Here is a 72,089-nt window from a genome sequence, read left to right on the forward strand (position 1 = left end):
TTTATAATCAACACAACGTACTGTAAAATGCCTGTATGTAACCCTTTTTCGTACTTCTGATCACCGTATTAGCACTATACAATGTGTTTACTTAATCGAATAATAAAAGTAATTGCCTTGATGGAAATAAAGAGTTGAAAACAAACACACGTGATAAACGCCTACTTACGAAAGTTTTCTGCGATATTCGTCTCTTGGAAGTAGCCGTACTCTGTTGCAAACAAGTAATTGGAAATTTGGAAATTTGTGGTAAGTTCTATGGGACCAAACTGCTGACGTCATCGGTCCCTAGGCTTAAACACTACTTAATCTAACTTAAGCTAACTTACGCTAAGGACAACACACACACCCATTCTCAAGGGAGGACTCGAACCTCCGACGGGGAAAGCCGCGCGAATCGTTCAAGTCGCCGAGACCGCACGGCTACCCCGAGTTGCTGCAAACAAGTTTTCCTAAGTTTCTCTCCTATGTAACCTTCAGTATACAGGGTGACTTTTTCCACCGTGTACAAACTCTAGGAATTGATAGATGAGAGGATACGAAACAAAAAGGACTAATGAACTTATGTCCGCAAATGCATGGTTTCCATGCTAGAAACCATTTATTCAAGCATATTTTGTTACAGAGACTGCGGTCTAATACACGCTGTACCAAGCAGCCATAGTTACAGCATGCATGGTTTCCTCCTAGGAGGTGGTACTGTTCCTCATACGTTGCCCTAGTGCTACCCTCCCCCCCCCCCCATCCCCCCTCCCAATTTCACTGCAAATGGAAATGTGTGGTAAGGCCTTATGGGACCAAACCGCTGAGGTCAACGGTGCCTAAGCTTACACACTACTTAATCTAACTTAAACTAACTTACGCTAAGGACAACACACACACCCATGCCCGAGGGAGAACTCGAACCTCCGATGAGGGGAGCCGCGCGATCCACGGCAGGGGGCCTAGACCGAGTGGCTACCCAGCGCAGCTCCTGTCATTGCAATTGGTAATGTTGTGTTCGATTCACTTCTCTTGCTGACTCACCTAACTGTGGATGTGATACAGTGTTGTACACAAAGGTTGCGTATTCAAATCGAGAGCCTGTCGGCGTGGTTTTTGCTTACGGAAGGGCAAATGACAAGGGACGGCGGGCAGAAAGGTTGCATCATGAGACCTATCCCCGCCGACAACAACCACAGCATTCAATGTATGCAACAGTGTTTCGCCGTTTGTCTGAGACAGGGTCTTTTCAGGAAGCAGAAGATCATGAAGGATGTGCTCAAAACGTTCCGACACCAGACTTGGAGGAAAATGTGATTAACACTGTGGAAGGCGACCTCCGAGTCAGCACCAGGCAGTTGGCTCGCCGGTACTGCGTAAGCCAGACGTCCGTGTGGAGCATTCTCCATAATTGTTGCTACCCTTATCACTCACATTGCAAGGCTTCTAGAGACAGACTTTCCACATCGGGAGCAGTTTTGTCACTTGTTTCTTCACAAGACAACCACGATTCCAGGATTTGTGTCATTCACTCTGTTCACAGATGAGGCCACTTTTATGCGGAGTGGTATATTCAACTTTCATAACAATTATCTGTGGGATAGTATGCAGAACCCCAATGGTATGGTGACAGCGAATCATCAGCATTAATGCAGCCAGAATGTGTGGACCGGGATAATTAGCGACCATATTTTGGGACCACTCTTCCTTCCACTTCGCCTAACAGGCCGGAACAATCGGCGTTCATTGCGACTGACTTTGTCTCCCCTGCTGTAAGAAGTGCCATTGATGATTCGAAGAGTTATGTGACTGCTACATGATAGTGCTCCAATCCACTTCGCCGTTAACGTCCGGACGCATCTCAATCGTGTCTTTCCTGGTCGATGGATCAGACGAGGGGGTCCAGTTGCGTGGTCTGCTCGTTCACCGGATCTCAACCCGTGCGGTTACTGGTTATGCAGCCATCTAAAAAGTATCGTGTATACAGAGCCCATTCCAGATGTGGAGACACTGGAGCAGCGTATTCATACTGCCTTTGACACTGTTCGGATGCAGCCTGGCTGTTGTGAATGAGGGAGAGAAAACATGCTTTGGCACGTATACATGTGCGTTGAGGCACATGGAAGTTATGTTCAACACATACTGTAACTGTGGCTGCATGGTACAGCGCGTATTAGACAGCAGTCTTTGTAACAATGTGTGATTGAATAAATGCATTTCCGCACGTAAGTCCATTAGACCTTTTTTTGTTCTGTATCCTTACATTGATCAATCAAAAATGGTTAAAATGGCTCTGAGCACTATGGGACTTAACTTCTGAGGTAATCAGTCCCCTAGAACTTAGAACTACTTAAACCTAAATAACCTAAGGACATCACACACATCCATGTCCGAGGTGGGATTCGAACCTGCGACCGTAGCGGTCGGGCGTCTCCAGACTGTAACACCTAGAACCGCTCTGCCACCCTGGCCGGCATCGATCAATCCTAAGAGTTTGTACAGGGTGAAAAAATTCCCCGTATAGCTCTCTCACTCACACATCTGCTTGGAATAGTGCAGTGGTGGGGGAAGCCGGAGTGTTGAGCAGACTCGACTGCACTCATGGAGCGCGAGAGCTTTCCAGGAGCGCAAATGTTGGCCAGGATAGTGTACCTAGGAACACATAATGTATTTTGGTCGGTACTTCAGTCTAGTGATTGATTTTAGAGTCGCATGAAGGAATACACACTAGAGACAGCCATAAGCAGTTTCCACCGTTCGCTACAGTTCTTTTTGTTGTCCTTAGACAGAGGTTGTGTTTTGTGCAATATCTGTAAAAATTTCGCGTTCAGCACATTCACTGCTGCATACTGTATTAATACTATTCGCAATATATTATTAGTTCTTCAGTTAAAGATTTTTATGGTGAGTAAAATGCTGTACATTTTTACAATTACTTGTATAACATGTGGACAGTTAAACCATACTTCGTCGTCGGTAGTGCACCATTTTGTACCTTGAAACACAAGATCTTTTACCATAGAACATGTGATGCTTGCAAATGAACTGAGCTTCTTTAAAGCCTTAACAGTTTTACGTGTCTTGAAAATGGGATTTGGCGTTAGCTTCCAATGGCTTCTCTTTCAAAGTGTATTTAACATGGGACTGGCTTTTGAAAATACAGTCGTTTCAAAATCAATGTACGGGTTTTAAAACTTTGTAGCGTGTATTACATTGAACTTGCAGTTGTAAACAATACATCAAATGTAATAGTTTTGTTTGTATACCCGTTCTCATACTGAAGAGTATGGAACGGTCAAGGGTGACTAAAGAATGCGCTGAAAGAGTTAAAGTCTTTCACGGGTAGCCCCAAGAAATCTGTTCGTATATTACCAATTCTAGTGTGTATGTTTGGAAACTTTTATGGAGACGCTTGCAGCTACGTCCTCATCTTTTGCAGTTGTTACAATCTCTATGGCATACAGACTACTACTTACGTACAAACTGCGGAAACGAAATCTTGCTGCATGACAATGTAGTTTTGCTGGATCGCGTCGTCTTCAGTGATGAATCGACATTTCATCTGAGTGGAAATGTGAACACAGATAATGTGTGCATGTGCGGGGGTTAGCTAATCTCCACGTGATGGTACAGCTGCTACCAGACTCCACAAAATGAATGTTTTTTGTACCATATCCCGGCGGAAAATTTATGGGCCCTTTTTCTTCGGTGAAACGACTGTAACTGGTGTTTCTTATCTTGATGCGCTACAGCTATTGCTCTTTCCTCAGTTGGAAGAAGCTGAACAACAGAACTTTATTTGGCAGGAAGATGGTGCGCCACCTCAGTGGCATAACTCAGTACGCGATTGGTTACACGACGTTGTACTAGACCGCTGGATTGGCCCTAAGGGACCAAATGACAGAGCTTGTAATGTATGTCCTCCACTTTCAAACACGATCTGACGCCAAGCGTTTTTTACCTCTGGGGTATCATGAAGTGTATGTGCCTCCGCTAGAAGATGATCTACCTCACTTTTGAAACAGCATTGTTGCGATAATTACTCCAGCCACACTGATCGATATTTGGTAAGAACTCGCCTATCGACTCAATGTATGACGAATGGTGGTCACGTTGAACAATTGTAGGATATCCTGTTTGTTCTTTATATGATATATTATTTACAGTTTTAAGTTGAATATAATAAATGCTGAAAATCCTTAGAAACCGCATATTCTACCTGATTTGATTTCACTTACTGATTACTGGTGTGGAGTAAATAATATAACAAATAGACGATTAAATACAGAAGTGACAAGATTTTCTCGATTGCAACGCTTTTAAATTTGAACAGAATATTTGTTCCCAAGTACATGACCGTGCTGTACCTTGGAACATGTTCTCACATTTGGAAAAACCCTAGTTTCCCGGAGAATTGTTTGTAAATTTAGAAATGGTTCAAATGGCTCTAAACACTATGGGACTTAACATCTGAGGTCATCAGTCCCCTAGAATTAGAAGTACTTAAACCTAACTAACCTAAGGACATCACACACATCCATGCCCGAGGCAGGATTCGAACCTGCGACCCTAGCAGCAGCGCGGTTCCGGATTGAAGTGCCTAGAACCGCTCGGTCACAGCGGCCGGCTAAATTTAGAAAATTACAGCAGCACATAACAAGGGGACTGCCGTCATTTAAAAACCAGACATGCGCGAGAAGGACTCTCGCTCTGAGGGTTCCGAAGAAACGTAATTAAGTAAATAGGAAATAGATATGTCACCTATTGATTTCGGTGAGAGTTTGCGAGTATCAAAATATGTGACATCAATATCTATACCTGTTGATTGCACTGGCTTAGAAACTTCAATTTGTTTCACCGCGAAGGGACTGTAGACCTTCGTGTTTAACATAAATTTCAACTTCACACATCTACCCGTTCCTAAGAAAAAAGATGTCCTAACAGACGGATGGAGAGACTGACGGACAACAAATGGCAAAAGAATGCATTTTTATGTGATATAAATAAAAATTAACCATTTTTGGATTTTTTCATTCACTTGTACTGTCAAACCTTGTTTCTTGCCAAATTTCATGATCCAGTGTCAACCAAATGTTCCCTAGACGCTCTGAGGAGTAAGTTTGCGAGAAGCGAAATATGTGACATATAATGCTTTTCCCTATTGACTGTAGTATCTTAAGAGCTTAAATATTTTTCACCACCAAGCGATCGAAGATTTCAGTGTTTGACATAAATGTCAACTTGGTACCTCTACCCGGTATCGAGAAAAAGGGATCCAAACAGACGAAAGACAAAGTGATCCTATAAGGGTTCCATTATTACTGACTGAGGCAATCAACCCTAAAAATGGAAGAGGAAAATAAATTAAACTTCTATTCCAGGGTTGGCTAGAAGCGAAAGTGTACCAAAGTACAGCAATTTTGCCTACTGGTAATAAAAACTCGTGGAAAAGGTGCATCTTAGTTACGCAACCAGGTGCAGTGTCGATGTCCTATACATTGCGTTTGCGGTGGACAACGCTACAACCACCGGCAGGCACGTCATTTGGTTACTCGAGCACCGACTGCACGGAAGCAAAGCAGATGATTCTGCGCATTCCGGAATGGGGGAATTGTTTCTTTCGTGGGAAGCGGCCAGCGAGGGGTGGGTGGCGTGCGCGCTGCCGGTTTTCCTGGAAGCCCGGCGCGCGGCCGCCTCTGGGACTTCCGGCAACACGCGGCCACCTCTGCCGCTGCCGCTGCCGCTGCCGTGTCGTGCGCCGCGGCCAGTAGCGGAGAGCTGCGCGCGCGCGCGCGCGCGCGCCACAAGGACCGCCCCTTGGCCAATGGCAAAAGAGCACGCCGCGCTATCTTTATATAAAGTATGTTGAGCGGCCTAGCGGCGGTCACAAGTGTCGGGCTGGGCTTTTAGTGTGTCGGTAGTCGGCGGAGTGGGCAGCTGTCAGCATGAGCTGGTGCCTGTGAGCGATGCTGAGCTCACACTCGTCTGTGCTGCTGCTGCTGTTGGTGCTGACGGCTGCGGCAGCGGCCGGTGCTGCCGGCGCGGCGGCTGCGACGCCCGCCGTCGACAGGCTGCGCAGGCGGATCCTGGCGGGGCTCGGCCTGGACGCCGTGCCCGACGTCACCAAGGTAACCACACGCTTTCCTTTTGTTGCCTCTTCCGCCGCCGCCAGAGGGCAACCGGAACGCTAGCGTACGTACGCCCGTCGTTCCCGCGGTCTCTCGTCACCTGCTTAAATCAGCCGACTCATTCAAAAAGTGTGTAGTTAGTGGCGAGTGACTGGTCTCGACGTTTTACCTCTCTTCGGGCCACAGGTCCGGCTTAGACGAACTCGCCAGCATTCGAGTACCGTCAGCGTTCATTGAGTACAGTAACTACTCTCACCGCTCTCGATGCCTCTGCACGGAAGTAAATGCACCTAAAAGTTATTAGAAGCAGTGAAATATTTCTTTTAATTTTCCTTTGCTTGTTATTGTTACTACACCGGTAGTTTTTGACCTACTGACGTTATTGTCGACTGACTGTATACCTCTTCTGCTCCAGTGACGTTGGACTGTGAAAAACGAAACCCATCTGCGAAAAGTGAAACGTAGTGCTTAGATATGAAAGTTTCATTATATAGCGTCAGGGGCACTTACTTGATCCTGTACCACTGCCCACTTAATGTGAGATGTCTTGTGTACATTACACGCCGTTAGATAGTTCTTCGGTGGTGCAGTGATGACGATGATAGATTCGCATTCGAGTGGAGTTATGATTAAATTTAGATTTTACAGTTATGCTAAATTCGTTTAGGCAAACGTCGGTATGATTCAGTTAACAAGGTAATGACCGACGTCCTTCCCAAATTTTGTCCTACCTGATTTTATGCTTAATTTATAATAACCTCGACAATACAGCCCGCATCTCGTGGTCGTGCGGTAGCGTTCTCGCTTCCCACGCCCTGGTTCCCGGGTTCGATTCCCGGCGGGGTCAGGGATTTTCTCTCCCTCGTGATGGCTGGGTGTTGTGTGATGTCCTTAGGTTAGTTAGGTTTAAGTAGTTCTAAGTTCTAGAGGACTGATGACCATAAATGTTAAGTCCCATAGTGCTCAGAGCCATTTGAACCATTTGAATCGACAATACAGCGACATGGAACTCTTAACGTTCGTTCCTTCCTGTTGATTCCCGTTTGGGACGTATAAAGTTGAACAGTATTCACCGTGTAAGATTTTTATTTTACCAAAGTGACACATATTAGATGCTTACAAACACGAAAGGTGCCGGAAGGTTAACTATTATTCATATATGATTTCCGTGAAAGTCACTGCACGCAGTTGTCAGCTTTGAAGTGTTCCATCACTTTTTCCTGAAACGTAAATGATTAATTCGGCGTGGCAACCAGAATTTGCGCTGACGTTCCATTTCCATCTGACACAATCGTTGGTTTCGATTTAATAAAGCTACATCACCACTTCGAGACACACGGTCAATTCATCGAACTTAAGTATGTTTGCCAGTAATATGTCATCTATACGTTGAGCTTTCATTAGAACTGTTAAGTTCTAGGCGGATGATGATGAGGTCACCCCAGAAACTTGTAAATTAAAAAGTTTTAACAAAAGGGGTCTTGATATTAGCGGCAATAAGGTCATGTTCAGGGACCCTACAGTGGTCACAGGCGTTCCGTGCGATTTCATACCGCAAGTTAAACTAAATCGTACCACATTTCCACTATCAGCAACACTGAGAACTGTAGAATAGTACCTGGGAGTCCCTAGTCTTAATGTGGTACATCATGTTGTGAAAAGGAATTCGTATTCTTGCTATTTGTATCGGAATTTGGATTCATTTTCAGAAGAATTATAAAGGCTTACACCTGTACTATCCATAATGGCGTTAATAACAACGATATAACGTTAGATACGGGTACCGAGGTAGATGGCGTAGTGGATAAGACACAGGACTCATACTGTGAATGAGCCAGTATCGAATACTGTTCTGCCACCTTTATTAAAATCTCCATAAATTAATTCAGGTGAATTTTCGGATGATTACAACTGCAAATGATCAACACCCTAGCCCGACTCAGCTAATGCTTCTTGTGTAATGACCCAACGTTGGTGGACCGTTGAAGTCTATAATACCCTGTTAGGCACTTGTTGCGCTGGAATTGTGCTTGTCTAGAAATCTACGTTTATGACTACTAATCGACAGAAAAGAAATGGCGTAGCACGCATTAGCAAACGATGACTTTTTGTTGCGTATTACTGTGTGCCCGTTTCTCGATCGTGAACTGTGTCCTACAGCTGTGACAAATTTTATAAAAATAGATCAGATCATCGGCAGTGTACGAGCTGTTTACTGCAGACGTGTTTCTGCGTCTTGCCGGAAATTATCGAATTCTTGGTATGACACAAACTCAACGAGACTGGTGCTGCAGATACGTGCAGATGCAAGTTCAATTGATTGTGGTAAGACTCGTTACGGTCCACACACGTCTGCATACGTTTCGTACAATGCTCAAAACATTTTCATATATCATTATCCGTGAGCCTGCACACCAAATCCACCGCTCTTTCTTCCCAGTCGACAAAAGAATACATATGCAGAAGACTGATTGTGTAACACTAATGATCAATTTCAGTAAAACTGTTCACATAGTAAGAACGCAGTTCTAGGTCTAAAACCAGTCACTCACTAATACACTACCACATATAGTGTCTAAAGAAACTATAAAGTTTTAGAGTATTTAGAGGAGACAAAAAGAAATACTTTCTTACGTCACAGAAATGTCACACGGGCACGTATTCCCCTCTAGGTGTGTCTGAACATTTTGACTCTAATGATCTTAAGAGAGGGTGTTCAAACTACCATACAATGCATATTGTTTTAGATGAGATGCTGACATCGTATGTCTTTATTTTTGTCAGGGGAGGTGGAGAGTTTGGTGTACGAGACACTGATCCAGATGACCTGGTTGCCTGTTTGGCTGAAGCTTCAACCACAATACGGGAAACAACTGGTTATTTTGAGCGTGTTAGACAGTCACTAGCTCACATATGCCATTTGTGGACTTACGTACTTTTTTACCAATTGCCTTAAAGCAATATTCATCACTCGGCAGTTTTCACCGTCTGTGAACATCAAAATTCATGGCCACCTAATGGGGCAACGCTGCTACATTTTCTGAACGTAGTATTCTTACAGCCTGTGTAGCATTTTAGTAATGTGAGTAATCTGGCTTTTTCTATGTCTTTTTTGATGCCACTAATAAGCAACTGCTGTTAATAATGGCTTTCGGGATGGCGTGAAAGAAAAAACAATTGTCTGAAATCAATAGTGCTGATCGTTTTGAAGCTGGTATGCTCTGTAAACTTTCGATTTAGGAAGTACAAAGGACCCCGTTGTGGGAAGATACAGTATACGGTTGAATCCGAAACTCTACATGATTTGTTATTGTTCGTATACACGAAGTATTTTGTGAGGGACCAAGTCACCTTGTATAGCGGAAACATCGTAGTATTAATTAGTGAACGAAAGGTAGCTTATGGACTACTCACGTGACTTGGAATCTACCGCTTATCTTTGGGTTGCTAATGAGAGACTGAGCCAACTGAGCTGCTGAGCCACAAGTGGTGATGTAAAACACTAAAAGGGTATGCTAAGCTGTCTCAATGTATGGACTGAAATGTACGTACTGTAGCAGATTCTCATTCTTTCATTTCTGACTTTTAATCTTCGTAATGAGTGTGTGATTTGTTGCGGTTAGCGCAACACTATCAACCTAGGCTTGTAAGGAAGGTGTTTCCTCAAGTGGTGGCTGCTGGCATAGTAACCCTACAGTTGAAAAACTAGGTTCTTCCGCACCAGTGGTGCGGAAACTCGGTGCCGTGGGTTGCTGCCAGATGGCTTCTGAAGCTCGGGATTGAAAACGTAAATGAAAGGGAATGTGTTCTACTTTCAAATCTAACACACAAATAGTTTCATTCGATTTTCATATTTGCTATTTGCAGTCCGCAGAATACACGTGGGCACTAAACGTCTCATTAAAGCTCAACCAGAGATCTGACTACCAATTATTTATAACACCGCAGCATTATGTGATGTGCGAGGGACGATTTAGCCTTTTGATTTAAAGTACACTGCCCGAAAATGTTAAACTGATGAATGATAATACACCCAAATGAATAGACAAAAATTTGTTCCTTAGCGATTCCTTCCAGTTTTTAATCTGACGGTGGAGTACAGAAAGGAAAACAATAGGTACCGTTAGTAAATACTAAGCTACTATGTATTATCGCTACAAATTTCATTTGTTGACTTGTTTCCTGTAATATGAATATTGATCATCGAAAACATTTTGACAAGATCTCGTCTTAGTCTACTTTTTTAAAATTTATTTTTTCTGTTTGCACAAAATAGCCCGACGTGGTACAGATCGTTAAAGATGTCTGGTAAGAGAGGAATGGTCCAGAAGTGTACGTTTTGTCTATCTACCGTACATACAATGTGTGGGTTGACGGACGACACGAATGATGGATAAACTGCCATTTTATAGCACATTCGAAAGTACTGATAGATTTGAAGAAAATAATATTGCGCTTACTATGGGAAAAGTGATATTCCGCACTGGAAGCGAAATGAGACTGGAGATATTTTGATTCCGAATTCAATTAATTACCGATTAGACATTTTGAAACGAGTTAAACGGATGTGAGTTGGTGTCCACGATGACTGTAAACTAGTGTGAGAAATTTATAGAGACATCGCTTTCGGCAATATATCCGTTGCCTATAGTCTGAATCCATTTACTGAGGATTTCATCACAGCTCGTCGGAGAACGGTTTCATGTAGCGGTCTACACGAAACAGCTCGCTGCACCGTATGAGTCAGCACTTGTCACAAAAGCTATTGAGCCGAAACGGTTAAAGACAACGTAAAACATTAACAGCACGCAGTCGCTCATTCTCCGCTCGTGTTTTATCAGTCCATAGCTGTACAATATTTCCCGCTAATCGTGTTTGTGTCATAATTTCCTTCCTGTTCTGAATAAAAGACTTTCTATCTACTGATATTAAGTTGCAGAAATGTAAACATAATCTCTGCATATTGCCGGAGGTAGTGTAGAAATAACGTATGCGGAGTCACACATTTTTTGTGATGTCCTGGTATTTTTCCCTCGTATTTCCCATGCTGAGGCGATCTCCTGGCGCCTTCTCCGAGGTTTTTTACTCGTTAACTGTTCTCTGACTTAACATTTCTCCAGTCTTCTATCTTTTTTCCACAGTTTACCTATCTGCATAACCCGATTGGTGTTATTCTTCGTGCAGTTTTTCTTATTCTGTGTTTAGATTAGTTCAACCAGTGCTGTAATTTAACTTAGAGATTAATCAAAAATACGTTTTCCACAAATGATATGGTAAGTCTGCAAGTGCTGTTTATAATTGTAGAGACTGCAAAGCTTCACTCGCTTCATGACTTTACATTCTAAAAATTATCTGTCGTCCGTATCAGAGACAGCTGGACAATAGTACGTGACTTTTATTCACCGCTCTTAGGCTAGTAACATATTAGACAAAATTCCTCAAGCAGGAAGGCAAATATAATCCTGCAGAACGCGCTATCTATGTTACCCTTTAACGCTGGAGCTTGCGCGTTGCTTGCGACGCAACAAGTGTTAACGCGTGGTCCTCGGGAGTCTGGAAATTGCGCTGCTTAAGGAGCATTACAAAAATAAAGGGAAACTTCTCATCTATACGGAATTTAGAGCTTCACGCATCAAATAAGAAAAAAATTCTCCCAGTTTCATGCCTCACAGAAAGCGCTATCTGATTTATCCAACAATATAAATCCCATTTCCAACTGTAAAAAATAGTTTGTTGTCATATTAGATGATTTATTATCAAATGTAGATCATGCAATGATAAAAATGGTTTTAAATGTTTGACTGTGAAAGAGAGAGAGAGAGAGAGAGAGAGAGAGAGAGAGAGAAAAGGAACGACCACTAGATTTGAATGTTCCGTCGACATCGAAATCATCAGAGACAAAGTACAAGTAAGTTCATCATGTATTGACATGGTCCTCTTGACGAAACCATCCAAGAGTGATTTAGCGAAACCACAGAAAAATGTTAAGTGGAATGGTCGTTTGGAATTTGGAGTATGCTGCTCCCGAACATGGGTCAAGAGTCTGCTACCTTATTCCCTCATTTTTTTTTTTTTAAATAACTCAACAGAAATGTTATCTGCCTCCTGTAAGCTACCTCCGATTTAATCTGCTGTTGTATTCCGTACCATATATATATATATATATATATATATATATATATATATATATATGTAGTATTCCATCAGCGCACTTTAACGACATACAGAATATAGATTGAAACTGAAATAGGCTGGAAAGCTTCAGTGAAGCCTTTTGCTCTGGTTCAGTAAGCTTTCCAGACATTGTTAGGCCTTTACAGCGTAACTGCTATTCTACACAGAATAATTATGAGGTTCAAATAGTTATTCCACTGACCAAAAGAACCGGATTACGACTTCTTTTCCACTTCTGATTCAACATTTTAAAAAGCATACGGAAAAACCCAGGTGCGGCGTGTTCCGTGTGGAATGCTAATGACACATCTGGTACTTTAGGTTTCGGTTTTTGTTCTGCTTTTCGTATCATTTTCTTATGTGCGGTCCATTCATTTCCGGTTATCATTATCTGCCCAGTTGGCCCAGACGCACGGCGGCAATTGCTGGCCAGGAATTTTATCTTCACGTATCCGTGCTCACTGCCCGCAGACGTCTTCACGGCCTTTCACTTCTGTTAACGACCTGGAACAGATATTTTAATCGTGCCAAGCCGACGGCGAGTCATAAATAATGAGGCGTTACTCTTGCGAAGAGAAATGTTAATGGAATACCGAGACGTTTTATTGCCACTTCTGAACGTAGTTCATGTGCAATGTTTTTCGCGCTCCTCCTTCTATAATTCTATAACGGTGATAATGTATGTAGAAATGTGTGTGCATGCCAGCGATGTCTCACTCTGATTTCTTGCACCACGTCTTCGGCGAGCTGAGAGCATCAGGAGAGAAGTGCTAAATGAAAACAACTCTCGGTCTACTCGGAGCTTAAAGCAGTATTTGTTTGTTTATTCACATCTTCATAAGTAAACAACGACGTCGGCTGTAACTGGTGTGGTCCAACACGTATTTTTGTGTCAGCTGAACGCTTCTTTCCGCTGTCGGCTATATCCAGCATGCTACGCACGTATTTACGGACAATTAACTGAAAACACTTAGTTGTTAGTATGACCAATGAGTTCTCGCTAAAATTTGGTAACTGACTAACTATTTCTCCACGATGAAGCCTGTCATATTATTTCTCTGTCAACAGACGATGAAGCAGCACGACTTTATACCATTTGCGCTAATAACTTCCAAATCAATTTTTACTTTTATCGAATGAGCATCATATAAATGTTCAATAAATAGCTCTTATAACGAAATAACGAGAATTTAAAGTAGTGTGACGGCATTATACTGGTGTGTAAATCGTGGATCTGATGGCCGGAAGAGCGGAAAGTCTGGAGAGTGAACAGAGTCCAGACAACAGGCTGTTTCGTGCCCATTTCATGTTACGAAGATCCGCGATTGTTTCTACGTAGCAAACTTATTGCCAGCGATAACATGCTCGGGGTGTACCATATTAATGCGTACTGTAATCACTAAAACTAAAGGCAATGAACACATCGATTGGTTACAGCCTTTGTATATTAAGCTTCTTTAGTGCCTAAGATTGTTACACCATCTTACGTCAAAACATACAATTTCACACGAGAGTGTGAGACAAGCTATTTTCTGATGTGCTGAGAATCTGGGAAAAAATGTTCTATTTCCCTCTTACTCTGACACAATTAAAGAACACGGTGCTGAATATTTGTAGTGAGAGAAAAATAATGTAAATAATGTTATTGGTTTTGATTTCTAAAAGGTCGGAAAATATGCAGTTAGTCTACTAGACACGTGACAATGCATGGAACCGTTTATAGTTAGTGTGGAACACCACTAAACTTCAACTGTGAATTACACTTTTTTCGCCTTTTATTATCTTTACAGGTGAGGTGAAAACGGACGCTACACGCATGTTAAGAGATATGTGGTGCCGATTCTCTCTTCTCCCAATCTATATATCTATCTGTCTACCTATATACTTACCCGTCTCCCTCTCGTATTTCATTTCAGGTCACAACCTTTTTGTTTTTCGCGGCGTCCGAACATACGGCATCACAATATAAAAGGTAATATGTTGCTGTCAAGCTCAGTGCACTGTTCCACTGGATTTATCGCACACTCTTTAAGGTTGACGAATTTTGATAATAATATTCACTTACATTTTATTAGCAGGAGATCGTTTAGTTTAAACAGAAGTGTGTAAGGGACGAGTAGTGCGAAGTGGTAATAACAACACTGAACTTCACGTATACAAACTTGTTTCATAACTTGCTTTAACTAAATGCACAGATGCAGAACAGGATTAAGCAGTCGGAAAATGGCATAAATTCCACCTTCCGCCATAACAAAGCTTCAGAGAGAAGTAAATGTATCCCACGATTAGAGACAACGGCGTTTCACTATCCAGCTGAGAAGAAAAGAAATTTCACGAATGATTTTTCGCTAGCAACCACGTCCTTATAAGTGTTAAATTAACTTTCGTTTCATAATATTCTGAAAAATACGAAGAGATTCATCTTGACAACATGCATGACACTGAATAGTGACAGTGATATTTCCAAAACACAGCTCCTGCTTCTGCTTCAGACATACAGACATAACTGTTCGTCTGTTCGTAGAGGGATTGAGAGGGATTGACAGCAGAGGGAGCGCGGGGGGGGGGGGGGGGGGGGGGGAGGGGGGGGGGTGGAGAACACACCTGTTCTCTCGGCAGAGCACAGGTGCTGTGGAGTGGCAGAACTAGCCTCTATTACTGCTGACACGTTTCATTGAGAAACCCCGTGCTGATCAAACTGAAGACATCTTGTTTCACAGTACATGGATTTCTGTCAAAATTAGTGAAGACCACTCGCTCTATGCATCCTATTACAGGTAGAAATACTACCTGCGAAGTCATGCAGCAGCTGCATTCTCAGTTGTTATTTGTCGTAATGGTTTTCTGGTATTTTCTTTTTTGTCTCTGATAGTATTAATTCTGTAAAGCTTCGCTTCAATGCAGTACATATAGTACCAAGTACAGGGAAACACGTTGACACTTACTAACATACTGTTATCCAAAAATACAAAAAGTCCACTTCTGTTTTTCTGAAATTCTCAGCAAGAAAATAGCATCTGAGCATATCCGATGCTATTTTTTTTGGTAAACACATGTGCTCAGGCTGGAAACTAAAATACAACTGTAGCTTTAGTCGTAGAGGTCATCCTGTAAGTTGTTGGCTTGAAATGTTTCTAATGGGTATAGATCTAAACCCCTCTTCCATAGCCACAGTTACTAAAGCACGCTTGTATAACCTCACTCAACTCAAAGCTAGCCGGTTCGAATCCCGGTGTTTGACAAATTTTCATCGCCAATATTTGGCCAGCAAGAGGAGGAGAGATGGTGGCACAAAGTCTCCTATCACCAGACGTTAACCCAAATCATCGGGCGAAATTCCAGACCTCATTGCAGTGTCTCATGTAGTATGGGAATGTGACACAGTTGTTGAACAGTCGTCTGGGCTCTCTTTAATGCAGTTCGACAGAAATCGGGTACGAGCCGACACCGGAATAATTCGCGTTGCTCATTCCTTTCAACTACAGCAACAGAAACACAGCAAATCACTCATAACCGGCATCCACAGGGTACAGATACACAACTCACAGTTCATAACTGTACACATCAACCCCCACTCCCCCCCTCCCCCCCTCCCCCCCCCCCCCCCCCCACACACACACAGAATCACTACATAGTCCCTGAGTATGGGATTGACTATTACGCTGTAGCTGATGTGATGAATAGCACCTAGCTCTAAATGTAGAAAAATGTAAGTTAATTCGGATGAATACGAGAAACAAACATGTAATATTAGAATACAGCATTAGTAGTGTTCTGCTTAACACAGTCACGTCGTTTAAATATCTGGGCGTAACGTTGTAAAGAGATATGAAATGGAACGAGCATGTGAGAACTGCAGAATTTTAGGAAAGTGTGGTTCATCTGCAAAGGAGACCGCGTATAGGATGCTAGCGCGATTTATTCTTGCGTACTGCTGGAGCGTTTGGAATTCGTACCAGATTGAATTAAAGGAAGACATCGAGGTAATTCACAAACGGGCTGCTGGTTTTGTTACCGGTAGGTTCGTACAACACGCAAGTGTTACGGAGATGGTTCGGGAACTCAAATGGGAATCCCTGGAGGAAAGGAGATGTTCTTTCGGAGGAACATTGTTGAGACAATTTAGAGAAACGGCATTTCAAGCTGACTGCAGAACGATGTTACTGCCGCCAACACACATTGCGTATAAGGATCACAAAGATAAGATACGACGTATCAGGCCTCTTATGGAGGCATATAGACAGTTATTTTTCTCTCGCTCTGTTTTCGAGTGGAACCGGAAAGGAAATGGTTCAAATGGCTCTGAGGACTATGGGACTTAACATCTATGGTCATCAGTCCCCTAGAACTTAGAACTACTTAAACGTAACTAATCTAAGGACAGCACACAACACCCAGCCATCACGAGGCAGAGAAAATCCCTGACCCCGCCGGGAATCGAACTCGGGAACCCGGGCGTGGGAAGCGAGAACGCTACCGCACGACCACGAGGTGCGGGCGAAAGGAAATGAATAGTAGTCGTATTGAAAAGTAGTGGTACAGGGTACGCTCCACCACTCGTCGTACAGTGGCTTCCGGAGTATCTATGTAGATGTTGACGTAGGGCATTATACAACCAGATGAATGGTTGGAGAAATAAACTTTAATTAGCAGGAAGATACGTATAAAGTAGTGCCAAGTTCGGCGTTGTAGTCAATCTAGAGATATGTATTCATCACTATTAAGGCAGATATTTCGCGAAAATCGGAACACGAATTATTTCTCATGAATACACTGATTGTGGCCTGACAACTGTGGAAAATACTGTCATAACAGCTACTTGGAATCACTGTGGATTATGCATCAGCCATTTCTTCAGTACGTTGCTAGTACTGCAAACTGCGATTCGGAGGTGGGATTATGAGGTAGTGTCATCGGAATCACCCACTGCCAAGGCTACTCAGAGTGTCACATAGCTATAGACACATAGACAACTCGCATCTGTGACCCTTGTAATAAAACAGTGAACACGGGTAACTAAGTAAGTTATTTAAATACTGTATAAGGAACGCAATCAGTTAAATCAAAATCTTTTCTAAGCTAATGTACGCCCCAGTTTGCTCCGTGAGACACTATATGGCTTTCTGTGCTATAAGGCGAACGGGCAGCTAATGAAGAGCAAACAGCGGCGGCGCTGCGTCATTCGCCAAGGCGAACGCTCGCAGGGAGGGTTAAGAGCACCGACTGACCCGAATACAAGCGGCCGGTCGATGATACAGGCCAATGACTAAGCCCACGCGCACACCCTCTTCTGCGAAGTCCGCGCTCCTAGCAGCAAAAGAATACGCCGGTAGTCAGTACGCTGCGTCAGTTTCGGGGAAGCGGCGCGCGAGGGCGCAAGTGCGGGGGCGGATGTGTTTGCCGTGGCGTGCCGCCGCCGCTGCCAGCTTCTCGGTAGCAGGTGTGAGCCACATGATCCGGCCCGGCTGCCTCCGCGCTAGTACTTGGGCTTACTGGGAACTTATTTTACGTGTCACTGCGCCGGCGAAACAGCGCGGTTCGGTGCTGATGTGCGAGCTTCTGGCAGCACAGGTGACCGCCTTCCACGCCGCAGATCAAAGACGGTTTTAGGAAATGTTCCAACGATATATATTTATCGACTTTCTAGTGCTAGCACGTCGGTGTGATGACCTATGGAAATGCGACAGAATCTCCTGATCGAAAATGTGACAACAGGATGACGCAGGGAGTCTTCCTGCAGCTCCTCAAATTCTTAACACAGGAGTTACTTTTGCCTAAAGATTGAATTCCATCTACTTTAGTCGTTGTCACGCACACGAATTAGCAGTGAAAAAATGAAGTTGATATCAATCATATTTTATTTTCTAACATTGTTAAATCTTACGCAGTAACATTCGTCAAGTGCCAACTTGGTCTGCGGAATAGTGCTGCTTTTTTAAGTAGCTTTGTTGAGTGCTTCTCGTCCATGTCGATCTTCTACAATACCATGATGCCATAATATTCTTTTCGTGGGCGATTTATCGCCTTCGAAAATTAATCTAAAGTTAGTAATGGCTTACATGGATTGGGCTCCATTGTTTCCAAACGTTAAGAACTGGGTAGCTGACTTGTAACGTGGCTGCACTTTTCTTCGCTATGGTACACCTTAAGGACGTCGTTAACTGCAAACTGAAGTGAGAACATCGAGAAAATGAGCCGTAAGTTAAGTCGTAACTCACACTATCACATAATTCCTCGCCTGAGGAAATGTGATGATGGAGGGCGCTTAGAGATCAATAAAGAGATCTCGTAAGCTGTTTATGAGAAGTTCACAGACTTCCAGAATCTTACTTCAGGTGCAGAATATGCGCCCGGTTGAAACGTTGAGCAAATGGCATTTATCTTAAAAGGCACTAAATCGAATAATGATTCAGCTTCCTTTTTCACCTTAATAACACAGTTCTCACATTTTCCCTTTCTCTCGCAAAATCTGTATTTCGCTTTTCATGTGGAAGGAATATTTAATATATTGTAAAATAGTGCTGCCACTCTCTGAGATCTTCAAATTTGCGGCGAAATAATGGGTGAAGGCAAGCTTGGTATATTGCGTCAGCCATTTCTATGTTATCTGACAAAGATCAAGCAGCACCAATATATTTTGATGCTATAATATTGTCATTAGAGTTGTAAGTCCGAAAGATGAAACATTATGAGAATAGCCATATTATATCACAGAGTGTTCGGTAATTTGGAGACGGAATTATTTCACATTTTTAACAAATTTTCGTAAATATATTTTAATTAAAGGTGTTTGTGTCTTGTAATTAAGGTACAGAAAGCAAGAACAATGCATGCACTCCTAAAAACTACACATTGGTGAAACTGTACCCACGAATGTGTGTTTTCCCATTCTTCTTTTGCAGAAAAATACTAGATTGCGATCTGTATTAACGTAATATGACACAGAATTGAAGTGGTACAAACACTTTCCTCATATATAATAACCTATTTAATTTTTCCTTTGGGTCTCTAGGACATTACATTCAATCGAAGACAAAACTCTTAATGGGTGATGTGGCGGAAGTAACAGACAGTTCACTGTGGCCACGATCGAAAGTGACGCATCCTGTACGCATTCCGCATTCAAAGCCCTTTTAAAGGGCGATCCCACAATACTTTCTTATTTAGGAAGTTACGGATTACCTTTTGGGCAGTTACAACACCATTATCTCCCGTAGTTTTTAGATCAATCAGCAGTAATCTGTAAATCAATTTATTTAATGGCTGAACCTCAATTTAATGTTAATAGCTGTGCGACGGTACTGTGGCAGTAAATATTTACTCATTTGGAATGCAACTGGAGCTATGTAAACTACCATTGCAAAATGTGACTGACTGTAGTACGACCTACTGGAATGTGGGTTTGAACAACATAGGCTCCTGATCTTTAATTTTAACTAAAAATAAAACGTGTCTTTGCTTTTCACAACATGTCAATCAGCCTCTACACAGGGTGATTCCGTAATGATGTTACGAAGTTTCAGGGATGATGGAGAAGGGTAAATGTCTCATTCTGAGGTAAGGGGCCCTGATCGGAAACGACCGAATCGAAATCTATAAACGAAAATTGTTATGGTTCAAAAGGCTCTAAGCGCTATGGGACCTACCATCTGAGCCCCCTAGACTTAGAACTACTTAAACCTAACTAACCTAAGGACATCACACACATCCATGCCCGAGATAGGATTCGAACCTGCGACCGCAGCAGCAGCGCGGTTCTGAACTGAAGCTCCTACAACCGCTCGGTCACAGAGGCCGGCGAAAATTGTAATAATACCTCTGATAGTGGAACACGTATACCGGTACTGTTGCTGCTCAGAATGCAGGATAGGCAACTTTCAGAGGTGGTAGTATAGACCAAAACAAGAAAAAAAGGTCTGGTAACCGTGAGCTCTAAAATGCATACCTTAAGAGCTGTGAGCACCTGTTCGCACTAGACACTGCGAAACACATCTTTTCTACTGCAGGTTCTTTGAATTCCATAGAGAAAAAAGTCTCTAAAATGCATACCTTAATAGCTATGAGCACTAGTTCACCGGCGCTGCTGTGGAACGGATGTCTTCAACTGAATAAGTGCCCTTAGCCCTTCAGGTATGCATTTTAGAGCGCTTATTTACCGGACATTTTTTTCTTGTTTTGATCCGTACTGTCACCTCTCAAAATATGGAAATCAAAGAACTCGCAGTAGAAGAGACGTGTTTCACAGTATCGAAGGTGAACAAGTGCTCACAGCTCTTAAGGTATACATACATATTAGAGCCCATGTTTACTTGGCATATTCTTCTTCTTTTGGTCCATACAACCACCTCTGAAAGATGCCTACCCTACAATCTTAGCAACATTAATTCCGGCACGTGTATTCCACTGTCAGAGGCGTCAGAACGGTTTTCGCTTACAGCATTCGACTCGGTCGTTTCCCAACCAGGGTCCCTTACCTCAAATTTATACATTTACCCTTCTCCGTCATCCCTGAAAATCTGTAACATCATCACGGAATCGCTCTGTATATAGTGTCGCAGTACTTTCGTTTCTGTCTGCCGTGCCCAGTGCTTCACTTAAGAATATGAATATGTTACGATATTACATGACAGCAAAATACCGCCATATAGAAGTAATTTAACTGCTTTAAACCTAGGAAACACGGAACAGGAGGTTTCCTTAAAAAATGGCTCTGAGCACTATGGGACTTAACATCTATGGTCATCAGTCCCCTAGAACTTAGAACTACTTAAACGTAACTAATCTAAGGACATCACACAACACCCAGTCACCACGAGGCAGAGAAAATCCCTGACCCCGCCGGGAATCGAACCCGGGAACCCGGGCACGGGAAGCGAGAACGCTACCGCACGACCACGAGCTGCGGACAGGAGGTTTCATACTTTGATGTAGTTTTTGTAGCAGTCGATAACATATACTAACTGTTGGTTACGTTGTTGTACCAGAAAAAAAAGAAAACTTAGTTTGCTTCCTTGTTGACGTATAAGTCGATAGAGTCAGAGGTTCGACTTGAGGTGTTACAGTTACAAGAAATCGTAACATGTACCACTACGTTATAAAACCACTGGCAGAACTTTTAAAACTGTCGTTTTGTTTAATACTTCCAATACGTCAAGTCCTATGAGAAATTGTCAGTCTAAGTCTGAATGAATATGGAGAAGAGGCAGCTCTTCGCACGATTTGTTCTTAAGTTATCAGCGTCAAATAGTGCGTCAATGGTTGCGCCACTACGTTCATCAGCGAATGCTGAAAATGTATTACGGCCTTTTTTCTGTCATTTTCGTTTTAATCTTGGTATGTATGCCGTTCAAATTAGCCACTGATACTGCACAGTGTAACACAAAAATTCGTCAATGCTTAAAGAATATCATTCGAAGCTACGCTAATAGATACCGTTATATATCGTGTGTGGCATATGGATTCACCAACTTCGACGTCAGATTCTCGAAAGCAGAGAACGGGCCAACTAAACGCTTGTCATAATATATTTAGTGATTGATTTATTAATGATCGCAAATTTTGCAAAGTTTTCAAAACGAGTAAACTCATGACAGTTGTTAAAATTGCCTCCTGCAAGCCTATGAATACGCATGCACTTCTACAAAACTATTGGGCAGATTAAATTCTTCGTGTTACAGTTCGGGTTAGTGAGCATCAGTAGGTTAAAATTCATTTTATAGGCTAGAATCGTGTTCATAAACCCTTGTATTCGAGCGGCACTTCTGATATGTGCTTTCTATAAGAACATCAATCAGACACTCTTTGAGACTTTTCACAATGTGTGTAACTAAGAGGAACCACGTCTTACGTGGATGATTGGGCTCCAGCACATTTCAGGCACTTTATTACCATGACTGATAGGGGATGACTAGGTCAGTGGTACGCACGTTTTTATTCTAGAAGCACATTATACAGCATACTCTATTGTTATGGGAGTCATGGCTTCGCTAATCCGTATTCGTATCTGTCTGATCAGCGTGCCTGACTATCAGATGAAGAACTCGTATTCAAAAGCAGGTGGCGCAGGACGGCACTGGACTAGGAACTGCTACTAAGGAACTAGTGGTAAGACGCTATTTTATGGGAAAGTGGCATCGCTGAGACATGAACAACTGGGCGAATGCGAACCTCTCCAGCTATCTGTCGTCATCACATTGTCCTCTTGGCTTTACTGCGGAACTCTTTTAAACATTCACACAGTTTAGTGTACTTTACATGTGATACAGCATAGTGAAACTTCAAGGGCATTGATTTTCGTAGGTGAGTTTCTGAAAGCGTACTTTTTTTTTTTTTTTTTGACTTCCTAGGATTATGTTATCACGTAACTATTCGTTACCTAGAGAAAAAAGGAAATTAAAGTTAACTGAGGCTGATATGCAGATACATAAATGCGAATGAATTTAAACCTCACTCGTGTTAAAGCTAAGAATGAAAATTTAAATTCTAAATTATTAATGCTAGGAAGTTAATTACATACATGGTACGTTTGTATAAAACTTAGTGTGTACTGCATACGCCTATAACAACTGTATCCAATCTACTGACACTATTTCACCGTAATGATATATGATTTACGATCCGTGTCCTATAACAGTGAATACATGATTTGTTTTCTGAGGATTTTTATACTGCAACCGAGCGAGGAGATGCAGACAATGGCTCTGAGCACTATGGGACTTAACATCTATGGTCATCAGTCCCCTAGAACTTAGAACTACTTAAACCTAACTAACCTAAGGACAGCACACAACACCCAGCCATCACGAGGCTGCAGACAATGGCCTCTTATTTTGGAGGAGAGGCATTCAAATAGCCATCTAATGAATTTGGCTTAGGTTACCATCGGTTCTCTACACTACTTGTGAATAATAGAGTGATGGATCTTTGAGCAAAGCCGTAGCCAGTTTTCTGCATTTCTTCCCCATCCTTGTCCATCTCCAATGTTGCTTCCTCTCTGATGACCTAGGAGTCCAAAGGACGTGAAGCTGTATTTGTCCTACACTTACATCGTTGAATTCTATATCCGGGTTTCTGCAGTGCTATGGCTCTAGACGGAAATAATGAACTACCAAGCATTGGTAAGCTTAGGAGGTTACGTGTTATACTTATTTCTTCCGTCGACGCTTCTATTAGCCAAATGTTTCTAAGGTATTTGTGATGCTCCAATTGATGAAATAAAAATATGTTTATTTAATTTTAAAATGCATTTAATCGTGTGACTGTATGTATAATATCTACCTCCGTAACAAACATTACTTTCTTAGGTTATGTTATATTTCATCTTTGAAATCGTTACATGGTTATGATTTCAATAGGTGTTGTGGATCCAGACTGGCAGATACAAGTTGCCCTCAACAGGCATGCAGCCATGAGCTTTGAACCGGACTCATGTGAGTGTACTGGCACGGTTGTCTACTTTCTCTGGCCTCTGCTACTTCGCAGAACTGTCGAGCACACGAGCGCACGCTGGCTTCCGTGACTTGTCCTGCATTGGGGTGGTGTGTGCGAACAGTTACTGATGCAGGACCTAACTCTGCTATAGGCTAGTTTATGCTCTCCGTGACACACACCTGCAGTGCCAGCACAACGTGATGCCCCGAGTACGTAAATTCAAAGAGCTGTCTAATGCAATCTTCTCCAAACTGATTATTTATGAATAAGTGGAAAGGTATCCTGCCGCTTGCGGTAAGGAATTCGTCGTCAATCTTATGCAAGACGCAACAGCAAGAACGTTTCTTAGAAGGATGTGGCGCTGGTACGTGGTCTCTGTCTGCCTACACTGCAGTGTAAGTTACGTCTGCGCGTCATTGATAATGCTCGGATATTTATTGGGGTGGGACGGTTATCCAATGAACTCCAGAGGCAAACAGAAAGTACGATGTTAAAGTTCATGAGATAGAAAAGAAGGTCCTTTACGTAAGGCGGTCGGGACAGGCATTAGCTTAAACTCTTTGGAGTGTGCACCAGTTCATCCTCATCGTTAGGGATTTTGTTCAAAGATGAGCCCCTCCGGAAACTTGTTTCAGGCACTTAATAGCTCTGTATAGTACCAGTTAAAATCCTAGCTCCATGAGATTTGTTTTTTTAAAAATTTTCTCTAGTGTTATAGGGGTTACGAATTGCCACAGTGACGTCTGAGATAGTTATTCACTATAGCTAAGTGAATTTTATCTTCATCACGTATTTGTTTCAGGCAGATATAGTAGTGTTAATTAACAACAGTGTTCCATCACATACCTTAGTTTACTTGCCATAAACATCTAACCGCACCTCACAGGAAGCGCCGAAGGGTTCTCATTCAGCATGCATCATCAAGTGTTGGTTGTGTTAAAGGTACTGAAAGCTGTGATTTGATGCTCGGGTCAGTTACTGCCTGCTGAATGACGAAGTTGTGATAAACATATTTCCAGAGAGACGGATAGAAGGAAATAGCTCACGGAAAGCAAGATACTTACACATGGACTCATCAGAGCGTTCTCCAAATAGAAGATCAACATATTTAGTACTGTACTCTTTTGTATACTTATTATTGCTCTGTGTTCAGAGCCTCTGACACTTTTTACGTATACATATATACGCCGTGAGCTACTTTAATTTTCAGCGAGGTAAGAACTGACAGTCTACTTGCCTATGCACGACCCCTGCGCCCTCATTTCCCTTCTCTCTTGCTCATGATGCCTATCCAAGGTATAGGCTGTGGGTAACATAATGGTCTCACAGTCTTCTTCGAATATTTGTTCTTTAAATACACACAAAACAGTGTTTCAAGAAATCTACGTCATCTTTCTTCCAAGGATTCCTGTTTGTGTTTCTCTAGCATTTCCGTTACAGTTTTGTATCTACTGTAGAAAGAAATTCGGGACAAAAAATACTCTGTATGCCGGGGAAGTTTTAGACCTATATCAGTCAGCTTACCTACACTGAATACGTTTTAAGGAATTATACAGTGTTTACTGAATGTGATGGTCAATTATTTCTGTTAGCGACCAAACGTTACTTTTTCTTCCTAAGACTGTCGTTTTTATCTCTGTATTTTACATAATATAAAATTAAACTTAGTCAAGTGACTATGTTGATAGCAAAAAATGGTTCGAATGGCTCGGAGCACTATGGGACTCAACTGCTGAGGTCATTAGTCCCCTAGAACTTAGAACTAGTTAAACCTAACTAACCTAAGGACATCACAAACATCCATGCCCGAGGCAGGATTCGAACCTGCGACCGTAGCGGTCTTGCGGTTCCAGACTGCAGCGCCTTTAACCGCACGGCCACTTCGGCCGGCTGTTGATAGCACGTTTCCGAAAGTACAAATGTAACTTTTTTAGTTATTTGTCACGTAAGTATGTCGCAAGCAACTGTACGGTGAATAATAAAAGGTATATTGTAATGATACTATCGATTTATGTCCTATTGGACTGGTGTAGGGAGCGAAGGGAAAATGAGCATGTGCATGCATCGGTACGCGCCATAGTCTCTCTTATCTTAAATTGGTGGTTTCTATGCAGCATTTGCAATGAAGCTACCAGCGTTGCTGAACAATCTTCCTCGAATACTGGTTCTCCTTATTTATTCAAGAGGACTTGATGAAAACAGCGCCGCCCTTCTTCGCAGGATACCCGTTCCTGTCCCTGAGCGTCTCCATCTCTGTTTAATATGGCATATAGGAACCTGTCACGAACCTAACGGTGGGCATCTTTCGTCGTACTTATTTCATGAAGATTTCTAATACTGGTGCAGTAGTATACAATAAGTCCCATTAACATCTTGGAAGCAGTTACATTTACAGATGCACCGCACTCTCTCAGGATCCTCCCAACAGATCTGTATCTTATGTTCACCTTCCCTGCCACTGACTTCATATGCGCGTCCTCGGTCATACCCGTAAACAGTCGACGGGAATTGTCTTGCACTTACATTTAAAAATGTTGCCATGCAATACACCAAGTGAAAATATTATCTAAGTCGTTCTACGTTTCAAGACCATCATCTGATGACTATATTTGCCTCCAGACATTATCAGTAGTAAATCCAATTAGTGTGTCGTAGTGCGTATCTGATAAATTGTGTATACTTAGAATAATGGCAGTCCCGTTGCGAGCCCTTGAGAAACACTGTCTGTTATTTCCGATTCTGTTGAATAGTTCCCTACCACTATAGAGTACTGTATGTTATCATTTAAAATGCTTCACACCTTGGTGTGGGTACTACGAGTTATCGTGTCTTCATTAACAGTCGACAGTGTGGCAAGTCTTTACACGCCTTTCGGAAATCTAGGTAGCTGGAATCTGTCTCTTCAATTGCATCAGCTTTTTGCGAGACATTTCTGTGAAAAATTGAGCTACATATCACGTGAGAATTTATCCAGAACACTTGCTAATTTTCGGAGAGAGGCTGTTTTCCTCTAAGAATGGTATATGGGATTTATCTTTGCACGACAGAATCACGCTATTAAAAAGGTAATTCTGTAGTGTCTCCGATGTAAAATCTGAAATTCCCTCACCGCTGATTATCAGATGAAACATTTATGTGAAATGTTTAGTTCTAACTAATTACCCAGCGCCTGATACGACGATGAGTAGTCACAAAAATGATTAGTATTGTTAAACAAGCAGCTATAAAACGTTTTTCAGACATTAACAGTTGTAACTATACAACCATACTCGTGATATGAGTTACTAGTAGACTGCGAAAATCGACAATGCTGTTAGAAATATTTGATCTAGCGCCCTGTATCGTGTGAAAATTTCGGTCTTAACACTGGAGCCTTCTTCCAGAGTGATATAGTTGCAGGCGTAGATGTATCCATGTATTTGTCCCATACTCCTAAGAATGCCGGCTTCAGTTTATAATTGTTCACAGATATTTGCTCTGACATTGGACAACAGTTACACGTTGATTTTACGTAACGCCCTATACAGTTATCGGCACGTGACAGTTTCTTCGGCTTAAGCGTTGAAGAAACAAAAGAAACTGGAAGTAGAATTGATCCTCCAAAGCCTAAAAGTCTGACAAGTAAAAAATCAAGTTTTAAATCTAACCTAAAATCATTTCTCTTGAACAATGACTTCTATGTCATTGACAATTTCTATTTAAAAATTAGTAGCCTGTAAAAAATCAAAAAACTAGTCTTTAAGTGAAGTTGCATAAGTAGGACTAAAATAAGTTCATTAATGTTAACACTAATCAGGTATATATAGCCTGTGAGGTGGCTCGTTCTGTATCATTTCGATAAAAAAAAATCGTTCTGCTCTTGTCTTAGTCCCAGTCAGGGGATAGACTAGGATTGTTTTTCCTTTTATTTTATTTTCCTTTTTTTTGTTTAGAATTAAATGTCTCACATCTTTAACCCACGTTAACTTACTGCTTGTTTTACGAAGAAAATTACGAATACTTGTCATCTATTTATGATATGTGTAAACGAAAATTTACGCGCTGTACGCGTTTATAAATGTAACACATGAGTCAGGACATCTGGATGAACGTAGAAACCTGCCTGTGAGTCACATGCGGGCTGGGTTCCAAATTGACATCTGATGGAATTCGAGTGTGCTTCTCTTCGTCTAGTCTGAGAGCGGGATTTATCGCACACGCCCTTTCAAGCAGTTCTTCTAAGAATACACGGCATGGAGAACTATATGTGGCGTAAATGCTCTCAGTACTATTCTCATCTCCCTCTACGTGACAACGTATGTCGTGCGTGAATGGAAGGATGTGTATGGCTGGAGCAAAATTGGTGAAGATACTTCTAAGTCGTATGTCCAAAAGAATTCTAGGTCCTTGATGTCTCCCAGTACAATTAATGATGGTGTGAAGCGAATTTCATGGGTGTACACAAAGCTTTAGGGAATATACACTCAAACTGCACCCCAGTGGTGTTATTCACATTTTACCTCATTTCACTGAATGACTCTAGACGAATTCCAACATGATTTGCACAGTGAGGCTACAATTGAAACCTTTTCCTCTTTGTGTCCAAGTAACGTCGAACTACATCCATCGTACTGAATGCATCGCTTTAACATTTCGTTCGCTGTTACCTCAATGCGTCCCAATTGAAGAAGTTTGGGACATACAGCAATTCGAAGAATCTTTTTAGTGGTTAGTTTAGTGTTAGGATTAACACCCTGTCGCAACGACGTCATGAGCTAAGCACCAAGCCAAAGGACAGTAAAGGGCAACCAATGTACTGTGACGACATTGGAGAATCCCTCGGGCATTCAGCTGAAAATATTGATAAACAGTTAAAATCTTCTAGAAGCATGTTGGGGCGATATTTTAAGCTGCATCCATTCCGAATGCGAGCCCAGTTTTCTACCACTGCCCTACCTTAGTCGACTCACCTTTCTACTGAGTTCAGAGAACTGTAGGTTCTACCCCAAGACTGATATTTTGTTTCATGCGAATGTTAAAATTCGACGTTAGGCAGTGTTTACCGTTCACGTACTTGGGTGGTCAGCAAGTCAAACGAAGAATCCGGATTTGATCCCCGGCGATGGCAAAGATTTTCCTTTCCTTGATGGATGGAGTAGAATGAGCTCCACTTTGCCTCCTACCGGAAAATAATAAGCTACTTGATGAAGAGGTTTCGAAAGCCGATGTTTACGGTCAGGTAGCGTTGTATTAACTACATGCTCCTCCAGCAATATCGTGAAATGACAGATTAGGACAGACCTGTTACCGCCACTCTGTGTAAGATCACAATTATGGCGTCTTCTTTTTAGAGTGATAGTAGTTATTTGACATATCTATTCTATTTAGTACCGTGCACTAGGAAATTTGGTGCCCCGCAAGTGAACACATATTTGGTCCTGTCCCGAAATTTACGGTATTGGTTGCGTATTGCTTTAAGTATGAAACATTTCTATGTATTGTGTTTTACTTGCTGACAAGAGGGTTCCCTTATATCTAATCGAGGACAAGTTCTGTATTTTAGGTGATAAGTAGAGTAACACGCTGCGCATTTTAAGAACGGAAGAAAGATAGAGATGTAATGACCTGTCAAATAAGAAGGTTGTAAGAGGTATAGCTTAAGTGCGGAATAGGACAAATATCGGGAAGAAAGTGGCCTCGACATTTCAAGAGGTATCATTAACTTCACCACGCCGCTGGATAGTGCGAATTTTAAAGCTTTTTCGTGCAGCCGCCCTCCCCCTCAAATGGGTAGGGTAGAACAGTTTTAGTCCGAACAGTTTTAGTCATTCTAATCATCTAATCCACTCTTAATTGAGAAACATTTCATCTCGTTCACAGTACTCTGGCGGACCAAGTGAGTGTGTGAGTGAGTGTGTGTGTGTGTGTTTGTGTGGATAGATGGGAGTGAAATGAGTTTGGAACGAACATCGCAGTCAGCATCATCAATAGGTTTACCTTTTGATACTGAAATACCTCAAACTTACTTTCTTCAGTCACACCGTTGGCGAACTTTTCTGGCCCCTTAGGACGGAAGTGATGGTTGCGCTGTGTGTTGGCAGATGAACGTGAGCCGGGAGGAGTACGAACACATGTACGGCGTGTACCTGCGTACCGTCGAGGAGAACCGTCGTACGCGGCGGGGGCGGCAGGCGGCGGCGGAGGTCGCGCCGGGCGCGCTGCAGCTCCTCACCTACACCAGTTCCGGTGAGTCACTCTGGCCTCAAAATACTGCCGGACCACGCCTACTCACTCCAGCTGCTCGCTTCGCTCATTCAAACCGAAACTCACTTGCTGAATGTCGCACCAACGTACGCACACTCTCGGAAATCGCTTCGGGTGTCTCGCTTGTCTTGAAGCCGTCACCTAGAGTTCAAAAGCGAAATACGGTGACAGTTCATTCTGTTCAAAGTAAGTGTACGATATGCGCCTCAGAACATTTTCGAGTTGCGGTCGGGAAGCGGGTAGAGCGGCTTTTCATATCACAAATATATATATATTACTAATAATTATCATCTCATTACTATGCGTCTCATTCAGCTACTAAAACACTTCTTGCAAATGTGTCACAGAATGGGGTCTCACCGGCGTTTAGGAAAAATGCGGTACTTGTTTTTCGATTCGGTATTAAACTTAATTTAATAACAATCTATAAATAATAACACACTGACGTTTGTGTAATTGACAAGGCAAAGGACATGTATGATTGAATTAAATTTAAACTAAAGGCCAGTTACTTGGGAGTACACTCATTGTTAGGGTTACAGAAATCTGAATGATAGTTAGGGTTACAGAAATCTGAATGATCTCTGACCCTGAGAATTCAGTCAAGGGTGTTCCCTTTATCTTGACCACCCCAAGCAACATTTTGTCAAGAGGCAAAATGAAAAAAAAAAAAACAAATATTGTTTAACTAGCAGCGAGACTTTAATCAGCAGACGGCCTTTCTTTTATCTTCGTTTGTTACGAATTTATTAACAATAGTGCTTCTGTTTTAAGTAACAATTCACTGTTTTTATTCGGTAATCCACCACCTCTTCCTAAGACCAGTTCAAAAACGCATCACAGTGTACCATTCACATAAACATGATGTTATTAGAAACGTAAAACAAAACTGACTTTCACTCACCTGTGCTAGCACGCATTTCACTTACACGGAATGACGTACCTTCTCCATTCGATGGAGTTAAGAGTCAACAAACAGAAAAACAAGGAAAATGCACACAGGTCATTCAGGCAGTCGTCTTCAATTGAAGGTTTGTGGTACAATGTACACCAGCGAAGAGAAGGTAGATACGCTGCTCATCTATGGAGAAAGTAATCTTCCTTGTATTTCCAGTTCTTTACGACAACACCAGCAAGTGTACGACTTACGTTATCCCTGGTGTCTACAGTGTGTGCTAGCACAGGAGACTCAGTCAATTTCGTGTTACATTTTTAATGACGTCGTATTTACGTGAGTGGTACTCTGTGATTCAGGTTTACCAGATCTTGAGGAGAGGAAATGGATTACCAAGTTAAAAATGTAAAGCACTATTTAAAAAAGATGTATCGCTGTTCGTATCTTTGAAACGAACAAAGATATAAGAAAGTCAATTATATTGGTTAAGGTCCCCTTTTAACTAAAGAATATTTGCTTGATGCATATTTTTGTTTCTGTACAAAAAGTTATTTGTGGTGGGCGAGATAATCAGGAATCATTGTGTAGTGTGAAACCCTAACGTACAGGTAACAATTAGAGCTTGCAGACGTCATGGCCTGGAATAATCTAGGCCCTAGATATGTTAGAGGGGACCTCTCTCTCTCTCTCTCTCTCTCTCTCTCTCTCTGCAGCTTAGTTTCGGAGTCCACAAAGCATAGGCGAAAAAGGTTTCAACACTCTACATCCCAGACATGTTCAGTGGCTTACATGTAAGGCGAATATGAGGGTCAGAAAAGCTGTTATAGTCCAAGTTCTTCGAAGAAGTCTTCCCATTCCTCGTCAGTGTGTCATTCAGATTTTTAAGTCACCCGCAGAAGATTTAGTATCCCGGATGACAATATTACTAAGTTACCAAGTGCTGCCCACAGTGACCACAATAGAGGATAAGAGACCAAATGTTGTTTACAATGGCATCCCAAATCATTGCGCTTGGAATCAATCCGTTACAGTGCTGAACATTGCAGGCTGCCAGACTGCGGTCGTCGAGGTAGCGCCTAACTCGTTTGAGGTCATCAGTTTAGAGGAGGATAAAGCGAAACCCGTGCAACGACTCCACATTTAGCCTCCCCGTACGTTAACAATGACATTGATATGCTCACTCCAGTCTAATACGTTTTGGTTTCTGGACAATAGAAGCCGACGCAGCGATATTCATGGCACCAGAGGTGAAAAATCAAGGCAACAAATACAGGAAAAAACACATGCAGTTTCCATTTCTACCCATCTGTCTCACAGTTCAACCGGCAGTTCCTTAAGTTAGTTAGGTTTAAGTAGTTCTAAGTTCTAGGGGACTGATGACCTCAGAAGTTAAGTCCCATAGTGCTCAGAGCTACTTGAACCATTTTTGAATCAATCATCACGTTTCATCTTCCTTAAATTTTCACACACTCTCTGTCCTCCTCCAGGATATTTTCGATCGAGTTACCTCGAAGATCATGAATTCGTTCCTGAGATCTACCCAACCTATCAGCTACAAACAATCCAACTGTTTCTGTCGCAAATGAAGGCTCCAAACAATCCCTTTGCACATAACTACCGTCGATTACCTACATTCGATCTCTTGATTCTTCTCAAGTCTCATTCCATATGCTTCCTTATATCGCTTTCTATTTTGTTCCATCTGCATCCAAATCCCTCACCAAGAAAATGTTGCCAGAAGCCCACAGCACCATCATTCTTATAGATGTCACGATCACACACACCAACTCCTCATGGGTTAGACCATTACCTTATTTTTACCAATGTATTTTTATGTATTTCAATAAAAGTTTAAAGAGCGGCAACGTGGCCTCTGTGAGACCAACTACCTACTGTGAGATTGTAAGCAATGGATTAAGTAAGTAAGGAAAGGAAATAAAATAAAAAACAAGTTGCACCTTGTTTCAGAAAAAGACAAATGCAATACACCTTGCTGCAGCGGTCAAGATTTGATCTCATGTTCTCTGGGAGCAAAGTTCGTATCCCATTTGAGACATGCTGATATAGCTTCGCCGATTTGTCACTCCATTCCTCTGAATTACAATTATTTTCTCTTATTAATCTTCTCTAAATTCTAATTCACCGTCACATGAACAACAGCACTGGGACTGCTCTAATGAGGAATTTCCCGTCTGTTGATCCTGATTCAGTTTTTTCGTTTTTTTTTTCTAACCAACTTCAGGCAATTACCATTATCATATCTTTCACAAGATAAAAACTGGCTCTCTCCCTATACTTATGTGACAGACTAGTGCTCCATCTCAAGATTTCGGTGTACATTGCCTTCATTTATTTAGTTATACTGACATAAGAATGAATTCCACTATACCAGATACACTGATGAGCCAAGGAATTACGACCATTACTTGCTTAATAGCGCGTTGATCCACATTTGGAGCGCAAAACAATTGTGATTCTCCGTTGCATATTACAGATTAGCGGTTGCGGTTTGTGAGCGCAGAGCTAGCGCCTGATAGCGTCCTAGATGAGTTCCATCGAGTTCCTGTCAGGTGATTTTGATGGCTAACACATGAAAGTGGGTTCACAATCACAGTTATCAAACCACTGTACCAATATTATGGCCTTGTGACATAGGAAGTTATTCTGCTGTAAAATGCCGTCACCGTTGGGAAGACATCAACGTGAAGTGATGCAGGTGGTCGGCAGTAATGTTCACGTAGTCCACAGCTGTCATGGTGTCTTCAATTACTGCCACATATCCGATGGTAGCCCAGATGAATGTTCCCCGTAGCATAGTACTCCCCCAACTGACCAACGTCCATAGCACAGTGCGTGTTTCGAGCAGTACTTCGGCTGCCAGATGGAGTTACCCGCACACTACAATCGATGTGGCATAACAAGAAACGTTATTTATCCGATCAGGCAATGCCTTTCCATTGATGCACGGTCAAGTCTCGATGGTCTCGTGCCCACTGCAGTCGTAATTTACGATGTCGCTGGTTCGACACGGAACCACATAGGGGTCGTCTGGCGTGGAGCCCCATGTTTAATAATGTACGCTGAATGGCGTTCTCCGAAACATTTCTGTCTGCGTTATCGTTGTACGGCGTCGTCGGCTTTGCCGCAGACCGCCGCCTACACTGTTTCAGAGAGCGGGCAATCATCTGACATTCCCGTTCTATGACGAGGCAAGGAAATCCAACAACCTGTCGCTACTAGTAGTTTCACTGTCTTTTCAACTACTTTTCATACATGCTTACGACAGTAGCACACCAAAAGCCGACCAGTATCGCCGTTTCCGAAATGCTCGTTCCGAGGCACCGGGCCTTAGTAAGTTGTCTTTTTTAAACGCCGCCTGAACCTCTGGATTTCCCAATTTGCGGCCCGTTTCGCGGTTAGAAAGATCCCACATTCGTCTCTGCTCGATTTATATATTTTCCTTACAGCGTCTTGTGTCCGAAACTCCACCAGGCAGCGTTCTGTCTCGCAGTGGGCAGTGGTCATAATGCTTTGACTCATTAGTATAGCTACTACGTGGACTCGGTCTCACAAAGTAGATGGCGTGTTAGAAGAGTGCAAACAAAAGCTCTAACAAATGTTGAATGAGAATCGGAAAAACTAAACGACGCTTAAATAAGAGCAAACCTTGTTCGAGTTAGTTGTTATCTGCATCCGTGTGTTGTGGCCTAATTTTATGAGTGTTCCTGAGCTGTGCAGGTATCCTGAAGTAGGGTTCTCTTGTATGACGAATATAGTGTATCACACCGGGTATAAGTGCAGATATTGTGATCATTGGTACCTTAATGTGCAGCCACTTCAGTGTGTTAGTTTCTTTTCTCTGCGTCTAATAGTATTCCTACAAACACGTCACATAATTCACTACCTGACGTTTTCTGCACACTCGTAACTGCACCAATAAGTACGCTACGCATATCAGTATAGACTTCAGCAGTTGACCTACTGCCCAGGGAAAGATAAGCATTAATGGCTTGCTCTTGCCACCTATACTAGGCTAAAAGCTATAATTATGTCTGCAAATGAAGTAAATACTGATGTAATGTTGTTCAGTATACCGTCCTCTGTCACCAATAAAAAAATCTGCACTTATACCCTAACACCTAGTATGTGTCTTGTGGATGAACTTGATGTTCGTTTTGTAGAGCGTATAGTACTGTGTTTATGCTTTTTACGGAGATTACGGTAGTGAAAAGATGATACACCTTGTACACACGTACGCTATTACTCCGCTTCAACGTTGCAGTCGGAGTATGTACTTCGTATCCAATGACACTGACGGGAGTTTATACTCCTGTACACCTTTCATTCCACACACGGTTCACATGCCCTAGTTATACAAGAATCTACGAAGGAGTCTGAGATTCAACATAGGACATTGAATTACAATCTGGTAACTTAATTCGTATCCCAGAAATTCTTCTACCTAGCAGCTAAATACTGGCGAAGAAAACTTTCTCGAAGACAGAATTCGAACAGGGAATCTCCCTATAGAGCTCTACTGCTCTAGGATGCAACCTCGGAGGCAAGTTACAATCTACGTTCCTCGGGAAGAGAGTGAAACGACGAAGCAGTATCCAGAGAAGAGCACCGATTACCGGTTACGGGTCCGACGCTGTGTAATGGGAATTACGTCGAAATTACTTTCCAACGAGCCGGGTGGACCGGTAGCCGAGATCCGGGCGGGGGAGCTGGCTTCTCGGCCAGTGGCGGCCAGCGGCCGGTGGCCGGCTAAGAGATTTGCGGAACGGTATTTCCGCGGAGCTTTCAAAATAACCGGCCGCTAGGAGCCGCCTTCACGCGCTGGTGGCGCGCGGCGAGTGGGCGTGTGCTGCACGCGCTATATTTAGGCCCGGCGGCGCCTGCTACGGAATGGAGGCACGGCCGCTTTCCCGTGTGCGTGCTCGTGCGTCTGCGGGGGAGGGGGAGGGAGCGACGCCACGTGCCACGCACGCTCCATTCATGAGAGTGGCGCCGCACGTGGCCTACTACAATCGATATACTGCCGTCGGCCGTTTCCCCGTCCGACCGCCTCTGATACGACACCTATCACGCTGGCCGGACGAACATCCGCAGTGAAAGAAAAAGAGGCCGGCGGATTTCATTTCACTGCAGGAATTCCACTCCGTGCTGGAAGTTTCCGTATACAACCACAGCATTGTAGCTGCTCGTTGCACTTACAAAGTCCGATTTGGACATAAGGGTTAATGTTCACAGTCTTTTGTGTACATTGTTCCATTCGGTGTTAAGTTCGGTGGCACCCTCAGGGCTATTCGAGAGGAGCACGTAATGTGCTAACTCGTGGATTCGCCCTCTCCCTTTTCTCTCGCCTGTATCAGTAACAAAAATATAACACTACACGCACACACACACACACACACACACACACACTCACACACAGACACACACACACACATACATACATACATACGAACGCGCGCGTGCTCTATAAACACCTGCAGTAAACAGCTACACGTCAGACTCTTCACTACGTTCTGCCAAGGAAGGCTTCTAATGAGCACAACGAAACAAAAACTTTCCAAATAGATGGCTGAATGTAACACTGACGGATTTTTCCGCCTAAAATGCGACACAACTTACCTTAATATAAATATTATTATGTTTCTGAATTGTGTCAACATTCTCTCATTATGATTTCTGGTTGATTATGTGATTCCAGGTTTGAACTCGCATTTTCTTGGAAATAGTATAGTTCAACAGAGGGTGGGTCAGTGCGACCCTATTCTCTTGGCTCTTCAGTAAAAGGACTCAGTTATATTTCAGGGAACATTTCCGATACGAACAAATTATTTTAGTTTTTATTTTTGTAATTGTGTTAATATCCTTCGTCATTTAGGTTCTTTTCTCATTTCTCTGCATTTATCAAGTTTTATGTGGCATATTAACCATTTCTGCATGTTGTGTTTCGCAACTGTAGAACTCTGTAGAAAGTCGTTGCTCGTTTCGGTATTCACGAAGATCATACCAGGTATATAATAGAGTGCTCTATATAAGTTGAAACCGTAAAATACCTCGAAATGATAGGATACGTCCTCTATGTTTATGTATTTTTGAAATCATTTGTTGCTTTTACCAAGCGAAACTAACAACCAAGTCCCCAATAGTCGTTTAAGCTGATGTAAAAGAAACACCTACAACCATAGCCAGACGACTCAGTTTATCTGCGAGCATCATTAATAATGCCAGTGGAACTGAATGTAGCTCATTACACCTATTTCTCTAGAGGATTAATGTATAAAGCAGACAACTGTTTTGGTGGTCGCGCAATTAAAGGGTTTGCCATTGTTGACAAGTGGTACTCGACACATTCTTAATGGAGACACGGAACTCCGTTCACATTTGCTCTCATCTGGGACAGCTAACGAAAGCACTCTCAAAAGCACTGTTAATAGCCGTTGCATCTCAGATTTGTGGGATCCATATGAAGCCTAACAGCATGGGGGAATCAAGAGTGCTCCAAGAAGGGCAGCGTGAAAGGTCCCTGACTTAGGGGGATTGCACTAGAAACGCAGAAAAATCTAATTTAGCAGTCGCTCCAATAAGGAGTTGCTCGTGAAAACCAACTTAAAAAAATTGTTGGAACCAGTTTTGAGAACAGAAATTACGAATCGTCTTGAGTACTCCACGTTTCTCTCACAAGCTAAGATATAAATAGAGGGACAACAGGGCACGCAAAGGCTTATATGTAATTATTCCTTATATGTTCATTTACGAATGTATCGGGGAGAAACCTTAATATATATGGTTCAATAACAAAGTAATGTCTGGCACCTAAATGTGTTTGTCATTATTCACATTTACCCCCACCAAATACAAATCCATTCCAGTCGATAATGTTCCAGTGTCCCCATTGGGAGAATTATTTACAAAGCAACGAGAGGTGCACCTGAGTGACACGTGCGCGCTCCAAATTCGACCGAGTGCGGCTGTACTGGTGACTCGCACAGGCTACTCCCGCCGCCTTAAATTTAGACTGCGCGTCCCATGACGGCGGTGGAAAGACGCGCACAAGTCATTCAAAAGGATACAGAGAAAGCGGCGGCACTCTGAACAGCCAGTATCCATCAATAAGGACCCAGCTGCGTGCTGACGTTATTTCACAAAGGCGGACTTCCCGGCAGCGGCCTTATGAATCCGGTGATATGTTAATAAGTCGAAGGACAGGGCGTCGCAGTGTGTGGTCCGGCGGCCGCTTTCGATATACGAGCGTTCTGAGAACGCAGAGGTCAGTCTTCGCCGGCGGTTTCCGCGTGCCCAATATCCGCCACGCGACCTTCCACAGTCGCTCCGCTGTATTTTTTTGTTTTGCTGCGTCATGCGGTTTACTACTTCTTTACGCAACGTTAGCCCTTTGGCAATGCAGTAAGCGCACAACTGAAGATCTACTGCACATCAGCTATGTGTACTATGTGGAACCAAAAGTTACTCGGTGAACTGAAAATCGAGATAATTAGGAGAACGTAGGTGGCAAGACAAATTGTAGGGCAAAGGAAGTTGCGATTTATTTTGCTTCGAAGTCGAATACAATGAGAAAATTGTGTGAAATCTTATGGGACTCAACTGCTGAGGTCATCAGTCCCTAAGCTTACACACTACTTAACCTAAATTATCCTAAGGACAAACACACACACCCATGCCCGAGGGAGGACTCGAACCTCCGTCGGGACCAACCGCACAGTCCATGACTGTTGCGCCTTAGACCGCTCGGCTAATCCCGCGCGGCCAGTGAGAAAAATATGGTGACAGAAACGGACTGTGCGACAGAACGCTACGAAAATGATACATCACTATTTCCATATTTACGGGATACGTTGATTAACATTTCATCCTTATACGAGCTTACTTTCTGGCTGTAGTTCAAATGGTTCAAATGGCTCTGAGCACTATGGGGCTTAACTTCTGAGGTCATCAGTCCCCTAGAACTACTTAAACCTAACTAACTTAAGGACAACACACACATCCATGCCCGAGGCAGGATTTGAACCTGCGACCGTAGCGGTCGCGCGGCCACAGACTGTAGCGCCTAGAACCGCTCGGTCACTACGACCGGCGGCTGTAGTTCAATTACTGCAGAGCGAGCGGTGGCAAGATGGACCCACGGCAGTCTGTCAAGAGGGGTAGACATAGTTCCATCTAGAAGGGATACTCGACGACAATATTGTAGCTTATTTCCGAGTGTATCTGACGAATAGATAGAAGACAATAGATGGACTCCCGACGTAAGATACAGGCGAAGTGCCATCTCAAACTGAAGGGAACAGATAAATGGAAACTGGTTTGAGATCTCGAGTTGCCATGAGACGTTTACTGCTGGCACCGTACCACAGACAAAAGAGTCTTGCATAGTGTAGAGCCAGGGTCAACGGGGTATTGAACGTCAGCCTATGATGTTCAGCGATGAGCCTGGTTTCTGTTTCTGAGAGTCAACTCGACGTCAACGTATCTTTCGACGACCTTGTGAACTGTCACAGGAGGCAGCAATTCTCGAGATTTATACTTCAACCAACGTCTGGAATCAAGTTGTAAGGAGGTATTGGATATGACAACAGGACTGTTTCGGCAATTGTTGAAGTGAAGTTGAATGCTCGCCAGTATGTGGGAAGAATGATAAACGCTGTTGTAATAACCTTCATGACCAAGGTACCAAATGGCATATTCCAGCGAGTTAATGCAAGACCCCGTACACGCCGCAAACACCTTGAGGAATGTACAGATTCGTCAGCGCTCTGCTCGGTCCCCTAATATCTAACCTATAGATCACGACAAGGATGCGATGGGAAGCTATCTACTTCCATACAAGCCTCCAGCCGCAAATCTTCATCAACAGAGACAGCACATCTCATACTGATGTCGGTATCCCTTATGTGATGTACATCGCCGCGAAATTCGAATAATCGCACTGGCTGCGAGATTCGAATAATCGCACTGGCTGCGAAATTCGAATAATCGCACTGGCGTATCCTAGCAAAGCACTCCATTTCCAGTAGTGTATTTACAGTGCACCAGAAAAGGCTATGTTACTCCTTTGTACCATTTGTCAACAAATAACTTGTCTATTCCATTCTGTTCGAAGAAGTGTGGCGTATAATGGCACAAACTTGCAAAAAATAAAATGTGGTGTCACCGTTTGACGTTACAGGCACATATGAGGTGGGTCGTCTGATTAATAGCGTCTGTGTGTCTCATCAGCTGCTACTGCGGTGCGGTCGCCCTCTCGATGTCATCGTCCCCACTGCCCGCCTCCAGCCACGCACATTATGTGATGACAAGTAATAGGACACCTATTAGTTGAAATTAGTATGGGGCATGTCAACCCTTTGCTCTAACTATGCCTTGAAATTTGCTGGGTACACTTCCAGTGAGAAGTCTGCATGTCTATGGAGGAATGTCAGCCCATTCTTCCACAAGAGCCTAAATCAGAGAGGGTGGTAATGTTGCACGCTGGGGTCTGGAGCGAATTCGATGTCCTAACTCATCCGAAGGATGTTCCATTGTGTTCAGATCGAGATTCTGGGCAGGCCAGTCCATTTCAGGAATGTTTTTGCCCATAAACTTTTGCATCATAGATGCTGCTTTGTGATGGGTTTGAGAGGTTGTATCGTTAAGCTGATACAACCAATTATTGTCTACGAACTGTTCTTCTAATGTACACAGTACACAATGCTGTGAAATTACCTTCGTAATCTTCCGTATTTAGCGTTTTATTAGCGCTGTCGGAGGACCACACACTAACTACAAATACACCCTCATTCTTGTAACACCACCTCCTTTTTACTTCACTGTTGACTTTACACATGAGGGCAAGTAACGTTCTCCATACATTCCTCAACGCCAAATCCTTCGAACGGAGTGTCACAGGATATAGCGTAATTCGTCACTCCAGATCTCTCGTTTCCACTCATCCACTGTACAGTGGCATCACTCTTTACGTCACCTCAAGCGTCGCTTAGCACTCACTGCAGAAAGATGTAGATTTAGAGGAATAGTTCGATCTCTGTACCCCATTATTTTTAACTCCTTGATCACAGTCATTGTCCTAGATAGACCACTGGTAGCAGTTTGGAACTTACGAGTGATTCCTTACTGTTATTTTATCCGTCTTTCTACTACCACCCTCCGCAAAGTCTTACGGTTCATATCCGTCAGTAGATGAGGTATGTCTGGTCTCGATTTATCAGTGGTTTTTCCTTATCGTTTCCATTTCACGATCACGTCAGCAACAGTCGACTTGGCAGGTTTACATGGGTTTAAATGTCCCTGGCGGATTTGTTACCAGGTTACATCCCATAACTACTCCACGTTCGAAGTCACTGATCTCTCTTGACCGACCGACCCATTGTGCCGTTACTGCTTCTGTACTGACAACACAATCCTCCGTGCCTCCTTTCTCCGCTGGCGAGTCGGTCTCCCATTGCGTCTAGTGGTCATTTCGGCATTACATAGGGTTGTCCGGGTACTTTTAATTATACAGTGTTAACACGCTTGCGTCAAAAATTGTTTCGTCCGTCACATTCACGTTGCCGCCATTGTTCTTGGCTTTCAGCCACTGACTGACGAACTACATAGACTATAGTAAATATACCAGAAAACGTTATGCATCGTAGATGACAATGTATCTTGCTAGAAGGCAAGCTGTAAAACCAATACTTACGAAACTTACGAATTATATCTGATAGCAGATGCTATAATTGGTAAAACTGTGACGTAACTAATGTCAACACAACTTTAATACAATTAACGGTAATCTGTCAATGAAAACGGCATGGTCGTCGCGCAGCACCCACGCCGTTACGAGCTAGAAATTGGTCGGTATTTGAGTTACTCATAGACGGAGGAGGGAAGGAAAACCTAATTTTCTAAATATAAAATCTATCACATGCATTTGATACTGTTCCTGGTAAGAAAGCTTACAGCTTGACACACTTTTTGAGGAAAGTCATTACGTAGAAATTAATAAGAAATCTGGTTACAGAACCCGAGACGTACATAACTAATAAATGAGACTTACAAATGTGTGAGAGAAATCGCTAAGCAGCATCAGTTGCGGCCAAAATATTACATCGCATTTTGTTGTTTTTTATCCGACATTTGATTACGCTACTTGAGACGCTTAAGTGTCTATTCAGTATCATACAGTCTAGAGCTAAAAGAAGTTTCATTTATAATATCTTCATCAATAACACTGTTCACGGAAGTGAGCAACTGTATCACACCAGAACACGTCAAGTCACTTTGGGCTCGACTATGAATACTTTGAATATAAACTGAAGATACAAATTCGTGTAACCAGTCACTAGTTGGAGTAATTTGTATTTTCAATTGACATCAGTACAGATTATCACAACATTCTTGTTCTCCCCTGCACAACAGAACACAGTAGAATATCTGAATGCCAATGTACACACACACACACACACACACACACACACACACACACACACACACACACACACACCTACATATAGGCACTGAAGAACATAGCGTTGAACATATTTGCTATCAAAAGTAACAGAAAAATGACAGGGTACGTACATATACACAACAGTACTAATTCATAAATAAGAAAGTAGTTAAAAATTTTCATTTCCTTTGCGAACATGAAGTGTGGCACTAAAAATGAAAAAAAAAAAAATCAGAGGCGATAGGGAAACCGACAGACGAAGAAACATTTTGTATTGTTGGTGAATACCTTGTTATGGTCCTCATTTGTACAAGTGAGATATTACACAATGCATATTAATTCACGCGGTTAACCTAAGGCAGCATTTGAACTTCGCCTTAAAAAGTACTGAATAGTGGATGGAGGGTATACACAGAACCAATTATTCACTAAAAACATCCGTTTTCGTAATGCTGCTCCAGAGCTCTTAAACAGTGTTCAGAAAATTTATTTTAGTAAAGGAACATAATTTGATATGGGTAGAATCTGCATTTTGTATTCGCTGCACGTCGTGTCTGCATTCGTGCAAAACAAGCAGTGCATTTGTTTCTTATGTGTAGCTCGTTAAGAGAACAGATGAAACTGAGTTCTACTGGCATTCCCGGGAGACGTAAGAAGAGAAAACCTGACTCTAGCTCCTTAAAAAAATTGAGCCGTATGTCAGTTGACGTTAGGTGCTCAGCTTTATGCCCGTACTTTTCCTGGTAGCAGAGAAGGTCCATTGGAAAATCCAACTGCTTACGGTCCGTGGCACTGCGCCAGAAATACGGACTCGTAACCGGGAACGCCCCAGTTTGACTCTAGGTACTGATTCTTCGTATTGTATTTACTGAACTGCGCTCTAAAGTAGCTGAACAACTTAAAGTTAGGTTAATTAAGAAATATCGTTAGTAGTTCCATATCTAAAAAATTTTAAGCTAGACGAATGAAAGCTCACAGTAACCTCTGTTGATAATTATATCGCAACTGACGACAGTGCGAAGTCGTACGAAGGCTTGTGGTTTATATTAAGATATCACCGTAGCAGCGCCACGCCGCAGTATGACACATACGCTTTGAAATGTGACTAGCGGAATCCCAAAATATTTATTACTGATCAATAAAATGTGGGATTATGTAGATTCAAATACGATCAATAGTCTAGCTTGAAGGAATGAGCATTTCTGAATCCATGCGGTGCGATGAAGCAGTCTGATCTAAAGATTAACAAAACAATTGCCACATCCAGCGGACAGTGGCATACGCTGCCAACCTAATGGGTAGATTTCGAGAAAAAAAAGAAAGAAAATATTAAATCAGTACTACGAAGAAAGTGGGTAACTAACTCAATCTGTAAAAAAAAAAAAAAAAAAATTAAAAGAAACTCTCGAAAGCAAAGGTCCGAAGACAAACAGTTTGGATCGCCAGGAAGTTCCATTGCAGCACGCATTTCTCTGGAGAAAGGAAGAGACAACCGAGTCTGGTGTTAAGCGGTTGTACCACTCATTCTTTCTTACTCTTCTTTCTAATTCTCTTTCTCGCCATCCAGATATGCAGGAGAAACTGTGTTGTCTTTGGAAAACGGGTCCTTGTCCGGTAAGAGCAATTTCCGCGAAACACAAGAGCTCATATAGTTGTCTAGCGCACAGCTTTTGTGTCTAAGGAAATTCATGATGAACTTCCATGCATCTTTTTCGTGTTAATTTTGTAATTATTCTAACTCCCACCGTTCGGTCATTTTTCCGGCAGAATAGTGTCTGTGTAATGAGCAAATTATTGCAAATCAGGCAATCAGCAATAAGAGGAAACGTGTCGTAGATGATTATTATACCAAAGAGTGACATATGTCGTTTCGTGGGTCGTAAAACATGAGTTCTTACAGGAAAAGAGGTAACTTAGAGTCGTCCATGTTAAACTACTGAATGTGTTGAAATGGCTGGCCAGTTCGAACAACTTGAAATGTACATCACGTTCATGGTTACCAAAACCAATTTCTCCATATTTCAAGGTTTTGTTCAACATGAGGACTTAATTTTCTTTTGTAAACAAAGAAAAAATTTCCCAACTGTTTGTTCAACCACTTTATATCAAGATAAGAAGTGGTAACAATTTATACCAGTCAAAGTATTTTCTGTAACTATTTTTCTTGACTCAGGAGCATACATAGGGAAATTACCTTAGCGAGTAACGGGTTGGCATGGAAGTGTTAAAAACGTATATACATCGAAATTAACCTCACTAGACGTTCTTCACCAAATGATGGCATCTGCTCTTTAACTTGACGTGATTTTTTAATTGTGTTCATCTGTTAAGCATTTATTCCAATTAGCCGTGCTGCGTTTTCCCTTCTGTAACGACCTGTTAAATACTCCAACGGTTACAGGTAGGCGTCAACTGAACATAGATTACGACATACAAATCAATATTGTGTTGCATATGTTACGGGTCCTTGCTACACAGCCCGAAATATATAGCCGGTTCATGTCCGTGATGGTGTTAAGTGACATTTGATGAATTATGAAACCAAGTACACAAGCACCGTGGCATGATACTGTCCATGTAATTTTGACCATTGACGTGCTGGAACACGTAATGTGCAATCGAGAAAATGTCAGCCATGAAATTACGTATACCATTTACCTGACATTCATGTTTAACCTCAGGGGCATTTCATCTAATCTCCGCTTGTATTGTCGACAGACAGTTTGCTTTGTATCAGAGAGACTTACTGTAGTCCCTTATGTGATTCCACATTAAATAATCGTGCTCATTCCCATTGCAGACAGTTAGTCATGGACTTTCTAGCTGATCGGGATCGCTCTCCTGGTATCGTATTTTCACCGTTTCGAAAACGCCGTTTTAGTAACCGCAAAGACTGTACGTTAACCAATGCACCAGTTGTGTTTAACTTCCTCTCTGCAGAGAAGGAACATTAACCAAGCTTCATTACAGAGCAAATTCATTGCGATCATACTGAAGAAAGTAATTCTAACTTATATAGAGTGAATAAAAACAACTTTGTAGAACTGGAATTTGGATGGGCTGACGGAGGTTTGGGCCCTTTTGCTCTGTTACATGTCACGATTTTAGTGGCTTGTTTACTCTGCGGATATTGTTGTGAACATCTTGTAATCAACCAGATTCATAAGGGCTGCACAGTATTTTAGTGCGAGTAAATATATTAAATGCGTCTGCGTTTCTAGTGCAAACCTAACTCACCACGTCTATTAGAGGCGCCCGCGTCACGCGTTATTTGTAATGTGATTCTCGTATAAAACTATAAATAGCGCTGAAAAGCAATCACCTGAAAGAATTTACTTACTAAATGTGGATCGTAAACTGAACCTTTGAGATATTTCCCAGACTCTTAATTGACAGTGCTGCGCGTATTCTAACAACTTGCTGAACCGGCTAATACATTGTTACTGCGGTTCTCTCAGAACTCGAATGCCCATGCTTGTAGTCCTGAATTTAGGCTACTTTATTGAGCAATAATGAATTTGCATGAGTCATGCTTCTGATTCACCTACGAACATTTCTCAAATGCAAACATTCCTGAGTTTGCTGTAGCTGACGCCAGGCGAATTTAAGCACTAAAGAGCTGACTCTGGCAATTGCAGATCAAATAATATTAGCCAGTTGAAAAGAAAAACGCGTCAAGCTTTTACTGAGAAAGGACTGGCAGCAAAAGCGACCTGTTACTGTCAGCCCCTGTTACCAGAATCTCACGCAACTTCGTTTCTCGCAACGAGTTGAGCAACTGTGCCAGTCTGTTAGTCAAGTTTAATGAGTGAACGAGCTGTATGTACCGTATCCCCAGTGTTCTTACTCGACAGCTGCCATCCATCAACGTTTTTCCGCCGTAATTTCGGCGTTATTTGTTATTGAGTAGCTCTGTTTCCTCATCGCGTTGATTAATTGACAGCTCCGCATTCTCTCCCTTTCGGTCAAGGTGATTTTTCCTACTGAACATGCCCGAGAACCTGTTTCTGGAATAAAGAATGAATTTAAAGCGGTTGTTCATTCCGTGAGAACACGCGTAAGCTTGTAGTAGTGTCGACTTCATGGTGCAGCGCGCTCCAATTACGCAGGCTCGTTAAATACGACGTAATACACTTCTGTTCCCTGTCTTTCTGTCTACATTCAGTGATCAGTCATTCTCGGATGAGTAATTCCAAGCGTCCGTTTGAGAAGGGTGAAGAGTGTACTACATACAGTGCATTACACATACAATACAATAAATCAGTTGAACATAAATTGTACTTCTAAGACTCATGTAATCTGATGAAATAGTTTCGAGTCTATTTACTTTGAGGAGGTTATCTTTTGTCATACCCTTGAACTTAATGTTGACAACCCATTTCATTAATTGTTAGCAGAAGATCATTTCAAATAGGTTCATAGTTCAATTTTACCTTCGTTGATTATGCTATTGGAATATTTCAACTCTATTTACGATGAAGGGGTCATTACTTGTCATATCGTTGAGTTTTATCTTTAGAACTGAAACTATGGTTTGTTTGTGGACGACCATTTCGAAACAGTTTCATCCTAATAATTAACAACAGTCGCTTACGCCATTGTAATGAAAGTGAACAAAAATACTTCATGTGAGGTTCAAATGTGAATTATAGTTATCAAGTAAACACTGGATCAGAAATTATTTTTAACAGCAAGTACTACATAGTCCGACATAAATATTACGACCGTTTTTTTTAACATACAGTGGAGATTCAAATGTTACTTTCGTTTTACGCATTACACAAGTTTGGTCACTGAAGGATACATTTACATAACAACCGCCATTCTTGAATGACGTATACAAAAGTCAGTTGACAACTGCCTGTAGTACTTCACCATGCAATGGTAAATACTCTAAATAATGAGAAACGCGAAATTTTCAACCGATTTATACAGCCAACAGTCAAATAATTCATTTCAGGAAATACAGTCGGAAACAGAGGAAATTTTAAGAGGTAGCCACAAGTTTTCTGTGGAAATTGTCACCTTGTTGGTGAATTTCAAAAACAAAACTTGTTACTTGATGAGTGATGAAGGTAAGGTAAAGCACAGTTCAGCTCGTCGAGTGTCTCCCGCAATAGATTTGAAAAATGATGACACATACGATTTGAGTTTCCGCTGGGGTGAAACAGCTTGGGACAAGTTCACTACCTCAAGAATAAATGGCCAAGGCCGTGATTTGTTCGCACTCATTGTCACTAATGGTCCATAGTATTCCACGTGTGGTTCTCTGTATATGATATACAATGCTTGGCAGCAGTTACTGCGAGACATTGCCTGTTCAACACATACTATTAGCGTCGCTCAATCCGTTTGAGAGAATATTACTAGACGAAGAAATTTTTTTCACATTTGTGAGGACACCAATGTGTCAGTTAAGTAGGGGCAAGTGAACAATTTCTAGGATCATTGGCAGCCGCCTTATCTCAGTATGTTGAAACTGATTGCGGAGTGGGCCAAGTTGTTGACGCAGATTAACTGTCATATGAATGTCTTCTGAAATCAGACGCCAAACAAGCCCGTGACGCAGTACTGTTGCTTTTGTTATGAGTCTAAAGCATTTCCGCAGCTCGAAAAAGTGGAACACACAATGAACTGATGACGATCGTAGAGTTGTGTGCTGAGTCTCTGCGTAATTTCGAATAGGCTAGGTTATTTCGATAAAACTTTTTAAAAGCCAGTTTGATACGTATCAGCAGTCCACTGGTCGCTCCTTTGTGCAGATAACCTACGCTCTGTAACCTCTCATGTCACACAGTGGTCCCTGTTACATCTTGCACAGCATTTAACAGTACATCTTTCGAAGCACACATATATACTTACGAGCGACTTCCATTTAGTTATCTTCGACTTCCATTACAGTAGTTATAGATTTAAAATTGTACAGTTTACCACTGCCCCAGTATCTCATCTCTCATCTTACAGCTTTCTGTATACCACTGTATGTGATCGGTTAGACATTTCGGTTTTGCATTCCTGAATGCTTATCATTTCTTTACACGTTTCGATTTCTCCACGTATCCATGTACACTTAAGTTTTATGTTCTAACGTACTAGGTATTTGTCAGTGACTGATACGAACACTGCAGTAACTGCGCGCTGTCTTCATGGAAATAGTTTTAATAAAGTTGACCTATATTATCTTAACTGGCGTAACATGTGTTATACACATAGCTGTATGCTATAGTTGACTGCGACAGCCGAATTTTAAACGATTAATTGTGTCTATCTACTACAAACATTGGTATGAAAGGGATTGAGAAAATAAAATGTACAGCATAGCACACACCTGAAGGCGACCAGCTAGAGGATTTTAAGTGTAATGTTACCACTATCCTTAACAATCTCTCTCACTCACACACGATGTACGAACTATAGTCTTTCTTAATTCAGAAGCCCGGCTGGGGTGGCCGAGCGGTTCTAGGCGCTACAGTCTGGAACCGCACGACCGCTACGGTCGCAGGTTCGAGTCCTGCCTCGGGCTTGGATGTGTTTGATTTCCTTAGGTTAGTTAGGTTTAAGTTGTTCTAAGTTCTAGGGGACTGATTACCTCAGAACTTAAGTCCCATAGTGCTCAGAACCATTTGAACCATTTTTAATTCAGAATGTTGCAATAATATGGTAAAATTTCGTTTCACGTTTGTGATTAAAGAAGATATTTCTGCATCGAATGCAATACAGTGTCACCGTTGTAGGGGCATGGGTCACCATTCCCTTCGTCAATAGCTGCTACACCTCAATTAAATAAACAAAATTCGTGGATTCGTGATGCAGGAGAAACGCTCTGTGTAACTAATGGAACTTTTCTCGTGTAAATAAACACAGTTTTATATGGTCTGTTACAAAAAGAACACGCCAAGTGAAATTGGGTTTGGCGAGCTACTTCATGGGTTTTTTACACAGGGAAGAACCTTCTCGTTTTTACTGAAAGTTTCGTATGCTTTAAAGAGTGAGGTACACTTCACATGATATGATAAGCATCACAATATATGCGAACATGAACTGTAACATTTACTGAAGCTTACTATAATGTGTTTCAACATGAGTTGTAAAAAGAAATGAAAAAATTAATGACTTGTTAATTTACTATCATCATCACCATGGGCACTGGAGACAGTAGACAGCAGGGGCATCTCTGAGAACATTTAGACTACAACAATAAATGAGATACATGGTTAGACATCTTTTAGTGATGCAGTTGTACAGCTAGCAAGGAAATCGGCTGTTTCTTATTGAAAGGAGCGATTTCGGCGAATGCTTTATAAGATTATAAAAGGACCACGAGAAACACATTCGAATGGGCAAATAGTGGCTCCTCCCAAGTACACAGCGCTACACAGTTGCCCCGGAATCCATTAGAGAATAATTTAGAGGAATTGTAGGAATATGGACACTACTTCGATTTACATGAATTGCAACAGTGTAGTTGATTGAGGCGTTTTTGAAAATTAACTGTCAAATAAAATTAACAATGAAACATGAGCATATTTCTCCTTGATAAAGTTTCCTGTCATACTTCCGTTTTATTCTGAAACATCCTATGTGTTACCCCAGAAATTTTGCAGTCACAGCGTGACACTTAGAAGAGCATGGAGAACGATACTACTTATTTTTAATGTACTAAGCCGTCTTTGTGTTCCGCTGCTTGACCAACCATGAGAACTAATTTTAATGTGCGCCCCCGAACTGGCTGATCCTTGCCTAAGTTTAACTGCAGGATGTCTATGGGATCTGTACATAGAGGTCTGAAGGGTATTCGTAGTTTTTGCACCAAAGGCCAGTTCTTCGAATTTTATAAGCAGATTATAGCGCATTCGTACGAGCGTCTACGAGTTAAGGTACGTAAACATTTAAGACTGCGAGTATCTGCTCTGGCAGTTTCCATATGGGTCATAGGGTGACCTGATATGAAACCCACACCAGAGCAGTAGTGTAGTAAGTAAGACTTGTACAAGTTTCATGTAAGGAAACTCTTTTAAGACAAGCCAGTGTCTCATTATCCTACCAAGTCTTCCTTCCACTTTACCTACAAATGGGCATCAGTCAGACTCTTAGAAATTTTTGTGATCAGGTAACCATATGATGCGATTGTAATTAAAGGCTACCACATATTTTAGTTTTCGAAGACTGTAGAGCTTTACATGGCTCTGTATTAAAAGCTGGTAGGTGGATGATACATCAGGCGGATATCTAGTCAATATCCAACAAGAAATTAGTGCAGTTTCTATCGGATAACACTTCTTCGCATTTGGAAATGCTGAAATGACAACTGCACGTTTCTAAAATTTGATCTCCTAGAAACAATCTTCCGACTGAATCCAAACACAGCGAATGTATACAACAACGAATGGCCAATGAAGTGATGGTCTACACGTAAGCGTAACAACACCCTGCCTTTTGCCACCAGATGGCTCAATGCTATGCCAAGCTCAGGAAGATACGAGCCGTCAAACAACGTAGGAAAAAAAAAATACCAGCGTCCCCTATGGAGGTCAAAATAAGCAAAACCCATGAGTCAGTCACTTCTGAATGAGATACGGTGTTTGGTATGCGGGAAATGTTTTTTCTCATATAGCGATATTAAGGATCGCACAGGATATACTGCATTGATTGGCAGGCTGATGTATAAACAGTGGATAGAAGCAAGTCGCAAGAAGTCAGCTAGTTCAAAATGACTTTCTTAAACGTGGGGTAACAAGGGAAATTTTCGACTTTACACCCAACCCTGCCCTAAATGAGAACTGTCCATTTCTTGTGTAATCCTAATCGCTGTTTAGCTTCTTTATTCGTTTATTGAGGTCTTCACGAATTCAAATTAGACTAAAAGGGGTACGTCTCAATAACTCTTTTTGAATACCACAATCCTAACGTGGTGCTTGCAACAGAAACTCGATTGCTCTTTCATTGTTTCATTATCGGTCGATGGAAAGCCGTAATAAATAAAAGATAAAATGAAATCTACTCTCTACAACAGCCTTGCGTTGGCTCACTTGATATAACGTGAGTAGCTCCATTTAGTACCCATAAGGAGAAATAAGTCTTCTGGAACTGTAGCACAACCTACTCCTAACCGAATTTCCTCGTGATTTCCTTTCGTACATGTATGCCCCCTCCCCATTTTGGTGCTCTCCAATCATTTCCGTACTTACAATTTCTTCCCTTTCTACTTCGCCCTCTCCATTCCCCTTTTCTTTTCCTCGTCGTCGTTGTTTTCGCCTGTCAAAAAATTCGCCCTGACGGAACGGTGCTCAAGGCATGCATCCGTACTGTCATACCCTTTCTACGCCACTACCTCCATGTACAGTTCGACAACTGCACCTGCTGAGAAGATATTTCTAGACTTTGGTTAGCTAGAAATTAGATCATCATTGTTTTTCAGAAATCACTATTGGTAGTTGCGGACTCGGTTACGACCACAAACCAAATGAAAGAAGGTTCTGGAGCACCGTAACAAGCCTGTGTTTCATTCCATGTCGCAACGTTTCGAGGTCCTGATTGCTGCACGTGACGGCTTAGCAACATAATGTGTTCTCAGTGTCAGAGATATTATTCTGTTCGTTTCGCCTACAAGTGTATTCTTTGGTGTACCATAAAATTTAGCGTAATATATTGACGGAAATGGGAAGTGTTACATCATGAACAGCTTGAGTGAACGCTAACAAGCTGATTCGCCGGTATTTCCATGCCTGTTGGATACGTTTATTATAATTTCATCCTCATGCGAGCTTATTTCCTGTGCTTTCAGTGTAGAAAGAATCGTCCTGCAAATAAAGGACGTTGTGAGTACATTGTGGCTATTGGGTATGTCTAACGTTACTGAAGGTTTCCTAGTGGAGATAGCAACACAAGATGTCCAGATAATGTGCGCATGAAGCCTATTGCCATCTTCCGGAATTTGAGAAAGTTCGGATCACTGACATGCAGGACTTGGGAGCTTCATCTTACTGGCAGTTGGCTGTGGTTCAGTGAATGCAAAATAAGTGATGGCGAGGTGGACTCAGGACACCAGTGTGACAAGAATAGTAGACACAGGTCCATTCAGAAGAATTAAACCATTATGAGATCGTCGGACTGGTTCTGACAATAAGACTAGTGACAATACCTGAAATCAGGGAACATTTAACAAGCAGAGTGTCACCACCTATGACCTGGAAGAGAGTGCTGAAAGCTGTAGTCAGACCTCGAGTTGCCAAGCATCGTTCACCATTGACACACTTGCACAGACAGGAGAGATTTATGTGCTGTAGACCAGAGTCAACTGGAACATTGAGTGGATTCTGTGATGCTGAGCGACGAGTCTCGCTTCTGTTTGTGGTGGTCAGATGGACGCCAGTCTGTCCGTAGACGACATATTGAAAGGTCAAAGGAAGCAGTACTTCTCGAAGTGCAGATCTCACCAATACCTAGAATCCAGGCGCGGGGAACAATTTTATATGACAACAGGACTGATTGTATAACTGTTGAAGTCAGGCTGAATGGCCACCAGTGTGTGACGAGAATGGTAAACATGCTGTCGTGCCCTATATGACCAAGGAACCAAAGGGTATATTCCAGCAGTGTAATGCAAGACTCCACAATGTGGTTCACATACAATACACTTCGAAGAATGTACGGATCCCTGACTAGCCTGACTGGCTTGGCACCCACAGAAAATCAATGAGACAGTGAGGAGAAGTGTACTTGCAGACCAGTCTCCGACTGGCAATGTTCAGGAACTGGCATAGCACGTGTGTCAGGGATGCCAAGAAATATTTGTCGCGATAACACTAGTAAGCTGTTTGCTTTCCGTGATACAACGAATATAGGAGTGTATTCGTGCCTATGGGAGTGATGACCCATACTAGTATCGAACGGAATGAAATTTCAGTCATTTATTAGCCGTTATGTGATGAATATCCCCACAAAGTTTGATACATTATGAAACGTCCCCTTAGAAAAATTAGTGAATTACTGTGCTGATAAACCTCTTACGTTATTTGCTTTTCAAACAGCTGAGCAAAACTGAACGTACTTAGACATTACTCTCTTTACTTATTCTGATCAACACTAAACTGACACACAATATTTTTAGTGCAACGCAGTCTCACTTTTAATAATCCCTACAAAAGAATGGCCCTGACTAACAATAACCTATACCTTTCACGAATCACTTACCTCATAAAAATCTTCGTTACTCAAACTACTGCAATACAGCGAGCGCCAATACTGCCAGCTAAATAAAAGATTCTAACTACTGAAGTCACTAACTACTGATAGGCATAGTTAGCAAATGAAAGATTTTGATAAAGAACAAACAATGTATTTACCTTCATAGTCTTCAAAAGTCATTATATATATATATATATATATATATATATATATATATATATATATATATATATATATATCAGTTCATGACGTCCAGTCTTACAAATTTACTGTCCCTGATGGGCACACGTTCAGGTCATCCGCTCTCAAAACTCCGCCATCTCTCTCCCCACATCCACCACTGCTGGCGGCTCACCTCCAACTGCACAATGCTACGTGTTGTTGACAGCCAACTGCCCAACACTACAATAGCGAATATTACAACAATGCCAACCAGCCACAGACTGCACACAGCACAGCCAGTGATTTTCATACAGAGCTGGGGTGACGTTACCAACATAAAAACCTAAACAGCTTCTTACTACCAACATAAAAACCTAAACAGCTACTTACAACATATGTGTTTCACAGTGTAACACTTCCCTTTTCCGTCAGTCTTCTATATTCTAAGTGATTAACGTGTGAGAGTAGTCCGCAGCTCGTGGTCGTGCGGTAGCGTTCTCGCTTCCCGCGCCCGGGTTCACGGGTTCGATTCCTGGCGGGGTCAGGGATTTTCTCTGCCTCGTGATGACTGGGTGTTGTGTGATGTCCTTAGGTTAGTTAGGTTTAAGTAGTTCTAAGTTCTAGGGGACTGATGGCCATACATGTTAAGTCCCATAGTGCTCAGAGCCATTTGAACCATTTTGTGACGTAACTATTCTGTTTGATTCGCCTGAAAGAAAGGTCCTGGTGCACAATCACGTTTCTTTAAAGAGTCTCGAGCTTAGCACGAGCATGACGCCTGGCCAAATTTTGCTACAACCGGTTGTGTGGGCTCTGTTAAGAGAGTGATTTCTGTGTCGGACAGATGGCGGCGACGTGCAGCCCCCCGTGCGTCGCTGGCGCCACCAGCGCAGGCGGAGGGTGTCGTCGTCCGAGGCGTGGCTGCAGTTCTCGCTGCCGGAGCGGCACACGGCGGTGGTGTCGCACGCGTCGCTGCACGTGCTGCTGCGGGCCGCGGAGTCGCCCGCCGCCGACGGGCAGCCGGTGACGGTGCGCGCCTACCAGCTGGCGCCGTCGCTGCGCCGCCGCCGCCTGCTCGACGAGCGGCGCGTCCACCTGGCGGCCGACGCGCCCAAGTGGGCCGACTTCGACGTGACGCACGCCGCCGCCTCGTGGCTCGAGGCCGGCGAGAGCGACGCGCGGCTGCAGCTCGAGTGCGCCGGCTGCGCGCAACGCAACCTCACGTTCGGGGTGCTCCGAGACGACGCGCCCGCGCTCCACATCCTCGCCGAAGTCTTCCCCGACGGGGCGTCGGCGCGCCACAAGCGCAACGTCGTCGAGTACGAGAAGGTCAACTTCCGGCAGGTGAAGTGCCGCAAAGAGAAGCCGCGTTGCTGCAGGCACATTATGCCTGTCGTTTTCAAGGACATCGGATTCGAATTCATCCGCCAGCCGCTCACTTTCGATTTGGGCTACTGCAAAGGGAGGTGCCCGCGCGAGTTCAATCCAGTGAACAACCACGCTTTCTTTCAGTCGATTCTCTGGTCGAAAGTGAAACACGATAACAAGTACGGTGTGCCGCGGCCGTGCTGCGCGCCTAAAAGACTCGAACCCTTGGAGATCTTGCACTTGGACGAGCACGATCCTAAGAAACTGAAGCGCGTAGTTTGGGACGATATGAGAGTGATCGAGTGCGCGTGCGCGTGAACGAACCGGCGCTGGCGCCAGCGACTGAAGCTCACACTGCTCTGTGTTGTAGTAGTGATTCTTACCAAAGATTTCGTTTTGTGGATACGTTCGTTTGATGCTCTTTGTTTTCAGAAACGAATTATGTCGATACGGGTTGTAATTTACTGTATGTTTTTTTAACAATTTTTGTATCGTACGATAATGTATTAGTTACGAAAAGCGATGTAAATAGTCTGTTAATATTAATGTTATTCTGACAGCTGCAAAATTGTGTCAGTTCAATTAAAAATTACCTATAACTCAATATACTGAATGTGCTTAACTGTGATATTTGCGTAGTAAGCTTTAATGGATCACAATGCAATAGCGACACTATACGTTTACGCGTTAACTGTTTACAAATAATGTTTAAGATGGCCAGGATTTATTATGGTGAACGTTTATACATATCTTGCCATTATTATTTATAAGTTGTAGCGGCGTCTGTAGTGATACTGTATGTCTTCTCTGCACCACCAGTTTCTTTAAAAACGTCTCTAAGTTCCTTTCTCAAATAAAAACCGGTCATCTTCCATACATTCGTATTTAGTAAATTCGTAGTGAAACAATATCTGTGACCATAAAACACAGATACTGCTCAGAACACGAAGTTGTGGACAGAGAGCACATGTCTGAGATACGGCCGACAGTAGAATTCTTTATTAGTATGCAGTGCTGTGTATAACTGAATTTGAAAATTTTTACTAGATTTTTGACGTCATACTGAGCTCATATTCCAAATTATTCTAGTAAAATTTTACAGAAATAATAAAATTGTCAACATAATCCTGTATCATTGCCAAAGCGAAATTTATCCAAGGTTTCTATGAAGCATATTGTGTACACATTGCATAGCTTATCGAAGATTTAAAGTGGCTGCTGATGTGTAGTAAAATTAGTTTAATTCGAGATAATTATGTTAGCAGTAAAAATTAACTAGAGGTATGGCTGGTTTAGACAACGTGTGGTTATGGAATTTGATGTGTAACTGCGTGTCATGTGATCTTCCACAGATATTGTATATTTGCTCGTAGTCCTTCCTAAACGACAGGGAATTGTAAGAAAATTCTCAAAATTTTGGACGGGGCAATAGGCAATATTTTCACTGTTTGATCGGAACTTCAAAACTTTTGCATATACGGTATGAAAACAGTGGGTTTAATATAATTATTCATGCAGTGAAACAGACTTCAAAAGTGTGCAAGCTATATCAAGAAAATCCTATCTGTTGGTGGTAAATAATACATTTTTGACTGCACCACAAAGTATACGAAAAATCACAGAAACAATTTTTGCATCAGCAAAAACAGGTTATGAACCCCAAAAAAGTTTTTGTTGATCTATGACGATTTATACTTTTTACATAAATTTGAATCATGTTAGTAACAGAATTATGGTCAAATATAGAAAATGTCACCTTATGGCTTTGCTGCACTGTCATTCAGCAACACAGGTCTTGTAGTACAAAAGACAGGTCATCGAAGTTACCCACTGATAGTGGTGTTCATTGAGCTACTGTAGTTCTGTATAAGACTAAGCATCATACCATGGGAGGTACTATTTCTTAATAAAACATGTCTTCAGGAGAACTTGCCCTGAAATACAATAATTATAAAAAAGAATAGGGCAGATGGCACAGTACAATATGTAGAAGACCCAGACTAATTCTTTAAACTTAGATCTCATGCAAGCAACATTTATTTAATGATTTAAACTCTCTTGTGTTCGTGAAATACTACATTACATTCCGGAGAAATACACATATTAATGAACAAGTATTTATAAAGGAATTTAAAATAGGGGTCAGTAAAGTCCTGCTATATTTCCAAAATTTTACGAGTTGTATCTAATGATTTTTCAGTAATATTCACATAATTTCAGGTGTTTTCTCCCAGTTAATTTCAATTATTTCAGTCCTCCACATTAAGGTATTTTTCACTGAATCATTTTTATATACAACAAAAACTGTACATTACTGTTAAGTGATAGTGATAATTTTAAGTATAATGATCTACATATATATATAGATATAAGATATGACAAAAATGATGAATGTGATCAGTAAAGTCCAACATTTTCATAACTTCCACTCTACATTCAGTCAAATATTATTATAACATTTTTACTGAGTAATAACTGTTTTAATGAAAACATGTTTACTGCAGACTGATTTATTTAAAGATGTTCTTTGAAAGAATGCTCGTGTACATCTGTGCACTACGCAAATTAGAAATGTAAGCATTAGTGATGTGGAAGATAATGTGTTATAAGAATTTAATGTAGAAAAGTCCTGTGAAACAGTTTTAGTAATTATATAAATTTATTTAATATGAAGCTGTTAGAAATTGTTGTATAAGCCCATCAAACTGATGGGAACTGTGAATAAGATATTAAAATGTAGTGTGTTTCACAGGACTTTTTAATATAACTTAATGAAAGAAGACTGTTTACTACTTTTTATGATGCACTCTTCTTGCTCTCTCGTAATTTGTGTCGAGTTTAGATGGTATATAAATTCTATTCCTCATACTGATATTATATTTATTTTAATAAATTATTGATTGAATGTCTACAAAATATTTCTGCAGTTATTAACTACAGTATCCATCTCTACTATCTATTACAGTACCCACCTTTCCTATGCATTTCCATTTTATGCTTTGCAGTCATGTTGATACATTTAAAACTTTGGAACATATTGTCTGCACAGTGAAGGTATACTCTTCAGAGGTATTTGTAAACTGACAATAAAACTAGAAACAGTTTTTTATTTTCAAAGTGAAATTACACAGCTGAACATGAAAAATAAAAAGTAACTTAAAGTTAATCACTGGGAATTATTTTTGAAGACAGAAATGATACAAAAATTAAATCATTTTCTGCATAGACAGGGAAGTAGAGAACCAGTGTAAAACCCAGGATCATTACTTTCTCAGGTGTCTGTCCTCTAGGGTATCAGTCTCCAGATGGTGATAGTTACTGATGATAAGGTCCTTGTCACCACACAAATTGCTGCATGTATTAAACTTGGAGTTTTTTAAAGATCGTATCTGTCCCTATTAGATCAGTTGTCATGAGATCTGACTAGTTAGATTTATGTGTAGAACTGAGCACTTAATTAATTTATTCAAATATTTCCTATAGCTGTTCTACACTGCAGAAAACAGCAGAATTTCTTCAGAAATACCTTGGGATTTTACTTGTTGCCCTGCTGTTGTGATCCGCCACTTGTATGGATGCAAAAAAAGAAGAGATGAAGGCATCTATAAAAACCAATTTTTTGTTGTTTGGCTGGAATAATTTAGTCTATGTTATTGACACATACACTCTTCATTAGCTTAATACTACTTCTAGGTTTATGTCACTGACATAAGATATGAAGTACATTTTTTAAAGCAGAAAATAGATGGCAGATATGTGACTGATAAAAGTTATATATATTGATCTGTGCCGAATATTTGTTTTGGAAACCATTTCCTCTTGTGGACCGATTTTCATCTTGATTTACTAAAAACATTATACTTTAATTTATTTTCATGTGTTGTTTATTAAATTGAGAGATACAACTGATAGCTCAGTGCTATATGTGTATCAGTTTTGGTATCTACTTTGTATAGAAGGATAATGTCAGTGAATAATAGATGGAGGGAAATATTTTTGTCTTAAGAACCTTAGCATATAGTACTAAGGGTTGTGGAAGTTTTCAAGTATGGTCTTTTTTGTTATTTCAAATGCTATTTTATTTACAGTAGGTTTATTGTTACTTTTAAATCCCTTATTTACACTGTATTGCTTCAGCTGATGAAGATGGAATATCAAAAATTTTATTCTCTTCAATCCATGTGTTCCACACTTCAGTTGTGCCATAATGCTACACATCATGATGGAATTTTCTGCTTACATTCCAAATGTCGGTTCTTCCTGCTTGGAGGATATCATTCAGGCCTCACAGACATCTCAACTACTCAGTTCCTGTTATGCTGTGTGTCTGGTATTTTATGGAGCTGTTTCATTCTAGTGCAGCTCTCACTTTATTGTTACTCTTCTGTTGTAAATAGTTTCATTAAATCCTTCCTGTCAACTTACCCAACTCTGCATTTAAAACCTTGTTGTTCCCACTATGAAATCTCTGACTTAAATATTCCTTTCTTTTCAATTATGCACCTAATATTCCCAAGAGACTGACTTGTTTTTGAAGTGCCACTAAGCATTCCTGCAGTCATCAAAATAATTTTGTCCAGCTGATTACATAGGTTTTGCATGTCAAGGACTGTTGTCTGTACTACTTAAACTGTTATCTTTGGATCTTCATGTATTCTTCGACTTCTTCAGTGCTCTACAGCAGACTTCTTCCTGGCCCTGAACTTCCTTTCTGAACGAGTATTAATTTGGTGAAGTTCGGTACTGAAGTGATGTCCATTTCCTGGTTCCTGGGTCCTAAATATCCTGTACTGCTATTTATGTTTAATCTTTTCTTGTTTTTGTTCTTGTCTTCAGTCTTCCAAGCTAATTTGTCCTATGCAAATATCTGCATAACTGTTGTATCCTATATCCATTTGCACATGCTTAATGCATTCAGGCCTCATTCCCCTTCTACAAATTTTATTTTCACACTTCTGTTCTTGATGACAACAAGAAGCATTGAGAAAGAAATCAGTAAAAAGCAAATCGATTACCCCTTAATCTTTGAAAAATTGCAGCTCATCCAGTCTTGTACAGAAAAAAATAATCCACCTCCACGTTAAGCAGTATACTAAAAACGAAGATACAACAGAGTATAAACTGTAAACACCACATAGCAGATATGCTTTAAATTTTTAGATTTTAATGCTTTTGTTCTAAGAATAATTGCCAACTTTGGGAGTATAGAAACAAGTAACTTAAAATGATTTGCTTATATTGTCATTAACTGGGATAATATTCTAGGGTAATTCCTTACTTAAGCAAAAAGCATTCACTATCCAAAATAACGCAATGACAACTGTTAGTGGTATTCACTTACAAGTATCTTACAGTTAACTCTTTAAGCAGCTGTAAATGTTAACCACAGTCTCACAGTACATTTATTAAATAGTGAAATTTGTTATCAACAATACATCTGAGTTTCAGATTAACAGAGATAATCACAGGTACAACAACAGAAGGAAAAATTATCTTTTGGCTCAGAAAGAGGTGAAGTACACAGCTATATAACCGTTTGACAATCTAACCATGCAAATAACATGTCTGACAGATAGCAGAATTATTTTCAAATGTAAAATAATGAGGTTTCTTCTGAACTATTCCTTCTATACAACAAAGCAATTTTTAAAAAGAAGTATTTGGTCATTTTTGCAGAAAAAAACTGTAAATCGCCAGCGTGTACTCTAATTCATGATGTGTCTAAACACTTGATCCCTTCTTTTGTCAAGTTTTGTAATAAATATTTTTGCCACATTGTTTCAGTAACTCCTATTTTTCATTTGATGTGCCCATCTAACATTCTGCATTGTTCTATAGCACCTTGTCTGAAATGTTTATCTTTTACTATTCACTTTTGTACAGGGCTACACTCCAGATAACTACCTTCAGAAAAGACTACCTAACATTTACATTCGGTGCTAACATACGTACCTTTTTCAAAAATATTTTTCTTGCCATTTCAAGTCCACACATCATATCCTCTTTACTTCGACCGTCATTAGTTATTTTGATGCCCAAACAGTGAAACTCATGTACTGTGTTCGGAGTATGATTTTCGAATCAAATTCCCTCACCATTGTCTGATTCAGATCGATTACATTCTATTCCCTTGTTTTACTTTTGTTCAGGGTCATTTTATAATCTCTTTTCAAAACACTATTCACTTGTTCAGGTATCATTCTAAATTCTTGGCCGCCTCTGACAGAACTACAATGTCTTCAACAAACTTAAAAATTCCCTTTCTATTCCCTGAGATTTAAACCACTTTCCAAATTTCTCCTTGACTTTACTTACTGCTTGCTCAATGTGAATTTGCAATATGTAGTATATTTGACTTAATGTGCAATTGTTTGTAGAGATCCGTGCCCATATTGCAAGTAGATGTAATTATTGTATTAGATGTCAGTTACAGACTGATTCTGGCTAAAATTAAACCGATTTACTGTCTGTTCTTGATCATTTATCCTCGTATAGCCACATAGCCCTACAATTCTTCATTTCCCATTTTTTTTTTGTACCAATATTCGTTAAAGTATTGCACCATGCTTGAGAATGGTAGACATAAACTCGCAGAAATGACATGAATATGGAATAAATTAGTATGAAATCAGTAAAGGTACAATGAAAGCAAATGTGTTCATGACTAAAAAAATTAACCCATATTTCCCGCTTTACGTCACCAGTCACCCACCTCCTGTTAGTAGTCTATCTGGATGCAGCTACTGACTATATATTTCATTATCACTGATGTTTCCCCCATGATTTCCATACATTGTGGCCACAGATTTTCCAGCAGCATACGTGAGAATAGCACTGCCGGGTGAACAGATTTGGTTGAGGACCTTGGCATACAATGCGTGGAACAAGGGATTTATGTGAATTGTTAGAAACTCACAGAAGCAAAATGAATATGCTGCTGATGAATTTGAAATTAATAATCATGTGATGGCCGGCCGCTGTGGTCGAGCGGTTCTAGGCGCTTCAGTCCAGAACCGCGCTGCTGCTACGGTCGCAGGTTCGAATCCTGCCTCGGGCACGGCTGTGTGTGATATCCTTAGGTTAGTTAGGCTTCAGCAGTTCTAAGTCTAGGGGACTGATGACCTCACATGTTAAGTCCCATAGTGCTTAGAGCCATTTGAACCATTTTTGAAACATGTGATGGCACCAAATAATATAACCGAAAACCGGTCACACGTGCTGAATTCGCAACTTAGCTATTCCTTAGCGCTGTAGCATGTGTCCTATCAGCCGATCCCCACTTTTAGTCAAGTTGTGCCATACATTTCTTTTCTCCACGATTCGAATTACTATGCCTTTATCAGTTATCTGAACTGCTGACACTCTGTTCTGTATTATTCTGTGACACCACAATTAAATTCGCCCTATTCTCTTCTTTTCTGTTTTCTATCGTCGACGTTTGACTTCTGCCTAATGCTGCACAGAACAAGAGTTCATTCAGAAAAGACTTTTTAACAATTCAAGTAATACTAGATTTTATACAAGTTGCCCGTTTTTCAGGAAAACTTTTCACATTGTGATAGCCTGCATCTTATGACCTCCTGGTTTCTCCTATGATCAGCTGTTTTACTGCCCAAATAGCAAAACTCTTGTACTGTTGTTGGTTTCTTATTTCGTAATGGAATCCACTTATTAACGCTTGATTTATTTCGATTAAAGAGCATTAACATTGTCGATTTTTTCTCATATCATAATCACTTGAAAAGGTTCTATCCATTCTGTGTAGCTGAATTGACTTTTAATTATCTTTACAAATGTTTCGTTAGGGTCCTCGTCGGATACTCCTAGTGGTTCTATTATTGTGCAGAAAACTCGTGCTAGTATTTTGGAGTCATGATGTACTAAACTGTTCGACAGTAGGGGAGAGTGTTGTACGTCTGTACACTTTTCAGGCTCTCGCCTCTGACCAGAAATGTAATATATTTTAATATTCTGTTTTTAAATGATGGCACTCTGTATTTATGTGCTGCAGTCTTTTTCTGAAATTACAAAAACTGCTCTGGAAAATTAAGGTTTCTCGTATGTAACATCTTCCAAGGTACAACATGCTCATTTACCTAGGTGCAAATATTCGACAGATATTTAAAAGCATTGCATTCGATAAAATCTCGTCTGTACTGTAATTAATATTCTGTCTGTTATATTTTTCCTTTACATATATATGTATATATATATATATATATATATATATATATATATATATATATATATTGAAACAGATGCTATAGGAAATTAACAAAAATTTCCATTTTAAGACAGATAAAACTGTTAGGACAGTAAGGAAAATGAGCTCACATGCAAGTATTATGTGTTCCATGATAGAAAACCTTCTCCTGTTTCGAGGTACAAGGTGGTAAACAACGAACGAAGTATAGCGTAACTGTCCATCAACAATATACACATATCAAAAAACGTTTTGAATCACCTCGGCCGGTCGGAGTGGCCGTGCGGTTCTAGGCGCTTCAGTCTGGAACCGCGCGACCGCTACAGTCGCAGGTTCGAATCCTGCCTCGGGCATGGATGTGTGTGATGTCCTTAGGTTAGTTTTAAGTAGTTCTAAGTTCTAGGGGACTGATGACCTCAGATGTTAAGTCCCATAGTGCTCAGAGCCATTTGAACCATTATTTGAATCACCTCGGTTCCGAGGGTTCCGGAACCTGTACAGTAAATTGGAATAGAGATCAATATAAACATCATACCCAAACTTCTTATTGCTCATGAAAATTACACATTGCATGTTGTTCCACCACACGGAGAGACCTTCAGAGGTGGTGGTCTAGATTGCTGTACACACCGGTACCTCTGATACCCGGTATCACGTCCTCTTGCGTTGATGCATGCCTGTATTCGTCGTGGCATACTGTCCACAAGTTCATCAAGGCATGTTGGTCCAGATTGTCCCACTCCTCAATGGCGATTCGGCGTAGATCCCTCAGAGTGGTTGGTGGGTCACGTCGTCCATAAAGAGCCCTTTTCAATTTATCCCAGGCATGTTCGATAGTGTTCATGTCTAGGGAACATGCTGGCCACTCTAGTCGAGCGATGTCGTTATCCTGAAGGAAGTCATTCACAAGATGTGCACGATGTGGGCGCGAATGGTCGTCCATGAAGACCAATGCCTCGCCAATATGCTGGTTGCCCTATCGGTCGGAGGATGGCATTCACGTACCATACTGCCGTGACGGGGCCTTCCATGACCACCAGCGGCGTACTTCAGCCCCACATAATGCCACCGAAAAACAGCAGGGAACCTCCACCTTGCTGCACTCACTGGACACTGTGTCTAAGGCGTTCAGCCTCCAAACACATCTCGAACGGTTGTCTGGTTGAAGCCATATGCGACCCTCACCTATGAAGAGAAAGTGATCCCATTCCTGAGCAGTCCATTCGGCATGTTGTTGCTTCCATCTGTACCGCGCTGCATGGTGTCGTGGTTGCAAAGATGGTCCTCGCCATGGACATCGGGACGGAAGTTGCGCATCATGTATCCTATTGCGCACAGTTTGAGTCGTAACACGACGTCCTGTGGTTGCACGAAAAGCATTATTCAACATGGTGGCGTTGCTGTCAGGGTTCCTTTGAACCATAATCCGTAGGTAGCGGTCATCCACTGCAGTAGTAGCCCTTGGGCGGCCTGAGCGAGGTATGTCATCGACAGTTCCTGTCTCTCTGTATCTCCTCCATACCAGAACAAAATAGCTTTGGTTCACTCAGAGATGCCTGGACACTTCCCTTGGTGAGAGCTCTTCCTGACACAAAGTATCAATATGAATGCAATCAAACCGGAGTATTGACTGTCTAGGCATGGTTGAACTACAGACAACACGAACCGTGTACCTCTTTCCTGGTGGAATGACTGGAACTGATCGGCTGTCGAACCCCGTCCGTCTAACAGGCGGTGCTCATGTACGGTTGTTTACATCTTTGGGCGGGTTTAGTGACATCTCTGAACAGTCAAAGGGACTGTGTCTATGGTACAATATCCACAGTCAACATCTATCTTCAGGAGTTCTGGGAAACAGGGTGACGCAAATTTTTTTGATGTGTGGAAATAGTTCTAAAAATATATAGCATTTTACTCACCATAAAGTTCTATACCTTAACGTTAGCAATATATTACAATTAGCTTTAACGTATTCTACAGCATTTAAATGTGTGAGAAGTTAAATATTTACAAATGCTTTGCAAAACATAACTCATATTTAACGATAACAGAAACTGCAGAAAATATCGGAATAGCTTATAGCGATCTCTAATACGCTTTCCTTCTCATGATTTAAAAACATGAAAGACGCCTAGTGCTTCAAGGTACAATATCTTCGTGGTTCAATGCTTTCCCCCACTCATACCTGCCTATTTGTCACTGGATTTTTCAGGTTCTTCATGCAATGCGAGGGCGTATAGTATGTGGCAGATGCATGGTGAGGCACCTAAGATGGGTCACTCCAAATGTATCGAATACGAGTTAACATGTCGAGATGCGGTTTTCGATAAGTTGCAGTGGACACTATAAAAATATTTTGACTTATGAAATAATTTTAACGTTTATTGCACCAACTGTCTTTTTATTGGGACTATATATGTTTTTGTGTACCACAGGAAAGAGCTTTCAAAGAGGTGTTCGACGATATTTTTTCTGGGCAATTTGGTGAAATACTAACACGATAACAACGTTACAGACAACTGTCTCGGAAGTCAGGAGATGAGGTCCCTCAGTGGTCCGCCCTGTTGTTACATATGCTAGCAAACACATAATTCAGATACGGTGCGTGTGTTTATTATCATGGCACTTACTTTGAGTGTTCAAAAGGAGCAGTGATACATGCTACAAAGGAATTCTAAAAGGAAAATACTAAACGTCGAGTTTTATGTAGAATGGTTCAAATGGCTCTGAGCACTATGGTACTTAACTTCTGAGGTCATCTGTCCCCTAGAACTTAGAACTACTTAAACCTAACTAACCTAAGGACATCACACACATCCATGCCCGAGGCAGGATTCGAACCTTCGACCGTAGCGGTCGCGCGGTTCCAGACTGTAGCACCTAGAACCGCTAGCCCACATCGGCCGGCTTTTATGTAGACTTGTTCCACCACAGCCTCATGTTAGACGGCATTTCACGCTTCCGGTAATTGTTGGTGTTTCCTTCTAGGGATCTTCGTTGGATTCTCCCCACAGTATAGTTAAATCCGGTGAGCGTCAGAGTGTATTACGGTTCTTTAAAGATCTTTTCAACGATCTTCGAATTTTCTGTTAAAAAGATCTATAATTATCTGTGTGAAACGACCGTCTGTTAGGTTGGTATTACATGCACCCACTTACGTCTAGTGGACTGCCTTTCAATAATTTTGGCAGCTTATCTGTTAGGTACCACAAATATTGTGTGTAAGTAGAGTCCTGTGAATAAAACAGGGACCACTTCAGCGATTGTTGAAAACTCCACATCATAGCTTGACGACATGGTTCAGTCTTCTGTCCCTATTCCGTTATTCTATATTCTGTTACCCGTTTCAAGCATGATTTACAAATCTAAATGTTCACATGCTTTGATCGTTTCAGCGGTAATAAGGTCAGTTTCAGATGGTTAGTTATTTTTCAATTCAGCTATAGCTTTTCGGACCTCTTATTTTAAGGTGGTAGTTTCCTTCTCTACTGGTGTGTTTAAACGACCAAGTTGTCGATTTTTATCCGTTTACTGCTTGTAGAAGTTCTCAATCGATCAGCACCTAGTTCTATATTAGTTCATCTCTTAGAAACGATGTTTTTGGTTTGAGGGATTCAGTTACTTCCTTTATTTAATTGACAATGCATTTTGTTTCACTACAATCCCGGAAAAATCTCAGTTATCTTACGTGTTTCATTGATATAATTATTCTTGGCCCTTACGTAACCTCTCTGTGTTATCACTGGCAACTTGCGGTACTGTGGAGTTCCTTGCAATCCTCTCAACTTCAGTACTTTTCTGTTCGCAATTAGTTATATCGTTACTTTAGTAAGTCATTTATTTTTATTCTTCACTTTATTTGTGTCCTTGACTACTTCCTCAGGTGTTTTAACTAACGTCTACTTCAGCAAATTCCATTTCAATGCAGTTGTCATATTATCTGACTGATCTGTCGAAAGTGTTCCCTGGAATCGATTCCCAAAAATTTCAGTTTCTGCCATTTGCTTTAAACTTCTTACATTTGAAGATATTCCTCTACATAACAATAATGAGTGGTATTACTACTATTTTTATTCATCATCTGATAATTTTGGAGAGTAATGGGGGGAAGTCACATGGGAGGAAAGATACAGAATGTAGATAAGATTATATGGAAACAATCTTTTGTCTTAATAATGTACAAATATTTCGAAAATATCACATTGTAATGCATATCTTATCACTTCTGGAGTCACACACACACACACACACACAGACACACACTCACACAAACAACACTGAGTCCACACCACCGAAACCACTTCATACATGCAGTTATTATCATTCTTTGCCAAGCTCGCTTCAACAGCTTTCGGGTGCCTGGCTGTTGCATAAAATCAGGGGAGAGAAGCTGCAGGAGAAACTCTCTTCATGTGAAAGTCATAGTAAAACATGTCATGTCTATTCTCGAACGATGTGGCGGGCATGAGTTACCATGAATAATTTTTGTGTTCCTCAATTTTATAAAAGCTGTTGGACATTAACGCCTTTTCCAACCCCTTCCTGAAACTTGCATTTTCCCAGGATATCAGACCACTTTGTAACAGTCTCTACGCTATGCGCATTGCATGATTAGTGCACACTATTATTTCATTGTTACAGAACTCTTTAGGCATTCTTAAGACATAGTAGTATTTACTTAGTCATTTGTTAAATAGCTCAATATGTTTTTTCCAGTGTTAAATGATCATCAAATGAAACTCCTGGAATGTTTATGTAACTTATTTTTTCAATGCTACCTCCCATAATTCTAGGATTTTGTTGGTTCCAGCTTTTTTTCTTGTGTATCTAAAGTCCATCCATGCTGTTTTGTGGGCATCGACCACCATGAAATTGTCTCTAAATCATTATCCTGTTTATTCCTTCGTCACAGAGCTGGAAATCAGATTCGCTGTAACCTTCGATAAAAATTCTAGTATCATTTGTAAACAACACTGATGCTTCTGCTAGCAAGTGGTACGGCAAACAGTTAAAAAATGAAGAAGAACTGAGGGGCTAATATAGAGCCTTGAGGCACTCCACAATTAAATTTCTTGTTTCATAAAATTTAACTTTTGCTTTAATAACATATTTCCACCACTCGTTGCCACTCAGAGAGGTACACTTGAACTAGGTTTCTTTGTTTTATTTATTTGTTTATTCAACCAATAAGATTTCCTAAGCCATGTATCATAATTATTCGGATCACGATCTTTGGACAGGTCTAGAAGCAGTAAAATTATTTTTAGTCTATAAATTTCATGCTTGCCTCAAGAGGTCAAAGACAATTGTTCAGTACTTTCATTTTTTCTGACACTGCTATAAGCATTAACAATAATTTTTTTTTATTAAAAACGTATGAGGTGTCTTTCTTTTCTTTTAGAAAATCTAGGCCGGAGTGATCTAAAATTTTTCATATTATGTGTATTAACCTTTTCGTGAAGTAGCATTACTACTGATTTTTTTAGGGTTGTTGGGAATATTCCGGTACTAAATAACAAAATGATACATCAGTTACCTGAGAAACTTTCACATAATTATATTTATACTTTGGTTTTTAATAAAATTTCGTGGTAAGCTGTACAGTGTTTATGAAATATGTTGACAATATGTATATAGGAACTTCTATAGTTCTTTGCCTTGGTTTTATGTTGAATTTATTGTGCCTTACTTTATTTCTGCCACATTATAATTCATAACTCTCCTGTTGGTGAAGAAGACAACCAGTCACAAATTATTTTTAAAAGCTTTGTTTTAATGCAATAGCCACTTTCAAGCTATCATGCTCATCTTCAGATGACTAAGTTTTCAGTTACATTAACAGTCAGTTATATCTGTTGTGAGATCACTATCTCATAAATTTTTAAATGACATCATAATTGCTTCAGTCTGAACTGTTTATTAAAATTTCCACGATTACAATTTCGAGCTTAGATCATTTTCAGGTGGTTAAAGGTTCCGAAAACATATCAGTTGTCGACATTAATAAAATAAATAAAAAGAATGTGATCGTTTACAGCTAAAGTCAGCGTTTGTCTCTTCCACCACTGGTATGTAATGGATGAAATTAAAACTCAAGATACTAGATTCGTTTTTACTGCACATGTCAGTAAAGAATACTGTAGTGGTGAAAAACAGTCTTCAAATTTCTCAGGAAATTAGGTCCAAGCTTTAGGGTAAGCTGGGTAACATACTAATGTACAAGAAGGTGGAACTAAAAGTAAGAATGGCATGCCAAGACGGAAATGCATGGATTAGAAAGTATATAACACAAGGATGTAGAGTTCGCCCCTTCTCGTCAATTTGTACTTTGAAGAATCAAAGACGAAAATAAACGAAAGGTTCAGCACTGAAATTAAAATTTAGGGTAAATGAATGTCAATGGTAAGATACGCTGAAGACATTTCTATCCTCAGTGAATGTGAGGAAGAACTGCAGGACCTGTTGAATAGAATGACAAGTCTAATGACTATGTACTACAGACTGAGAGTAAACTGAAGAAAAAAGGAAGCAGTGAGTAGTAGCAGATATGAGATTAGAGGTAAACTTTACATTAAATTGGGAGAACCACGAAGTGAAGGAATTCTGCTAGCTAGGGAACAGTATAACACGTGACGGAGTAGGCAGGGAGCAAATAAAAAGCAGACAAGCATTGTGAAAGGGGGCCTTCCTGAATAAAAGAATCCTATCACCACAAAAATCGGTCTTAATGTGAGGAATGAGTTTCTAAAATGTACTTTGGAGCATATCATTGTATAGAAATGAATCATGGAGTGAGAGATAATTGGAAAAGAAGAAAATCGGAGGGCTTGTGATGTGGTATGTGGAAGGTGGAGAAATGTGGCCAGGGTGGGAAGAGTAGTCACTGATTACTTTTTTCCTTCAACAATTCTGTTGCCTGCTATGAACCAGTCAGACTAGTTCGGATATATACAGTCATTGTTGTCAGTGAATTTGTCGGAGGAAGCTAGTTCTAGTGAGGCACTGAGTCACATAAAGGAAGAATGAAAAGAGTACGAAATATTTAAGCATTTGGTAAAAACTCCTTCTCTGGTAATAGAAAGAACATACAGATTCATGCAAGCACAATTATCACACACATGGCCCCTGTTTCCAGCCATTGTAGCATAACTGTGGATTGGAAATGCATCTGTTGTGAGCAGGAATCTGGGGTGGTATTTGTGGTAAGGAGGTGGCATAGCGAGGGAAGGGGGCAGGATAGCAGGATAGGGATGGGGGAAGGTGTTGTGCTGCCTATGAGAACGGGCAGGGACGTGATGGGGACAGGATAGGGCTGCTAGGTGCAGATTTATGATGCTGTGCTGGGTTTGGGAGGGGGAGGGGGAGAAGTACAGATAAAGGGGGACGGAACAGGAGAGAAGTAGAGAAGGCGAACAGACTACTGGTTGTGTTGGTGGAACAGAAGGTGTGTATAGTGCTGAAGAGGCAGCAGGAAGGTGGTTGGACAGGTGGAGGGCGGACTAGTGAAGGTTGAGACCAGACAGGTCGTGGGAACGAAGGGTATGTTGTAGGAAGAGTTCCCACCTGCACAGCTCAAAAAATTTGGTGTTGGCAGGAAGAACCCAGATCTCACAAGCTGTGAAGCACTCATTGAAGTGGAACTCAACGTTTTGGGCAGCGTGTTCGGCAACTGGTTTGTCCAGACCGAAATTATCCTCACAACACGTTGCTCAGAAGCAGATCTCCCATGCCTTGTCTCTCCAAACACTTACCACCTCCCACGTATCCAGCGTATAGCTACAAAGAAGCACACATCTCACAACTCAGTATCACCCAGCATTGAAGACCATTAATCACATTCTCTGCCACAGATCCCACTACCTTTTGTCATGCCCTGATGTGAAAAGTATCAACTCAGTATCCTCCCCATTCCTCCAACAGTGGTATTCCTGTCCCTCTCACGCCTATACAGTATTCTTGTTCATCCCTACACCACGCCTGCTCCTAACCCTCTTACCGCAAGGCTCATATCGCTGCAATAGACCTAGTTGCAAGACCTGTCCCATACATCCTCCCATCACAGCCTACTCCTGTCCTGATATAAGCTTCTCCTATCCCATCAAAGGCGAAGCTACCTGTGAAAGCTGCCACGCAATCTACAAACTAAGCCACAGCCACTCTGCGTGAATAGCCACTGCCAAACTGTGGCCAAGAGACAGTTAGGCCACCCAGTTGCTGAATATGATGTCCAATATGATGGGCGTCAGTTATAGGTTCACAGCGTGTGCCATCTGAATCCTTCTGACCAACACTAGCGTTTCTGAAATGCTCGGGTGAGAGCCCCCTACAATATATGACTTAACCTGCGTCCCCATGCACTCAGTCTTCCTTGTCCTAGTCCTCCATCTACCTGACCCCTTCCCTGCTCCCACTGCAGCACTATACACACCTCCTATTCCACCAATGCACCCACCAGTGTTTTCCCTTTCTCTACTTCTCTCCTATCCCCTCTCCTTTTTCTGTCTGCGACCCCCTCTCATCCCCCCCCCCCCCTCACCAAGCACAGCATTCCAACTCTGCATTAACAAGCCCTAACCTGTCACCACCATGTTCCTGTACACGAACCTACTGTGCTATCCCTCCCCTTGCTGTATCATGCCTCCTACATACCTACACCAGCTACCACCAACCCCAATCGTTGTTCACGTGACATTCAACTCCAGTTGACAATCAGGCCACGGTGGCTGTAGACAATGGTTGTGTCTGTGAGAGTTGTCGTTGTATGAGTGTGTGTTTGCTTTCTGTTTCTGAAGAAGGCCTTTTGGGCAGAAGCTTAAATGTTTAGCGATCTTATCATATAGCCCATTGCAACTCAACTGA

General features: G+C 41.5%; 1 protein-coding gene across 1 annotated transcript; it reads left to right on the top strand.

Moving 5' to 3' along the window:
- The first annotated feature begins 5,948 nt into the window (after positions 1–5,948).
- On the top strand, positions 5,949–57,177 carry LOC124556054 (bone morphogenetic protein 2). The gene is made up of 4 exons (XM_047130086.1): positions 5,949–6,110; positions 29,795–29,939; positions 54,504–54,682; positions 54,713–57,177. Exons 1-4 carry the CDS (start codon positions 5,949–5,951, stop codon positions 55,343–55,345), a joined length of 1,119 nt encoding a protein of 372 aa, XP_046986042.1. The 3' UTR covers positions 55,346–57,177.
- The last annotated feature ends 14,912 nt before the right edge of the window (positions 57,178–72,089 follow it).

Source organism: Schistocerca americana, chromosome X, assembly GCF_021461395.2.
Source record: "Schistocerca americana isolate TAMUIC-IGC-003095 chromosome X, iqSchAmer2.1, whole genome shotgun sequence".
Classification (NCBI taxonomy): domain Eukaryota; kingdom Metazoa; phylum Arthropoda; class Insecta; order Orthoptera; family Acrididae; genus Schistocerca; species Schistocerca americana.

Coding starts and splice junctions, on each gene's coding strand:
- LOC124556054 (XM_047130086.1), top strand. CDS start 5,949: ATGCTGAGCTCACACTCGTCTGTGCTGCTGCTGCTGTTGGTGCTGACG. Junction 29,940..54,503: donor CCTCACCTACACCAGTTCCG/GTGAGTCACTCT, acceptor TGTGTCGGACAG/ATGGCGGCGACGTGCAGCCC. Junction 54,683..54,712: donor CCGCCGCCGACGGGCAGCCG/GTGACGGTGCGC, acceptor CAGCTGGCGCCG/TCGCTGCGCCGCCGCCGCCT.